We start from the raw sequence: 71,690 nt of genomic DNA, 5'->3' as shown, positions 1-71,690 counted from the left end.
AACCACGACCCATACTAGGTCTAAAACAATGATCCTTTCGGCGATCACGACCACGACCAACACTTGTCTAAACAGTGATCTTTCCGACGATCACAACCCCGACCAACACTTGGTCCTGTCCAACCCGATGGCCTTCCCGCCATCGTCAATAGTGCAGAGTTCATAACTTAGTGTGCAAGTTTTTATTAAATGTTGACCCATGGTGTGACCTACTTTCGAGCGTGTCCATAACTGTGGACTCGGCTATCGATATATTAATACACTCTGCAGAGGTAGCGCACTGTACCCACACCACGGAACCCATGGCCTCATACTCCCATTCGGGTGGACCAACGGCATTCCAACGAAACCCCTCCATTGCCATGACACTCTCTCGGCCACTCCGACCCACTCTCCAACTGGGCTATTCCTGGGTGGCCCCGTGTCTACCAAAGACACAACGACCACCGTCGTGGCCAACGTCCCACACAGGGACGGTACCAAAAATTCTCAACAACGGGCTCACAAGGTTATGTCTGCTTACCGGGCCAGGGTACCGCACGCCCATAACCTTCCCTAGTTGGAGGCACCGACCAGAGGCATGACAACAGACCGAATAAAGGCCTTCCCATACATGCAAATGTGGTTACACTGGGAAAAACTCAATTCAATGGCACCATGACCCGGTCAATGATATATTCAAGTTGTATTATTAGCAGGTTCAACTTAAATTGAAAATAACCGATGTCATAGTATGCCATGAAGTGCAACAATACCATATGCATGACATAATACCGGAAAAGACTGAGTCAACTATATCCACACTAAGCATAATCATTAACAACTCTTGACACTCCTCTGGTCAAGGTTAAACCTCACTTTAAACAGAATCTTTTCTAACAAGTTTTATCATTATTCTCATGCAAGCAAAATGACTTCAATTAATTACGTATATCCATAACCCTATTATTTCTACCATAGCAATATAAATTTTAGTCTCTTTATCAACTTAGTTGGCTCTAAACTTTCTGTAACACAAGCATATTAACTTGAACTAGCACTTAACAGAATATGAATAACACAATAATGATCTATATGCATGGATTAAATCATTCATTCAAATAGGAAAATCACAAATATTTCAATGTGACCATGAAAATGTTGATGTGGCTTGCCTTAGTGCAGATGAGGCTCACAAGCCTCCTGGTGACCCTCGAGACAAGCTTCCCTGCTCTGAAAGCAATTACAAACACAAAAAGAAAACATCAAGAACTCTTCTGAAATTCACAAGAAAATCTAGGCAGCAGGGAAAATCTCATTTTTGGTGAGCTGCTAGATTTCTTTGCAAAGAACACAATGCAAAAAGAATCAATTCATTTGGACTTACGGTTGAAAAGTTATAGCTGTTTGAAGTTCTCTGGATATAAATGAAATTTGAATTTAATTAAACAGACTAGAGAGGGGGTGACGTCGAAGGCGTAAAGCCTCGGGGCGCCACCACTCATACCACTTCGTGCGCGTACTGAGTGGCTGACTAGCAGGCCCCGCTAGTCAGGTGAGGGGGAGAGGGAGAAGGAAACAGAGGAGGTCACGGCTTCGCCAGAGCTTACGCCGGTGACGAGGGCTCCTTGGTAAAAACGAAAGGGAGGGATCAAGAGAGGGGATGGAGGCGCACCTGCCCATACCTGTAGCGTAGCTAGGGGTGGCCGAACGGCATCGGAATCGACCTCGCAAGCGGAGGCAGAGAGAGGAGGTCGCCGGAGATGAAGACGATGACGAACAGCGGCGACTCCAGGGGCTCCAACGAGGCGGAACAGCACCACAAGAGAGTGGCGGAGGCCCTAGAAGGGTTTCCCAGGCCTGGGGGGCTGGAGCTACCATGACGACCCGAGGGGAACACCGGTGAGCTCAAGCTCCGGGACGGCGTCCCGCGGCCTGCCGGCCGGGCTACGGCTTTCTACTAGGTTGTGGAGTGTGTGGGAGTGGAGGATGGTGCTCGAGGAGGCTGGGGTGGCTCCATTTATAGGCGAGCAGCGAGGAGGGGATCGGGCTCCGCCATTGACACCTGGACACGGCGCCTGGCAACGAGCGGCATCAGTGAGAGGGGGAGAAGGCGACGCAGCTCACGTGGGGACTGTGGGCGAACGGGGACGAGCACACGGGCACTGGGGTGACGATGAGCACAGTGCGCACCGCACTGTTGCGTTGGTCGGACCGTGCCCGTGCTCGCTGCGGCGAGCGCCGGCGTCGGCGAGTGCCACAGGAGATTTAAGGGGGCTGGGACGAGGATTGTGGCGCAGTTTGGCAAGGCTAGGCAGACAGGGAAGCGAGCACATGCGAAACAGAGCGCTCGGCGGCACTCAGAACGTGTCGACACACAGGCTGGCAACGTGTACACGCGTGGTCACCACGTGAACTTCTCCCTCAGGCCGGCCTACGTCCAAAGTTCATGTCTGGCTTGTTGTTCGTGGTAGTTTTGAAGATTACCACGATTTGGTTTGGACCCAGACGCAGTAGAAAGGATTTCACAAGCCAAGTAAGTTTCTGATCAGTAACTTTGAGAGTTTACTGAGGTCAAATGGCTGGGAGTTTGGAGCTGAGCTTTGGAGGGTAGCAATCATCTACTTAGGTGAAGATGCACCAGAAAAATCAACCCCAAAGGAGCAAGTAAAATGGTAGTTGCTGTAGAAACTACTATTTCTGTCCAGAACAGAAAATATTTTCTGTAGCAAAAACATTCCAAAAAGTTATGCAATATTTTTGCTCAGGAAGGTGCCCTAGGGTTTCAAGAATATTTTTGAATTTTCTCAGATTTTTGTGGGCAAGAAAAATTGGTGTTGCTTTGGAGCACATTGATCTAGCTAGGGTTTAAGAGAAGGAAATGAATATTTTTCATTAAAGAAAAATATTCCAAATATTATTATGAGGTGAACCAGAGAGGAAATGATGATTAGGGAGGGAGATGAGGCACTTGGGTGAAAGCCAAGGGTACCCCAAGTGTTTAAGTCCATATGAAAGGATTCAAAAACTCCAAATTTCAGAATCAATTCAATCGAAAATCAGGCAAATAAAGGGGGCAAAAACCAGGCTGTCACAAACCTCCCCCACTTAGAATGAATCTCGTCCTCGAGATTCGATTGCTTGGGAAAACCATTCAGGGTAATGTGTCTTGAGAAACTCTTCCCGTTCCCATGTCGATTCTGACTCTGTGTGATGCTCTCACTGAACCTTGTAAAACTTTCTTACTTTGCTACATGTGACCCTTTCCATCTGATCCAAAATTTTAACCGGCCTCTCTTCATATGTTAAGTCCTTTTCCAGCTCTACCTCAGTCAAAGCAGTCTTTTTGTCAGGCGGTGATATGCATCGCCTCAACTGTGAAACGTGAAACAAGCTGTGCACGTCCGACAATTCAGGGGGTAGTTCCAACTGATATGCAACAGTACCCACTCGTGACATGACTAGAAATGGACCAATAAATCTGGGTGATAGCTTCCCACGAGTCTGAAATCTCTCCTTTCATAGGAGTGACTCGGAGGTAAACCTGTTCTCCGGGTTCAAAATTGATCTGTCAGTGCTTTGCATCATAATAACTCTTCTCTCGAGATTTGGCCAATTGCAATCTGTCTCTGATTTCCCTAACTTGTTTCTCAGCTTCCATCACGAGATCCGTCCCGAAAATACGGCTATCTCTGGTTTGAGACCAATTTAGAGGATTGCGGCACTTACGGCCATACAAAGCCTCATATGGTGACATCTTTAGACTTGTCTGGAAGCTGTTGTTATAAGAGAACTCGGCATACGGTAGACAGTCTTCCCATTTAGATCCTTGGGACAAAGCACAGGTTCGCAACATATCTTCGAGTATTTGGTTCACCCGCTCTGTCTGGCCATCGGTCTGGGGATGATAAGCGGTACTGTATTTCAGTGCTGTCCCCAAGGCTTGATGGAGACATGACCAAAAAGCAGAGGTAAAAAGAGAACCTCGGTCAGAAGTGATGGTTCTAGGTACTCCATGCAGACTGACTATCCTGGATACATAGTGCAAGTTGATCTGCTCGATATGTGGTTCTGATCGAGATAAAGTGAGCAACCTTGGTTAAGGTGTCCACTATGACCCAGATTGCGTCATTGCCTCGCGGAGTCTTGGGCAGACCTGTGGTGAAATCCATGCAATCATCATCCCATTTCCATTGTGGGACTGGCAGGGGTTGGAGAAGTCTGGCTGGCTTCTGATGGTCTGCCTTTACCTTGTTGCATATGTCGCAACAGGCTACAAGATATGCAATGTCTTTCTTCATCCCATCCCACCAAAATACTTGTCACAGATCCTCATACACTTTCGTACCTCCAAGGTGAATAGATACGAAGATTCATGTGCTTCCGACAGGACCTTCTGCCTTATATCCGCCTGATTTGGTACACAAATTCTTCCACGGAATTGAAGAGTACCAAATTGATCCTTTGAGAAATCTGACGTCTGTCCTGCTACCACGTTCTTGGCACGCTTCTACAGAATGGTGTCATCTGGCTGTGCCTTGCGGATCTCTTCTTCAAGGGTGGGAGCGACTTCCAAAATATTAGCAAGGCCAGCTGATACGTCTCCATTGTATATATAATTTTTTATTGTTCCATGCCAATATTATTGAACTTTCATATACTTTTGGCAACTTTTTATACTATTTTTGGGACTAACATATTGATCCAGTGCCCAGTGCCAGTTCCTGTTTGTTGCATGTTTTTTGTTTCGCAGAATATCCATATCAAACGGAGTCCAAACGGGATAAAAACTAATGGAGATTTTTTTGGAATATATATGATTTTTGGGAAGAAAAATCCACATGAGACGGTGCCCGAGGTGTCCACGAGGCAGGGGGGCACGCCTACCCCCCTGGGCGCACCCCTGGCCCTCGTGGGCCACCCATAAGGCGGTTGATGCCATTCTTTCACCGCAAGAAAGCTAATATCCGGATAGAGGTCGTGTTAAAATTTCAGCCCAATCGGAGTTACGCATCTCCGGGAATATAAGAAACGGTGAAAGGGCAGAAACAGAGAGAGACAGAGAGATAGATCCAATCTCGGAGGGGCTCTCGCCCCTCCCACTCCATGGAGACCATGGACCAGAGGGGAAACCCTTCTCCCATCTAGGGATAAGGTCATGGAAGAAGAAAAAGGAGGGGGGCTCTCTCCCCCTCGCTTCCAGTGGCGCCGGAACGCCGCCGGGGGCCATCATCATCACCGCGATCTACACCAACACCTCCGCCATCTTCACCAACATCTCCATCACCTTCCCCCCTCTATCTATGATTTCTAAGATGATTGTTATGATCCCGTTGATTCTTCTGAAATATCCCTTTTTGATGATGCTTGCTATGCTTATGGCCATGATGCCAATATGAATGATGCTTATAGAGATGAACTTGCTATAGTTCCTTATGTTAAACATGAAATTGTTGCTATTGCACCCACGCATGATAGTCCTATTATCTTTTTGAATTCTCCCAACTACACTATATCGGAGAAGTTTGCTTTTATTAAGGATTATATTGATGGGTTGCATTTTACCGTTACACATGATGATTTTGGTGAATATAATATGCATGTGCTTGCTACTCCTAATTGCAATTATTATGAGAGAGGAACTATATCTCCACCTCTCTATGTTTCCAATATGATAAAATTGCAAGAAACTGCTTATGCTATGCATTGGTCTTTACTATGTGTGCATGAATTGTTCTTTTATGACATGCTGATGCCTAGGAAGAGAGTTAGACTTCATTGTTATATGATATATGTTACTTTGTGCTCATTACTAAATTACAAATCATTGTTAATTAAAATTGGCTTTGATATACCTTGGGATCCGGGTGGATCCATTACTTGAGCACTATATGCCTAGCTTAATGGCTTTAAAGAAAGCGCTGACAGGGAGACAACCCGGAAGTTTTAGAGTCATTTATTTCTGTTGAGTGCTTTTATATAGTTTAAAAACAACAAAAATAAAGAGGGGAACCCAAAACTTTTTCAAAAAGGAAAGCGAAAGTGAGAAAGACAAGCATTGTTGAAGTGGGAGCTAGCCTTGAACTTTGTTCATGCTCATGGAAACTTTGTGAATCTTGATTACAGAAACTTTTCAATAAAAATAATTATCCCCTTGTAAAATTCCATTGTATTATAAAACATAATGTGCCAAGGTTTGCCTTTAGGATGTTTACATTTGCTTGATGGTTTGTACGGTGCAGGACAGAAACTTTGTCTGTAGTGCGCGCGATTTTACATTTTTTGCTGGAACGTAAAATGGTTCTGATTCTTTTTGCACTGTATTCCTATACAAATTTTTTATTTTTCCTAATTTTTGTAGAATTTTTCAAGTATCAGAAGTATGGTGAATGTCCAGATTATTACAGACTATTCTCTTTTAGACAGATTATGTTTTTGATGCATAGTTTGCTTGTTTTGATGAAACTATCGATTCATATCAGTGGATTAAGCCATAGAAAAGCTATATTACAGTAGACACAATGCAAAAACAAAATATGAATTAGTTTTCAATAGTACTTAGAGTAGTGATTTGCTTTATTATACTAATGGATCTTACCGAGTTTTTTGTTGAAGTTTTGTGTGGATGAAGTGTTCGATGATCGAGAAGGTCTCGATGTGAGAAGAAGGAAGAGAGGCAAGAGCTCAAGCTTGGGGATGACCGAGGCACCCCAAGTAAATATTCAAGGAGACTCAGGCGTCTAATCTTGGGGATGCCCCGGAAGGCATCCCCTCTTTCTTCAACAAGTATCGGTATGTTTACGGATTCGTTTCGTTCATGCGATATGTGCAATCTTGGAGTGTCTTTTGCATTTAGTTTTCATCTTTGTTTTATGCACCATGCTGGTATGAGATAGTCCTTGGTTGATTTATAGAATGATCTTTGCACTTCACTTATATCTTTTGAGTATGGCTGTATAGAATGCTTCATGTGCTTCACTTATATCATTTGAAGTTTGGATTGCCTGTTTCTCTTTACACAGACAACCGCCATTTGTAGAATGCTCTTTTTCTTCACTTATATTTGTTAGAGCGTGGGCATATCTTTTGTAGAAAGAATTAAACTATCTTGCTTCACTTATATATATTTAGAGATATGACAGGAATTGATCATTCACATGGTTAGTCATAAAATCCTACATAAAACTTGTAGATCACTGAATATGATATGTTTGATTCCTTGCAATAGTTTTGCAATATAAAGATGGTGATATTAGAGTCATGCTAGTGGGTAGTTGTGGATTGTAGAAATACTTGTGTTGAGGTTTGTGATTCCCGTAGCATGCACGTATGGTGAACCGTTATGTAACGAAGTCGGAGCATGATTTATCTATTGATTGTCTTCCTTATGAGTGGCGGTCGGGGACGAGCGATGGTCTTTTCCTACCAATCTATCCCCCTAGGATCATGTGTGTAGTACTTTGTTTCGATGACTAATAGATTTTTGCAGTAAGTATGTGAGTTCTTTATGACTAATGTTGAGTCCATGGATTATACGCACTCTCACCCTTCCACCATTGCTAGCCTCTCTAGTATCGCGCAACTTTCACCGATACCTTAAACCCACCATATATCTTCCTCAAAACAGCCACCATACCTACCTATCATGGCATTTCCATAGCCATTCCGAGATATATTGCCATGCAACTTCCATCATCATCCTATACATGACTTCAGCATTCATTGTCATATTGCTTTGCATGATCATAAGATAGCTAGCATGATGTTTACATGGCTTGTCCGTTTTTTGATGTCATTGCTACGCTAGATCATTGCACATCCCGGGACACCATCGGAGGCATCCATATAGAGTCATACTTTGTTCTAGACATTGAGTTGTAATATTGAGTTGTAAGTAAATAAAAGTGTGATGATCATCATTATTAGAGCATTGCCCCAGTGAGGAAAGGATGATGGAGACTATGATTCCCCCACAAGTCGGGATGAGAATCCGGACTTTGAAAATAAATAAAAGAGGCCAAAGAAGCCCAAATAAAAAAAGAGGCCAAAGAAGCCCACCAAAAAAATAAAAAAAATAAGAAACAAAAAAATGAGAGAAAAAGAGAGAAGGGGTAATGTTACTATCCTTTTTCCACACTTGTGCTTCAAAGTAGCACCATGTTCTTCATATAGAGAGTCTCTTGAGTTATCACTTTCATATACTAGTGGGAATGTTCATTATATAACTTGGCTTGTATATTCCGATGATGGGCTTCCTCAAATGCCCGAGATCTTCATGAGCAAGCAAGTTGGATGCACACCCACTTAGTTTTTAGTCCGAGCTGTCATACACTTATAGCTCTTAGTGCATCCGTTGCATGGCAATCCCTACTCACTCACATTGATATCTATTGATGGGCATCTCCATAGCCCGTTGATATGCCTACTTGATGTGAGACTATCTTCTCCTTTTTGTCTTCTTCACAACCACCATTCTATTCCACCTATAGTGCTATATCCATGGCTCACGCTCATGTATTGTGTGAGGGTTGAAAATGTTGAAACACGTTAAAAAGTATGAACCAATTGTTCGGCTTGTCATCGGGGTTGTGCATGATGTGAATATTTTGTGTGGTGAAGATGGAGCATAGCCAGACTATATGATTTTGTAGGGATAACTTTCTTTGGCCTTGTTATTTCGAAAAGACATGATTGCTTTATTAGTGGGCTTGAAGTATTATTGTTTTTATGTCAAATGATAGACTATTGCTTTGAATCACTCGTGTCTTAATATTCATGCCATGATTAGATTACATGATCAAGATTATGCTAGGTGGCATTCCACATCAATTTTTTTTTATCATTTACCTACTCGAGGACGAGCAGGAATTAAGCTTGGGGATGCTGATACGTCTCCGTCGTATATATAATTTTTGATTGTTCCATGCCAATATTATTGAACTTTCATATACTTTTGGCAACTTTTTATACTATTTTTGGGACTAACATATTGATCCAGTTCCTAGTGCCAGTTCATGTTTGTTGCATGTTTTTTGTTTCGCAAAATATCCATATCATACGGAGTCCAAATGGGATAAAAACTGATGGAGATTTTTTTTGGAATATATATGATTTTTGGGAAGAAAAATCCACGCGAGACGGTGCCCGAGGTGGCCACGAGGCAGGGGGCGCGCCTGCCCCCTGGGCGCGCCCCTGACCCTCGTGGGCCACCCGTAAGGCGGTTGATGCCCTTCTTTCCCCGCAAGAAAGCTAATATCCGGATAGAGATCGTGTTAAAATTTCAGCCCAATCGGAGTTACGAATCTCCGGGAATATGAGAAATGGTGAAAGGGCAAAAACAGAGAGAGACAGAGAGACAGATCCAATCTCGGAGGGGCTCTCACCCCTACCACACCATGGAGACCATGGACCAGAGGAGAAACCCTTCTCCCATCTAGGGAGAAGGTCAAGGAAGAAGAAGAAGGAGGGGGCTCTCTCCCCCTCGCTTCCGGGTGGCGCCAGAACGCCGCCGGGGGCCATCATCATCACCGCGATCTACACCAACAGCTCCGCCATCTTCACCAACATCTCCATCACCTTCCCCCCTCTATCTACAGTGGTCCACTCTCCCACAACCCGCTGTACCCTCTACTTGAACATGGTGCTTTATGCTTCATATTATTATCCAATGATGTGTTGCCATCCTATGATGTCTGAGTAGATTTTCGTTGTCCTATCGGTGGTTGATGAATTGCTATGATTGATTTAATTTCTTGTGGTTATGTTGGTGTCCTTTGGTGCCCATCATATTATTGCGCGCGTGGATCACACCCTAGGGTTAGTTTTATGTTGATAGGACTATGTATTGGAGGGCAAGAGTGACAGAAGCTTCAACCTAGCATAGAAATTGATGCATACGGGATTGAAGGGGGACCAATATACCTTAATGCTATGGTTGGGTTTTACCTTAATGAACACTAGTAGTTGTGGATGCTTGCTAATAGTTCCAATCATAAGTGCATATAATTCCAAGTCAGGGATGACATGCTAGCAGTGGCCTCTCCCACATAATACTTGCTATCGGTCTAGTAAAGTAGTCAATTGCTTAGGGGCAATTTTGCAACTCCTACCACCACTTTTCCACACTCGCTATATTTACTTTATTGTTTCTTTATCTAAACAGCCCTACTTTTTATTTACGTACTCTTTATTATCCTGCAAACCTATCCGACAACACCTACAAAGTACTTCTAGTTTCATACTTGTTCTAGGTAAAGCGAACGTCAAGCGTGCGTAGAGTTGTATCGGTGGTCGATAGAACTTGAGGGAATATTTGTTCTACCTTTAGCTCCTCGTTGGGTTCGACACTCTTACTTATCAAAAGAGGCTACAATTGATCCCCTATACTTGTGGGTTATCACTCATTAATAAGGAGCTCAAAAGAGAGGGTTAAACCCACACATGATGTGAAGAAGAAAAAGGAAAGACGGGCTTTCGACTGAGTGCATCGGCGACCACGTTGGCCTTACCCGGGTGGTAATTTATTCCAAGATCATAATCCTTGACTCAAGCCACCTTCGTTGACGGAGATTTAAATCTGGCTGAGTAAATATATACTTGAGGCTCTTGTGATCTGTAAAAATTTGGCACCTCTTCCCGATGAGATAGTGCCTCCAAATTTTTAGAGCATGAACCACCGCGGCCAATTCTAGATCATGAGTGGGATAGTTTCCCTCATGGGGTCGTAGCTGTCGCGATGCATAAGCTACTACCTTGCCGTCTTGCATAAGTACACATCCAAGTTCTTGTCTGGAGGCATCGCAGTAGACATCAAAACTGCAGTAAATATCTGGAAGATTAACACCGGTGTGGTCATCAGCCGTATTTTTAGCTCATTGAAACTTTTCTCACAGTCCTCTGTCCATTCAAACTTCTTATCCTTTTTGAGCAGCTCTGCCGTTGGTTTAGCAATCTTGGAAAACCCTTCAATGAAACGACGGTAATACCCGGCTAATCCAAGAAAACTCTGGATCTGTGATACGGTTGTGGGTGGCAACCAATCGAGCACATCCTTTACTTTGCTTGGGTCCACTGCTATACCTTCGGCGGATAGCACATGTCCAAGGAACCCAACCTGCTTGAGCCAAAATTTGCATTTACTGAATTTGGCATATAGATGATGGTCGCGGAGTCGTTGTAACACTGCTCAGAGGTGTTCCTTGTGATCTTCTTCACTCCTTGAGTAAATAAGTATGTCATCGATGAAGACTACCACGAACTTATCGAGGAAGTCCATGAATACCTTGTTCATCATATGCATGAAGAAAGCAGGGGCGTTGGTGAGACCAGAAGACATCACTATATATTCATAAAGACTGTACCGAGTGGTAAAGGCGGTCTTAGGAATATCCTCCTTTTTAATCTTGAGTTGATGATATCCAGTTCGTAAATCAACCTTGGAGAATACTTTGGCCCCAGTGAGTTGATCAAACAAGTCATCAATCCTGGGCAGCAGATATTTATTTTTGATGGTGACATCGTTCAGCTGACGGTAATCCACACACATGCGGAGGCTGCCATCCTTTTTGTCCACGAAGATAGCAGGTGACCCCCATGGTGAGGAGCTGGAACGGATATATCCTTTCTGGAGCATTTCATCAAGCTATTTCTTTAGCTCCACTAATTCTGATGAGGGCATCCGGTAATACTTCTTGTATAACGGTGTGGTTCCGGGCACAATATCTATTGCAAACTCCAGCTCACGATCCGGTGGCATGCCTGGCAACTCTTCGGGAAATACATCTGGAAACTCACTAACCACATGAATTAATTCCAATTCAGCCACAGTTGTGAAGGCCATTTCTTTCTTGGGTATGCTTCTGCAAGCATAGAATTTGGTAGTCTTCCCATCCTGACTGGTCAAAGTGACCTCTCGGGTTGCGCAATTTATGCATACTTGGTATTGAGTTAGCCAATTCATACCCAAGATAACATCCAGTTTAGTAGACTCAATGAGTATCAAAGAAGTTGAAAAGCAGACTTCGTTGATCTTGATTTCCAGATTACGGCAGACCAGATTGCTCTTGATTAAGGATCTCGGGGTTTGTACCAGTATATTCTTGCCCAAAAGCAAACAAGGAAATTTGTTTTGGGCAACAAAACTCCGAGAGATAAAAGAGTGGGAAGCCCCAGAGTCAAATAAAATTATTGCAGGTATGTTGTTAACAGGAAACATACCAATGACGACTTCGGGGTTTTCTTGGGCTTCATCGGCGGAGAGGTGATGAACGTGCCCAGTGATGTGGTGCCGGTCCGGGTATGATTCCATAAAGTTGACTTATGGCCTGTATAGAGCATTCGTCTTGCCGTTCTTGGGACACTGTCTGGCATAATGTCCGGTTTGCCCATAACTGAAGCAAGCATTGATGCGCTGGCGCTCCTCGTGCACTGGGTTGGGCACGACATTCTTGACTTGGGTGGTGGTCTTGTTAACATTTTGTTGCCAGTTGGGCTTGTATTCCACCTGAGTCTGCTACCAGGTACGAGCCTTTTGAACGGGTTGACCATCCTTCTTTGGTTCAAACTTGCGCTTGTGATCGTTATGGACAGGCCTGTTGTCTGACACGAGTTTGTGCTCCCTTTCCGCAATGAAAGCTTTGCTCACCAGAGTTTGAAACTCTGGGAAATAAAACATGCTGAGAGTACACCGGAGTTGCGGGTTTAACCCACCAAGAAATCTGTCAATCTTTCTTTCTTCAGTGGCCACGTCATGAATGGAGTAACGTGACAAATGATTGAATTTTTGCAAATATTCCCCCACAGACTGATTTCCTTGGATGAGCGCGAGAAATTCTTGTTGCTTAGTCTTCATAATTCCAGTAGGGATATGATATTTTCGGAACTGATCCGTGAATTTTGACCAGGTGATTTCCTCATCAGCCGGCCACATGGCTTTTATATTTTCCCACCATATTGCAGCAGCGCCTTCGTGATAATGAGTTGCAAATGGAACTTTATCACCTTCTTCGGTACGAGCAATCTCAATTTTACTCTCAATGGTTCGCAGCCAATCGTCGGCTTCCAAGGGGTCAATAACCTGACTGAAACTGGGAGGCTTGGTCCTTTGAAAATCTGACAGCTTTGAGTGATGACCGTTCTGATTCCCATTCTGCCCAACCATAGCTTGCACACTCTTTAAAATTTCAATCAGATCATTATTCCGTCTTTCCTCAAACATACTTAGTATTTGCTCGGTGGAGGGCGGATTTGGCGGTGGAGGCGGTGGTGGAACGTATGGCTCGGGGGAGTGTCCTACCTGTCGTACGAAAAGACGAACAGGAGTACCCTCGCGAACGTTGCTACTACTGCCTCCCCGCGGCATCCTATTGTGATTTTTCCCAAGACAACGCAACCGAGATGAGAAGCATTCAAAATAAATTTGGGAAAGGCCAGCAAAAAAAGCCCGAGAAAAACCGAAATGATGAATAAAACACAGCGAAAGAAATAGAGTTCCAACATAATTATACATAGACTCATACATGAAAGATACATAACATGCCAGGTTCAACTACCCTTATACATGAAGCGAAACCTCATGACTCGTACGACCACACTCGTACAACATCCGGACGACTGCAAATACTTAGAAGCTCTACTGCTCTGCTGGTGCTGCGGGGTCCTCCCCAGACTCGGATCCTGAACTGACGTGGTTAACTGAGACCTCTGGGTTAAAGGTAACATGGCGACGCTGCCTCGAGGGCTCTCCCTCAGGGGCAAGTGCGGGGTGAAGCATCGGGGCTACAGGAGTAGTGAGAAGTGAAACCCACTCAGCAGGAGCACTGAGAGGATTCACGGTCGAGGTGCCCGAGCTACTCGGAGGAGCAATCAGTGAAACCGGGGAGCTAGAACTGACTAGAATATAAGGAGTAAATCCCAAAGAGGATGGAGTAGTGGCAGATCTAGTAGTGACTAAAGCAGCGGCTAAAGCAGTACGGGCATGAGTCAGCTCGTGAGCCAGCTCGTGGATCATAAGATAGCTAGGGGTGATGTAACGAGCAAGATGGCTGGCAACACCATCGGACTCCGAATCAATGATAGGGAAGCGGACACAACCATTGTTGTGCAGAGAAGGATAGTAGTAGAAACTTTGGTGGTTCTGCATCCGGACCTCGTTGTAACGAAGCTCAACAAGGACATCAAATGCAGTAAACTGGACAGCGTAGGATGCGGTAGAAGCGCAACTGCTCCGAGAGGTACGGGTGTAAGTGTTGGAGTCGGTACTGGTGCACAGAGTGACTACTGCATGATACTCATATACTGAGTCAGCTAGACGCTCCCGGTACACACGATAAATTGGATCGTCACCGAGGGGGTACAGCCGACGCCACATGTTACGAAGAAGATGTGGCGACGTGTACGGCATCAGCTGCAACTGGCACGGATACGGCACCGGAGCCATCTACACTCACAACCATTAGTAGGTTAGTATAACAATAAGACAAGTATATGCAATGCATCATCCAGCTACCAATGCTACCGGCACTCAACGTAAACTCATAGCTACCGTCTAGTCAACACGTCGTAGTCTAGCATGGCCTATAGTCAGCGCGGCTCTGATACCAAGCGTTGTGGCATCCCGGCTCAGAGCAACCGATTTACCATGCATTGCCAGCCCAGAGACCATGTCTTCTGGCAACACACAACATCTTGGTACAAAAAACAACCACTTTATTGATGCTAGTGGATCAAAGTTTACATTACAACAGGTAGCGAGGCCAAGCGGCACACACGGTGCGGCTGGAAAATATGTACATTATTTAGTGAACATAAAGGCCTCGATCATAACAACTACCCGGTAGCGGAACAACGTCGTAACAGAAGCTCCATAGTACAGGGACACCGATGTGGACACGATCTAGACTCGGACAGCACTCCTCTCCAACAAGTCTTTTCCTAAAATCTGGCATGACACGTCAGGTCAGTACATTGAATGTACTTGCAACCTCACAACAAACATAAACATAATGACAAACAATATCATGATCTTTAACCAATTATTTATAATGCAACAATATATTCAACATGTTGTGATCATATCCTTGTGAGGCAAATTCCTCTTACCAACGGTGGTCACTTCTTGGATCACCACCGTACCAACCTCAACATCTTAACCATGAATATCTCGTGATCCTTCCGGCGATCACAACCACGACCCATACTAGGTCTACAACAATGATCCTTCCGACGATCACGACCATGACCAACACTTGGTCTAAACAGTGATCTTTCCGGCGATCACAACCCCGACTAACACTTGGTCCTATCCAACCCGGTGGCCTTCCCGCCATCCTCAACAGTGTAGAGTTCATAACTTAGTGTGCAAGTTTTTATTAAATGTTGACCCATGGTGTGACCTACTTTCGAGCGTGTCCGTAACCGTGGACTCGGCTATCGATAGATTAATACACTCTGCAGAGGTAGCGCGTTGTACCCACACCACGGAACCCATGGCCTCATACTCCCATTCGGGTGGACCAACGGCATTCCGATGAAACCCCTCCGTTGCCATGACACTCTCTCGGCCACTCCAACCCACTCCCCAACTGGGCTAGTCCTGGGTGGCCCCGTGTCTACCAAAGACACAACGACCACCGTCGTGGCCAATGTCCCACACGGGGACCGTCCCTCACGGGGACCAGTACCAAAAATTCTCAACAACAGGCTCACAAGGTTATGTCTGCTTACCGGGCCAGGGTACCGCATGCCCATAACCTTCCCTAGTTGGAGGCATCGACCAGAGGCATGACAACGGACCGAATAAAGACCTTCCAATACAGGCAAATGAGGTTGCACTGGGAAAAACTCGATTCGGTGGCACCATGACCCGGTCAACGATATATTCAAGTTGTATTATTAGCAGGTTCAACTTAAATTGAAAATAACCGATGTCATAGTATGCCATGAAGTGCAACAATACCATATGCATTACATAATACCGTAAAAGACTGAGTCAACTATATCCACACTAAACATAATCATTAACAACTCTTGACACTCCTCTGGTCAAGGTTAAACCTCACTTTAAACAGAATCTTTTCTAACAAGTCTTATCATTATCCTCATGCAAGCAAAATGGCTTCAATTAATTACTTATATCCATAACCCTATTATTTCTACCATAGCAAAATAAATTTTAGTCTCTTTATCAACTTAGTTGGCTCTAAACTTTATGTAACACAAGCATATTAACTTGAACTAGCACTTAACAGAATATGAGTAACACAATAATGATCTATATGCATGGATTAAATCATTCATTCAAATAGGAAAATCACAAATAATGCAATGGCACCATGAAAATGTTGTTGTGGCTTGCCTTAGTGCAGATGAGGCTCACAAGCCTCCTGGTGACCCTCAAGACAAGCTTCCCTGCTCTGAAATCAATTACAAACACAAAAAGAAAACATCAGAACTCTTCTGAAATTCACAAGAAAATCTAGGCAGTAGGGAAAAATCTCATTTTTCGTGAGCTACTAGATTCATTGCAAAGAACACAATGCAAAAAAGAATCAATTCATTTGGACTTATGGTTGAAAAGTTATAGATGTTTGAAGCTCTCTGGATATAAATGAAATTTGAATTTAAATAAACAGACTGGAGAGGGGGTGACGTCGAAGGCGTAAAGCCTCGGGGCGCCACCAATCGTACCGCTTCGCGCGCGTACTGAGTGGCTGACTAGCGGGCCCCGCTAGTCAGGTGAGGGGGGAGGGAGAAGGAAACAGAGGAGGTCGCGGCTTCGCCGGAGCTTACGCCGGCGACAAGGGATCCTTGGTCAAAATGGAAGGGGGGTCGAGAGAGGGGATGGAGGCGCACCTGCTCGTACCCGTAGCGTAGCTAGGGGTGGCCAGACGGCGTCGGAATCGACCTCGCAAGCGGAGGCAGAGAGAGGAGGTCGTCGGAGACGAAGACGAGGGTGAACAACGGCGACTCCAGGGGCTCCAACCAGGCGGAACAGCACCATCGGAGAGTGGAGGAGGCCCTGGAAGGGTTGCCCAGACCTGGGAGGGGCTGGAGCTACCGTGACTGCCCGAGGGGATCGCCGGCAAGCTCGAGCTCGGGGACGGTGGCTCGTGGCCTTCCCGGCCGGGCTACGGCTTTCTACTAGGTTGTGGAGTGTGTGGGAGTGGAGGATGGTCCTCGAGGAGGCTGGGGGTGGCTCCATTTATAGGCGAGCAACGAGGGGGGATCGAGCTCCGCCGTTGACACCTGGACACGGCGCCCGGCGACAAGCGGCGTCAGTGAGAGGGAGAGAAGGCGACGCAGCTCACGCGGGGACTACGGGTGAACGGGGACGAGCATAGGGGCACTGGGGTGACGACGAGCACAGTGTGCACCGCACTGTTGCGTTGGCCGGACCGTGCCCGTGCTCGCTGCGGCGAGCACCGGCGTCGGCGAGTGCCAGAGGAGAGTTAAGGGGGCTGGGACGATGATTGTGGCGCGGTTTGGCAAGGCTAGGCAGTCGGGGAAGCGAGCACGCGCGAAACAGAGCGCTCGGCGGCACTCAGAGCGCGTCGACACGCAGGCTGGCAACATGTACACGCGTGGTCACTGCGTGAACTTCGCCCTCAGGCCGGCCTACGTCCAAAGTTCATGTCTGGCTTGTTGTTCGTGGTAGTTTTGAAGATTACCATGATTTGGTTTGGACCCAGACGCAGTAGAAAGGATTTCACAAGCCAAGTAAGTTTCTGATTAGTAACTTTGAGAGTTTACCGAGGTCAAACGGCTGGGAGTTGGGAGCTGAGCTTTGGAGGGTAGCAATCATCTACTAAGGTGATGATGCACAAGAAAAATCAGCCCCAAAGGAGCAAGTAAAATGGTAGTTGTTGTAGAAACTACCATTTTTGTCCAGAACAGAAAATATTTTCTGTAGCAAAAATATTCCTAAAAGTTGTGCAATATTTTTGCTCAGGAAGGTGCCCTAGGGTTTCAAGAATATTTATGAATTTTCTTAGATTTTTGTGGGCAAGAAAAATTGGGGTTGCTTTGGAGCACATTGATCTTGCTAGGGTTTAAGAGAAGGAAATGATGAACCGGAGAGGAAATGATGATTAGGGAGGGAGATGAGGCACTTGGGTGAAAGCCAAGGGTACCCAAGTGTTTAAGTCCATATGAAAGGATTCAAAAACTCCAAATTTCAGAATCAATTCAATTGAAAATCAGGCAAATAAAGGGGGAAAAAACCAGGCTGTCACAGCTTGACTGAGATAACCAGATAGCACATCACTTATACTCAGATGAGCGTAGTGAGAGACGTCAAACCTCACTTTCTGTCTCTCCATGGCTTCTTGCTTGGCGGAGTGTTTTGCCAGTACAATTGGATTCCCCGACTCAACGAATCTAGAACGAGTAATCAAAATATCATTGCCATGGGTCTCTGGCGGCTTAACTAAGCTTGTCGGTTCAACAGTTGAGGGATCACGAGTGGTTTCGTCAACAGACGGTTCAGGAAAAACCGGATGAATGTTGACAAAAGGATCCTCCAATGCTTCAGACTGTTCTGGTACAAGAGGCGGCTGCTCAGATTCAACAGTTTTTGGATCCTCAGCCGGTTTTGACACATTTGCTTTTTTAGGCTTTGCTTGAATGGTATAAGAGAATTTGTGATGAGTCAGCATGGTGACAAAGATATAAAGGAACAGAAAGAGAGGTAGTTATCTTTACCCAGGGGCAGTCTTGAAAGCCGGTAGTTGAGTCTGTGAAGAATCACCATAAGAACGAGAGACCTCCTGCAAAAGTGCAATCACAGTTAAGAGAGCAATAGAATAACTCATGGGTAAGGGCAAAGGTCAAAGATGAAAGGAACCTCATTTTGGCGTTTCTGGAGAGTCTTTGGTAAATAGGAGGGTAAATTGTCGTCTCCGCCGGTCCGGGTCTGGCAGCGGCTCTCATGTTGCTGTCGTTTCAAAAGAAAATGAGGATCTAAATAAGCCAAGGGGTGTGAAAACCTTACTTTCCGGGTTACCCGCCGAGGTTTCTGTCTTGGTAAAGGTTCTGAGTCGGAGGAAATAATAGTTACCTCGTCTTCGACTGCATGACTGGTTCCCGTGTCACCCTGATAATAGCCAGTGTCAATAAGGTTGTTAAAAAAACTGGCCAAGAGAGTCAAGAGCTACCTCCGACTTAGAGGTGTTGTCCAGCTTGAGTAAATCAGAGGAGGTTTGTTTCTTCCTAGATTTTCTAATGGTCTTCTTGGCAGCCATCATAGCAGCTTTAGCTTTTTTGGCAGCCTCATGGTCATATTTGGCTTTCCAAAAATCAGATTTGGCCGGGGAAAGGATAACATGTTTAAATTTGTGCGAATACTTAACTGCCGAGGGAAAAGAAGTTAAAAGGATTTACCTCTGGAGCCGGGTTAAGCTTGCAGAAAGGATTTAAACCCACGACGTTGCAATCTTCATATTTGCCGTTAACAAGAGTGCTTGCCATTTCAATGATGGCCTCTTCGCTCAGACGTAGAGGACTATGGTGTAGAGGGTCATATGTTCCTCCGGTGTAATTACACATCAAGCCGGGTCGGCGGCTTAGAGGGATGATCCGCCATGCGACCCAGCAACGGACTATGTCAACACCAGTTAACCCGTTTCCCAGCAAAGCTTGAACCTTTTTGATCTTCGGCATGAGTTTCTTGCGTTCGGCGGTAGTGAGTTTATCAGGGAGTTGGTAGGTGGTGTCAAGACGCTCAGCACGGTAACCCGGCATCGAATTTTCATCAGACGGTGAGGAGTCCTGGCAATAGAACCATGTTTGATTCTGGTCCTTGGGATGGCTCGGTAAGACTACTAGAGGGAAGATGGCATCTCGTCGGCGCTGAATTGAGATCCCGCCAAGTTCCAAGCTAGGACCATTGGTGCATTCATTCTGGTGGTTCAAATAAAAGAATTCACTAAAAAGCTCGACAGTGGGTTCTTCTTGCAGATAAACTTCACAGAAAACTTGAAAGTTACAGATGTTGGATATGGAATTGGGTCCGATATCATGTGGATGAAGCTTGAAGAAATGCAGGATATCTCTAAAGAATTTTGAGCTGGGCGGCGAGAAGCCCCGGTTCATATGGTCGGTGAAGACAATAATCTCGCCGTCCTTTGGTTGTGGTCTTTCTTCAGCCGAATCAGGAGCACGATTAGACATGACACTTGTTTCAGGTAAATACCAAATGGTGACAAAATCTGTCAAAGTGCTCTCGGTGACTATGGAAGGGACCCAGTTGCAAGTTGTCGTCGTCTTTGGCGGCATGGTGAAAGGGCAATCTAAAAGAAAACAATTCACCGGCTTAAATTAGTTGGTGGGATTACAAGTTAACGTTTACAGTGCACGTTTATCACGACGGCTTAAAGAAGGGCTAATGATATATGGATAAGCCAGCTAAACCGGCGGTGTAAGCCACCATGATTAGAGGCATTTAAGATCTACCAAGGCTGTAATTTGCTAAGTGTCAGGACAAACAAGTTCCGCAGATTGAGGGTATAAATTTAGATCTACCATTTTCAAAAAAGGGGAGATAAATTCATCTGCAAAATAACAGAGGAAGAATAGAGGAACCCTAGAAGCAATCTGTCGCAGTAGGGATGTGTTCTAATGTTTAAACAAGTGCGGAAACTGCGGCCGCACAAGATTTTCGTGGCTTTTGGGTCTAATCTATGGATTTAAGACAAAGAAAAAGGAGGGCAGTGATGAACATCCACGAACTCCGACGAACACCGACAAAACCCTAGTAACAGATCTATGACCAGGAAAAAGGAGCTTACCGAGATTGTCAGGGCAGCAGAATGGCGCCGCCAGTTTCTGGTCTATTTAGGGCGATGTAGCGGCTGGAGTTGAGGCTGGAGACAGGAGGTCCGCGGCGGCGAAGCTTGAGCGGGTCGGTGCGTCGCAAGGAAGAAGAAGGAAGGAGAAGGAGAAGACCGAAGGGCAGTGTGCGGTCCTATTTATAGGGAAACAGGCAAACAGGCAGATATGAAAAACGAGGAGGTCGAACAATGGTTATCCAGCTAGATGGACGCCTCAATTTTCAGAAAGGCATTAAGGCAAAGATCCATTGAAGATGACGTCGTTGTAGTTTTCCAAAAAAATTGGAGATGATGTCATGGCGGGTTATAAGGCTTTCACAACAGATGAGAAAGGATTTTTTTCTAAGTCTTGAAGATTGACATGAACAAGTTCAAATCAACCTAGGGCCTAATGTTGGGGATATGACTATTAGGCATGACCCGCCCAGGAGGGGCCGGGTCATCCCTATGACGGTTCACCATAATGAAGCCCAAGATTGTACGGCGATTCACAGATAGGCTTAGTAGAGGGCCCAGACCCGAAGGCGGCTCAAGGCCCATAAGTATAAACCGCCATATATGTGTAACTTGTGTTGTAAGATAAGAAAGGGCAGAAACCGAGCCGGACACGTTGATGAGCCGGCCGGGATTCTGTAAACCGCCAGGCATCAACCTGTGTATATAAAGGGATGACCTGGCAATGGTTTAGGGACAAGAACAATAGATCGAGAGCCAGGCTTAGCGTATTCGCTCCCTGGTCATCGAAACCCTAGCAATATCACCTCAAACTGGATTAGGCTTTTACCTTCACCGCAAGGGGCTGAACCGATATAAACCCTCATGTCCTTTATCCCGTTTTAACCCCTTTAAGCTTCCTAGTTGCGATGGCTCCACGATTAAGTCCTTCCACTAGGACATCTGCCGTGACAATTCCACGACATCGTCCATTTAGCATCTACTATGCAAACAATACCATGGTAACTTTGACCCGGGAGGAAAAGTTGTTAAAAACATACCCGGTAACTTCTGAGTGAATAACATGATAATTTACGCACCACATACCTAATAAATTATGTACGAACAGCGCGATGATCGCTCCCTGACTATAGCGCCAGAAAGCTCCTGTCTGCTAGGTCTGTGTCGGTATTTCTCCAAAGAGGAAGGGATGATGTAGCACAGCGAATGTAGGTATTTCCCCCAGTGAAGAAACCAAGGTTATCGAACCAGTAGGAGAACCAAGCAACACAACGTAAACAGCACCTGCACACAAATAACAACACCTCGCAACCCGACATGTTAAAGGGGTTGTCAATCTCTTTCGGGTAACGATGCCAGAAATTTGTAATAGATTGAAATAATAGATCATAAATAGAATAAAGTGCAGCAAAGTATTTTTGTATTTTTGGTTTAATAGATCTAAATAAAAATGCAAAGGAAAAGAAGATCACAAGCAAATATATGAGAAAGAAGACCGGGGGGCGTAGGTTTCACTAGTGGCTTCTCTTAAGAAAGATAGCAAACGATGGGTAAACAAATTACTGTTGGGCAATTGATAGAACCTCAAATAATTATGACGATATCCAGGCAATGATCATTACATAGGCATCACGTCCAAGATTAGTAGACCGACTCCTACATGCATCTACTACTATTACTCCACACATCGACCGCTATCCAGCATGCATCTAGTGTATTAAGTTCATGGAAAAATGGAGTACTGCAATAAGAACGATGACATGATGTAGACAAGATCTATCTATGTAGAGATAAACCCCATCGTTTTATCGTTAGTAACAATGATACATACGTGTCGGTTCCCTTTCTGTCACTGGGATCAAGCACCATAAGATCGAACCCACTACCGGGCACCTCTTCCCATTGCAAGATAAATAGATCGAGTTGGCCAAACAAAACCCAAATATCGGAGAAGAAATACGAGGCTATAAGAGATCATGCATATAAGAGATCAAAGAAACTCAAATAACTTTCATGGATATAAAAAGATAGATCTTATCATAAACTTAAAATTCATCGGATCCCAACAAACACACCGCAAAAGAGTTACATCATATGGATCTCCAAGATACCATTGTATTGAGAATCGAGAGAGAGAGAGAGAGAGAGAGAGAGAGAGAGAGAGAGAGAGAGAGAGAGATATGAAGCCATCTAGCTACTAACTGCGGACCCGGAGGTCTACAAAGAACTACTCACGCATCATCGGAGAGGCACCAATGGAGGTGGTGAACCCCATCCGAGATGGTGTCTAGATTGGATCTGGTGGTTCTGGACTCTACGACGGCTGGATGAATATTTCGTCGATGCTTTTAGGGTTCTGGTATTTTGGGGGTATTTATAGAGCAAAGAGGCGGTCCAGGGGGCACCCGAGGTGGGCACAACCCACTATGGCCTCCTGGCGCGCCTTGGTGGGTTGTCCCCTCCTCGGGACTGCCCCAGGTGCAACCAGAGCCTGTTGTGTTCCTTCTGACCCATAAAAATTTTCTGTAAAGTTGTGGCATTTGGACTCCGTCTGATATTGATTTTTTGCGATGTAAAAAAACATGGAAAAAACAGGAACTGGCACTTGGCACTATGTCAATAGGTTAATACCAAAAAATAATATAAAATAACTATAAAATAATTATAAAACATTTAAGATTGATAACATAACAGCATGAAACAATTAAAAATTATAGATACGTTGGAGACGTATCACGCGACAACTTTGACTCGGAAGGCAAAAAAGGTTGAAAATATACTCCGGTAAATTTTGTGTGAATAACATGATAATTTATGCACCCCATGGTAACTTTGACCCGAGGGAAAGAGTTATTGATAACATACCTATGTATTTATGTGTGAATAGCATGTTATTTTACTCACCGCACATCTGATGACTTACGTACAAACGGTATGGTATTTTTTACCCGAAAAAAAGTTGTTGAAACATGCCCCAATGACTTTTGCGTGATAGCGTGGTAATTTACGCACCGCATACATCATAACTTCCGTACCCTTGGCTTGGTAACTTGGACCCAAAAAAGTTGTTGAAACATACCCAAATAATTTTTTTGTCAAAAACATGGTAACCTACGTACCGCAAGGACGGTAACTTGCTTACCCTTGGAAAGTAACTTTGGACATGAAAAAAAGTCGTCGTCAATTACCAACATGGTGTCTAATTTTGAAGGTCCCACCGCGATGAATTTAATGGTGAAAATGGATTTTGAATTGGACTTATAGTTTGAGCTAGAAAACATTTTAAATTTTTGAAATAAGGAGAATCTAGGATGACAACAGTTTTTGGTCCTCTAATGCAAGCATGAGTGTGTATGTGAGGAGAAGGTTGGGGTACGTTTTTTGTGCCATGCAATTTCAGTATAAACATCATGGTAATTTACGTATTGCAAGTGTGATAACTTATGTAGCCCAGATGTGGTAGCTTTGGACCCAAAAAGAGGCGGTAAAACTTAACATGGGAACTAGTTTCGAAAATATCGTCGTGAATTTAATAGTGAAAACAAATTTTGAATTGAAACCAATGATTTAAGCTACAAAAACATTTTGATTTTTTGAAATGGTGGAGAATTTAGTATGACATTAGTTTTTGTCATCTAGTGCATGCTTGCATGTGCATGTGGTGAGTAGAAGATAAGGTGTTCGTATCTAGCTCTAAAAACATAACATTCTCCTATCAGTCCACTATTATTAAAGGAGGACCGACCGTCATGATGATTTCACCATCTCTCCGCATTAAAAAGATCTCGCTTCCACATGTGATTTCACTCTTCATAAAAAAGAAGGGGAAACACTTCCCCTCATATGTCTGATTGTTTCCCATCATCAGACCAATCATATACCCTCGATTCGGTTTCCATCGCATGGCCGAGAAGCTCTCCCTCCCTCCCCACTCCCATGCACACATTAACCACGGAAGGAAGCTGCCAACTGGCCCGTTAATCATGCACCCACGATTAGTGGGGAAATCAAAACAGATCCACAATTGGTTGTGGTTCGTCGTTCACATAAGCAGGAGGTGGTTGTAGCAGCTCGCATCCTCCGCAAAGGCAGCCGTCGTGACCACTCCGGCAAGCGGCAGATCCGATCTGATAAATTGCTAGATGTGCGCCGCCACCGTTGCCTGCACCACCGGTTCAACAAGGCTGCACGTCGGCGACCTTCCTCGTCTCTCGTTCCCATATCGCATGGCCACAATGCATGTCTCCCAAGAAAGGCCAACAATCCTGCTGCACTATCTATTGGTTTGTCTTATTTCTTGTAAATTTCACAGTTCAAAACACTGTACAATGCAAACAATTGATACTCTTACATGGATGCAGATTTGTCACCGTCTTACTTCCTCCACGACTCAGATGCTTCGGGCTGTCAGGGAATACAACATCAAGGACGACATGGCAAACAAGATCGAGGGGTTTGGGCAAGGGCACCCCAGCTTCTACCCGCCCACGTCATGGATCACGCCTTCAATCACGATGCCTAGGTCACATTTGAATTAGCGAAATTCGACGTATGGAAGCAGTTTGACTTTACTTGGCAGTAGAACTTCCTCTCTCTTTGTAAACTAACCAAGAATTAGTATGAACCATGTGTAATTATGATGAAATATGTTTCTCTTTAATGGAAGGAAAATAACATTTTATTGGGAGCAATTCTCTAGTCCATGGAGATAAGATCGTGATTCTTAAATACCACTGCTCGATGCCGCCCCCGCGCCGCTCCCTCCCCGGGGCGACACGGGCAGCGGCTCCCACCCCCACAGCTCCGCCCCTCCCGTCTCCTTTCTCCCCCTCGCCGTCGCCGGTGGCCTCCGGCAGGCAAAGCCTGCGTGAAGCCGGCGGCGGCGGGGCGCTTCTTTGGCTGCTACTCGCTTGCGGGAGGGGGATTCGGCGTGTGGGCGGCGGCTGGCCGGCGATTGGCTCCGGGGCGGCGTCCTGGCTCGCGGTGGAGGAGGTCTCCGACGCGAGGCTCGGGATCTGGTCGCGGAGCTGGGCGCGCCGTTGCGAGCGGCGGTCGCGGTCGTGGCACCCGTGCGGGCCTGATCTGGATCCTCGCGAGCTGCGGCCGGCGCGGACGGTGGTGCTGGGTTTGAGGGAGGCTCGGACCCCTGCTGCTCGTCGTGGAGGGGCCCTTGCTGCGTTCTCCTGCTTGGTGTCGTGGTGGTGCCGGCTGGTGTTTTGGCTGACGAGGTGGCGGATCTGGCAGCTTGTCCGGCGAGTTGGGGTGGGGTGGCAGCCCCCCCTCCCTGCTCGGGTTTCCTCTCTGGTTGTGCTATGTGCGGCGGCCGCGCGGTGGAGGTCTTCGGTTGCCAGGGCGGCGGCTACGGCCCGGGAGGTGGTGCGTGTCTGGTTGCGGTGGATCGAGGGATCCCGCGGCCGGAGTGAGGTTGCTCTCAGCAGGGGTGGTGGTTGGTAGGCGGTGATCGGTGGCGGATGGTGGACGGCGCAACTCCGGGAGAAATCCTTGCTCCGGTCTTCGTCGGAGCCGGTGACGGCGGCGCCCGCGGGTGCCGTGATCTTTCTTGGAAGCGTCATCGTGGAGGTGCTCCTGCTTCTCCCCGCGGCTTTGGCTCCGGAGGGAAACCTCAGATCCGCTGGATCGGGCGATGGAGGCGTCTTCGCGTCTTTCTCCTCCTTGGGGGCATCGTCTCGGAGTCGGCTATGACTGGGAGACCGGTGGATGGCGGCATCTTCGCCGCAGGGGTTGCGTCATCTTCGCCGCGTGGTTTGCGGCATCTTCACCGCGTAGTTTGCTGAGGCAGCCTTTTCGGGGGCGCTGATTTCTGTTTGGCAACGATGATGGCGTCGAGATGAGCTTTGGTCGCGGCTCGGGCTTCGGTAGTCGGATCTTCCCGGCGTGTCCGAGGTGCTCTTTAGGGCACGATCGGCGCAAGTCCTGCATATTTCCCTTGTGATGATCGTCGTCAGAGTCGGAGCTGTCGGTTGTTCGCGCGTGTGGCCTTCTGTTGGCATGTGCCGTCATGGTTTCTGTGCAGCTGTTTGCGGGTCGGCTTCGACGATGGTGGTCTACGGTGAAGTCGGAGTCGCCCGTTCGGAGGTAGCCGGTGATGACGATGACGCTTGCGACTGCTCGGCGGGTGTCTTTCTCTCTTTGTAGCTATGTGATCCCATGTCGGTGGCCAGGTTGGCCGATGGTACCCATTTTATGTGGGTTGGTTGTATCGGTTTTAGCCCGGTTTTCCGTCAATTAACCAGGCAATTCTCACTCCTTCTTAATCAATGAAAATGGCAAGTCTTTTGCCTTGTTTCAAAAAAAAGATCGTGATTCTTCCGAAACATGTGGAATATTTTTCTTTTCTGATAGGAGAAGGTTTGAAACAGTCGTCTTGTCAATGGAAGCAAGATCGTGATGCTTCCCAAACATGTGGATTATTTATCCTTTTAAGAGAAGAAGGTTCGAAGCAATTCTCTAGTCGATGGAAGCAAGATCGTGATGCTTTCGAAACATGTGGAATATTTTTCTTTTTTGACAAAAGAAGGTTCAAAGCAGTCATCTTTTCGATGGAAGCAAGATCGTGATGCTTCCGAAACATATGGATTATTTTTTCCTTTTTAACAGAAGAAGGTTCGAAGCAATTCTCTAGTCGATGGAAGCAAGAGTGTGATGCTTCTGAAACATGTGAAATAATTTTTTATTTTTGACAGAAGCATATTCGAAGCAATTCTCTATTACTATAGCCGATGAGAGCAAGATTGTCATGCTTCTGAAACATAATATGATGTTAGATAGGACAATTTTTTTAAATAAATCAAAGCAAACATTCACCGCATAAGCAAATTCTCCAATCAACGCAAACATAAACAAATTACAAACAAAGGTATAGAAGCACGTGCATCTGATGCAAATTTGGTGTTGGTTAAATGTTTCGCTTCCACGAGCAACCTACCTAAAATCTGTAAGTTGCATCCTACTAAATCCAAGGGTGCATATCGTCAAATAATTACATGTAATTAGAGGCCCACTTAACGGCCCACTAAAGTGCATGATTTGTGGAAGCAGTTTATATAGGCTGGATTCTGTACGTACGTACGAGAAATAACTGCCCAAGCTCGTAGGGCTCACGAGTGGTCTGAGGCTGGCCCTAGCGCTGCCCAAAAAGAAATACTCCAAAACAATCGGCATGTCTGTCCTGCGTCCTAGCTAGCCGCCGCTCGACTAGGAAATCATGCACATGCATTCAGTTAGCCTTTAAAGTTACATTGTTTTTTTTACCAAAGATTCAACTACAACATAACTTCTACAAAACTAAAAATTACAATAAATTATTTCAGATACACCTGCTCTAAAGTACTCCCTCCATCCGTAAATACTTGTCGGAGAAATGGATGTATCTAAACGTATTTTAGTTCTACATACATCTATTTTTATTCATCTCTACGACAAGTAATTCCAGACGGAGGGAGTAATAATTAGTGGAAGATGAAATTCTACCATGACTTCGACAAGGACATTTCAATTAGACTGGATCGGTGTTATTATCCTCTCGTCTCATATGACTGGAACCCTAGCACCGCCATGAGAGCTAGCCTTCCAGCACCGCCCTTCGGCGGCTCCCTCCGCTGACGTCCCCGGCCATCTTGTGGTAAGGAGGGTCGCCGGATCCACACGTGTGGATATTTTTAACCCAACATAGTTTAATTTTTTAGGCAGTTCATCGCCTTGGCTTCGGCGGCGATGATGGCGGCGCTGAATAAAGTTTCTTTAGATTTTACTCCAACGAGACAATCGGTCATATAGTTGGGGATGGATTTGAAATCCAGTCTGTTCAAACAAGGATGGTGTGGCGGCGGCATTCTCATGGTGGACATATGTCCTCGGGCCCCGCCATTGCGATGGCGTTTTGGGAGGTAGTCTAGGAGCGGATGCAGATTGTGGCCTGCATCAGTGGCATCTGGAAGATGGTGGATCGTGTGTTGGGTTTGCGGTACGTGGATGACAGATATGGTTTCCTCCTCCGGCGTCTTAGTTATGTGGGGGTGGCAGATCTGGAGTTTGATGGCGTGTCCGGGGTGTTGCCCCGGTCTGATTTGTTCACGGTAATGATTTCACCTTTGGCGAGCCACCTTGAAGGTCCACAAACCTACATATCAGGATGTAGCCGCGTCGAGCTCAGGTGTGGAGGAGACACATCATTTTTTTCCTTTGATGGTTGTGGTGGTGGTGTCAGAGACAGGTGACGGACATTGGTGTCAAGCCCAAAGGTTTTTTGTTCTTGTTTATAATTTTACTTCTTGACTGATGTTTCTATGTGCAAAGACCAGCATTCTGCTATTTGTTTAATTTTATGAGGTCAGTGTGTATATGGCTTGTATTATAATTCTTGTGATATAAATAAGACACGTACTACCATGAAATAAAAAGACTAGAGTGGTCATGACACCACTCGTACCTCTGCATAAGAGGTCTCATAGAGCCCCTAGAATTGCCCATCTAAAAAGATGGAAAATCATGAACCATGAACGAACTTGGGGATTCCCTTGAAATGCAAAATGTGAGCCACCAGATCTTTGCCATATCACCGAGGAAATATTCCAACTCCACAAAAATCCAAACCAACAAAGGCACCAAGACACATGGATCAAAACTCAGTAAATCCGAAAAATCGATCCTACGATGACACAAACTCAAGATTCCTGCCAACATATTTAACATTTAGGAGGTACAAGGGTTTATGACCTTCAGTTGCAGAAGTGTTTACAAACTAGTTAGAGTAAGCTCTAGGCGGAAATTCAATTCAGCTATTAGGAGCTTATGCTCCTGCCCATCAAAAAAGTTTTCTGGAAATGTCAACAAAATTTTTCTAAAAAATATATGTGCTCATCGTCACACCAGAACGCTGCCTATAAATTTTTACAAGGAAAATTTAAGTATTTTAATCAGTGCAAAAAAAATCAAACGACAAATGTTAGCTTCAAATGTTATATTTTTGTTTTTTCATCGAGGAAGCACCGTCATCCCGTTTCACATGAAAATTAGCAAGCACACTTGTTACACTAACAAGAACTTTAACAAAAAAAATCAGAATTTTTAAATTTTATTTGCTACTTTCGCTGTTCCTGAATATAAGTTTATTTTTAATTAAATATAAGTCTTTTTTAAGATTTCAATATGAACTTGCTCCTATGTAGTTCATATTAAAATCTTTTAAAAATATATATATTTAGAAACTGAGGGGGTTATTTATTTTGAATTGACTGTCATTACGGGGCATATGCACCCAGAGTCAAAACGTCCCTCTCAGCTGGCTCTAGGGAGCATTCTAGGATTGTACTTGGTCATTCACGACTTGTATAATTTAATTATCGCACAAACTCTTTTATTTTTCCAAATTCGTATGCTAGTGAACACAAGAAACGCCCGGAAATTCCCAAAGACGTCCGTCGCTGTCATCCCCGACATTTCGCTGCCGGCCGGCCGCTCACTTGCTCTGTTTTCCCCGCCGTGTCTCTCGTCCTCTTCTCCATCCATCACATGAACATAGTTACAATAGCATGCAGCTAGCATCACTAGCTCCGTAATCCAATCGACACAGCCGACATGCTGAGGCTACTGATCATTTGGGCAGCGATCTTGGGCTGCTGCCATGGGCAGTCCGAAGTGTCCCGGAGGAACAGCCGGCTGAGGGTGATGTCACCGCCGGAGCTCGAGGGCACATACGGCTGTGCCAGCACCGACTTCGGTTTCCCGCAGCACGGTGGCTCCATGACCGGCGTGGTCGTCTACCCAAGGCGCAACACGATGGCCTGCACGAGCTTCGATGACTTTGGCATCTCTCTCCGTTCTCGCCCAGCCGGCGCGCTTCCTGTTATCTTGCTCGTCGACAGGGGAGGTACATAACACATGAATTTGTCCTCCTTTTGATAGATACTCCTACATCTGATGATAAATTTCGTATTCTCTGCCGCTGATATCCTTAATTTCACAGTACTGCCTTTATCCGGATTTAGGCCCTGTTTGGTTCATAAGTCCTACGATTTTTTCTAGTCCCAACTAAAAAGTCTCTAGTAAGTACCTCTCTATTTGTTTCAAGAGACTAAAAAGTCTCTAGTCCCTTCCTGAAGATTATTAAATGACCATGTTGCCCCTAGTATATAAAGAAATAACAATCAAACAACATCATGAGGTGGCAGGCCAATGAATGCATAGAGGAGCATTGTTGGAAAAGTCCCAAAAAAGACTCACCTTAAGAGTCTTCTTCATTTAGTCCCAAATACCTAGTTTAGTCCCTAAAAAGTCCCTCCCGTTTGATAAAGAAGTCTCTAAAAGAGACTTTTTTTAGTCCCTACACAAAAAAGTCCCTGGAAACAAACACCCCCTTATTAGTCAGGCAATGGGTTTTTTAGGTCTTCAATCTGAGCAACGAAACATGTGTTATATACCTACAAATATCATTAGATTTTTGCGGCATATTACACATGGTTTATTAGTATAAATGCCTACAAATGTGTATCCAAATTATAAACCCAAACGATGTGATACTATTTTTCTTGATTAAGGGCATCTCCAATATTGACTAAAACCTTCCGCATATGTCCAGACCGTGGAAGCCATCCGATGTTGTCCTGTATCGGTCTGCGGTGCGGTCCGTACGTACTTTCTCCCACAAAGATAAACATGGGGGGGTTTGCGAGAGTCCGGACTACTGCCATGCCCACTTCTGACCGCCCTTGCCCTCCCAAAACCCCTACTCCCTACCCCGCGCGCTTCCCTCCCGGCGCCAGCTGCTCGCATTCATGTCACTTCACATTGAAGACGGCTCAGGACGGACACAACCTCTCACTGCCTCCACCATTGAAGCGGCGCGCCGGCCGTGGGCGCCGCCCACTGCACGCCCGACTGAACATGCCTCCTCGCCGCATTCAAACGCCTCCAATAACCCGCGTGGAAGCCAAGGAACCTAATAATTTCATCTGGTTTGTTAAAAAAGAGTTTAAAATATATGCAGCTACGGTTGGATGACAGTCTTCCGCATCCATATCCACGGATGGACGCAGGAGAAAATTTGCGCATTGCCGTTGGAGATGCCCTAAACTCAGACAAGGTGATACTATTTGTCCCCCATAGGTAAGTGACACAAGCGATGATAATTATTAATCTACTCCCTCCGTTCCTAAATATTTGTCTTTCTAGAAATTTCAACAAGTGACTACATACGGAGTAAAATGAGTGAATCTACACTTTAAACTATGTCTATATACATCCGTATGTGGTAGCTCATTTGAAATCTCTAAAAAGACAATTATTTAGGAACGGAGAGAGTAGAATTCTAAAACCTAGCACTGGCATTTTCTTGCTATATAATGATGTATGGTATCTAGAAAATTGTAGGAATATATCCATACTTATATGAAATATAATTCAGCACTCACGTGAAATCATGCATATGTAAACAGAATGCTTGTCCAATAAGGATTTGAGTAAATAGACACACTTCGAACACCTACTAATTGCTTTACATTTTCTTTAAAATGAAGCGTCTTGTGTCATCGACAGTTCAAAGGTTCTGAAAGACGATTCACCACTAGAAATCTGCACCATGTTTGATTGTTCCTAATTTAGGAGTGAAAATGTATATTAAAATATGTTTTCTTTTTTGCGCACGAAAACTAGGGGATGTTTGGTTCTAGGCCTAACAATGCCACACTTTGCCATATAATGTTGTCAAACTTGCAGTTCTTTAAAATGAGAGTCATAAGTTGGCAAGCCTAAGAAAATCTTGTCACACTTTTTAAGTGTATGTGATGTGGGACTCTGGTAGTGTGACTTGTCTAAGGTGTGGCTTGAATCAAACACTCACATAAATTGGTCAAACTTGCTTAACCTTGAGTGCGGCAACTTTAGACAAATTTAGTCTCAAAGAAAAAGATAAAGATATAACAAAGAAAAAGATGAAGGAGGGCTGATGTTATCTTGATTTTTTGTTGACTCGATGCACAATCTACATACACCTCTATTAACTAAGTGGAAAAATCTACCTAGCACACGTGTGCTACTTTAGAGAGAGCATGCGCATACATGCACAAATCTACAGCCACATGCTGACTTCATTGCAATAATTGCTAAATCTGAATTTACAAAATGATTTATCTCACAAACTGTAAATCTGATTAGTCTTCACCGGTGAGTTCGACTCGGCATGGGCTTCAAATAAGATCATGTTGTCATGTTTCAACGAATTTATTCGCCGTCACTAGTTGCTAGGTTATGTCATCATAGTTGCGATGTTATCCGTAAACCGTGGGCATAATTAGTGTGTATGGTTACCAGGTAGTAATAGTTTTGCATTAAAAAAAGGTAATAGTTTTGGACATTGCAACTATAATCCTAACTAGAATGTTTCAATGCATTGTAGCATTTCATTTGAGTAAACTTATACTTTTATTAATGTACATTTTTAGATTAAACTATGTAAACTGAAGTATTTAAAACTATATGCATACTTTTTAAAGTACTCCTACATCTATTTATAATACCACATGTACTTATGACCCGATGGAGTAATACAATATGGTTGGATTGCTTTAAATAGAATGTTACTACACAACCAAGGTGAGGAATGGGCAGAAAGCAGGAGCAGCAGCAGTTCTTCTTGTTGATCAAATAACTCAACCATTATTTACAGTCGACAAATCAGAAAGCAGCCAGGCAACAAATGATTTACAGGATGTCACCATTCCTTCAGCACTTATAACCAGAAGCCTTGGGAACAGTCTCAAGAAAGCAATTGATAATGTCGATTTGGTTAATGTAAGCTTCAACTGGGGGGAGTCCCGATTGTACCCTGATGAGCGTGCTGAGTATGAATTCTGGACAAACAGTAATGATGAATGTGGTCCAAAATGCGATAGCCAGGTTGATTTCCTAAAGAGATTTAAAGGTGTAGCCCAGACACTTGAGAAGAAGGGCTACACGCAGTTCACTCCTCATTACATTACTTGGCATTGCCCAGAGAGTTACCAAAATAGCAAAATGTGCAGGTCCCAATGTATCAACTATGGGAGATATTGTGCACCAGACCCGGAACAACATAGGTATGATGGGTGCGATGTAGTGGTTCAGAAATTACATCAACTTTGTGTGTTCAAAGTTGCAAAGAGGACTGGGAAGCCTTGGTTATGGTGGGACTATGTGACTCATTTTGCTATTAGGTGCTCAATGAAGGAAATGAACTACAGTAAAAGATGTGCTGACAGAGTAATCGAATCACTTGGTATGCTAATGTTGCACCAGCTGCTCTATGTTTGAAACTGAAGTGCAGTTATAATAATAGTGGTGAATGTGTATGTATTTTGCAGGCCTTAATCAAAAAGAGGTTGACATGTGTGTTGGTGATCCTTCCGCGGACGAGGAAAATCCTGCGCTAAAAGCTGAACAAGACACACAGGTTACTAGTTGAGCACTATCTTAGTTTTTGCCTTTACCAAGTTAGTCCTCTGAAATGCAGAAGCATCTTCTATTTTGCACAGATTGGCAAGGGTTCTCATAGTGATATTACTATGTTACCAACACTTGTAATCAACAATAGACAATACAGAGGTCAGTGTTTGTCCCTCCAATTTAAAAAAATGGAATAGCTACATGAGGTGTGGTGACTGATGAGCCTTAACTGCTTACTGAATCTTTATTTCCCAGGGAAACTTGAAAAAGGAGCAGTTCTTAGAGCTCTCTGCACCAGCTTCCAAGAAAATAATAAACCATCTGTTTGCTCAAATGAAGGTTTGATTTGTTGGTTCCCATGATTTTTTGTAGTTGTCTATATTTACCATGAATAATGGAGAAATATAAAACATTAACTAAAAGGGGTAGTATGTAAGCAGTAGTGTTATGGACCAGCAGCCCATGGGGCTAGGATGGTCATCACACACATGTCTCTTTTCTGCCAAGTTCCCAAATCGTACCCTACTAACTCCATGCATTACAGCATGAATAGTACTTCCTCCGTTCCCTAATATAAGACCTTTTAGCTATTTCAAATTATTGACTACATACATATATACTAAAATGAGTGAACATATAGTAAAATGTGCCTAGATACATATGAATCAAGAAAAATCTAAAAGGTCTTATATTGGAGAACAGAGGGAGTAGTAGAGACCAGGGTTGTGAAGAAACGCCTACAATGCATTGTGTACGATAGCAACCTACAATGGACTAGTATAATGTTGTAGACACTACACAAATATATGTACAATGGTATAGACGGCAACAAGCTTATAAACGTAGAATAGTAGGTAATATATTTCTAACCTACACCATATAACCCAAAATTCTATACGACGCCTCTTATAACTACTGATGTAAGCTTATTGTAAATTGTCTAACGATCAAGAAGAAGACATACAAACCAATCAATGCTTGGACAACAATGGCGGTTGTTGGCAAGATATGGCTGCTAACGTGACTGCGTGCAAGGTACATGTTCTACTGTTCTATTTTCTCCAGATTACGTTACTTCATGTGCTAAATATTTGTTCTGTTTAGCTTCATGTATGCTGTTTTGTGCACATGTAGGACACCTCCACTGGAACAGTTTGTGAATGTCCAGTTTTGCAAGGTGTGAAGTACATTGGTGATGGTTACAACGACTGCAAAGGTACACTAATAATTTTCTATATTTATCTTTTCATAGCTTTTGTTTGTTCTTTTGAAGTAATGTGCAGAAGATGCTCATTTCTCTGTGGCAAACATAGGTACCTAGACAATCTGCCCATCTTCCTGTCCATAGTTCCTTTTATAGAAAAGAACAGGGGAAGCACACAGTTAAGTTAATGGGGCATACCCTTTTGTATCAAAAGGTAGTACTAGAGGTATTACAGTGATGGAGTTGACACACAATAGCACTAACAGGCTTTGTAGAACAATTTTGATTGGTCACAACATAGAAAATCCTGAGGTTAAGTATTAGTGCAAAGCTTCAGCTTTTAAATATTGTGCAGCGCTATCTTTGGTCATCTTTTCCTACTCTTATTAACCATTTCTACTCTTCTTTAATGTGCAGCTCCCATGTATCAAGATTGGCAGCCGATCAAGATCCGTAATACCCATACATATTCTTCTTATTTAGTAAGTATTTTTCATCACCTTTCTTACGGTACCATGGTTCTCAAATGGATGAATGCAAAGAGCCATTTCAATTGAACTATATAAAAGGATTTATTAGATCATTTGTATCTAGTTGTTCGATCGAATGAGAAATTCTCCAGAGTGTCTTTTGAGTTCGTAATATCTCAAGTATCAGAACCTTGATAATAATTGGAAACTATATCTGTTTATACTCTATACCTAAGAACCAGCTTGGTAACAGAAAAAGAAAGCTTTAACTTGCTAGCCCAAAACTAATGCACGCAAATACTAAGGCATATAGAAGGTTACTGACATAGTATTATTTTTCTGTGGATCCAGACAGAGGTTGTCCATAAGGCCATTTACAACCTCTTTGCAGGTGCATGCACAGACATTCGATAACAACCATCGGTGTACTTTAATGTTATATGTACAACTGATTAATCATATTAATGTTCTTTTGTCAGGAATATTTGCGGCACATAAGGTGTTCTAATAGGATCTGCAAGGTATTGTGGTGATGTGTGATATTTTTCTGATTGATACAACATGTACATTTGACAGTTATGTGAAGAACATGGCATGAAGGTGGTTTCTGTCACAAGTTTGGTGCTTGCTCTTGCTATTGTGTAATGTCATAATCTATAGCCTTATATGTTTGTCTCTGGTGTTTTAAAATATTAGATTAGCCCAAACTATAATGCTACGCCCTTTTTCCTCCTTGATCATGGAGCGACATAGCTACTTGGGATGCAAAATATTTATGAGTTGCCGCTTTACCATGTTCCTAAGAAAGGCAAAACACAAGGATCTCATGCCATAACAAATTGGCAGAATTGGCCCCTAGACACCATTAAAACTTTGCTTTTGCCACAGGACACTGAAAAAACATGGATTTGCCGAAATCCATTACAGTTTGATGGTTCTTTCCCACAAGACAGCCAGCCTTTATAATATTCAGATTCGATCAAACCGACGATGATTTGTACAAATTATCCCCATGCCCATCAGGATTCATACTAAATCGGCCAAGTGCCAAACGAACTCGCAGCCTTACTCTTCACTCACAGGGATAGCACGAATTGGGACGATTTGAACGTTGATGCTGGTACAGAGATTAAGCTGGGATCTAACTACAAGTTGTGTATGACTTAACAGGATAAAGAGATACACAGCTATGAAGAGGTTACTTCTCACCAGAATTTGCTTTGTGCAATTGACATGTACTGGGAGACAAGAAAGATCCCACTGCAAGTGTGTGTATATTTAGTAGACTGTAGGCACCAGTGCTTATACATATACAAGGAAACAAGCTTGACTTGTAAAGTTGTACTCAGCGCTAAACATCATATATGCATAATTTTCAAGTAGTTAAAAATGAAGAGGAAAGGGAAATATACTTCACATGCTTTTCATATCAATGGTCTTACTAGAGCTGGGTTCAGGCATTTGAATTTAAGGCTAAAAAGACACACAGGTGGTTCTGAAGAAGAAAATTGGGGTAGAGATGATCACTGACTGGAAAACAGTGGTCACCAAGGAATTTCTTGGCCATCCCAAGCGAAGAACTTCCCGTTGTCAGTCTTCTTGGCATTGTCGATGATAGACAGGAGCTTCTGTACAGAGAACTCCCTCGTGAAGAGCTTATCTTTGGCCACGTTTCTCTGGAACGGCCGTGAGAGATCGGTGTCGACTGTTCCTGGATGCAGCAAAATGCAGGCGATGTTGTCCTTCTTGCCCAACTCGACTGATGCAGTCTTTGTCACTGCAAAGACATGACCAATGCACGTATTTCAGAAATCTAAGACAAAGAAAGGTACATACATAATTGTGGTATGATTAGTTTGCTCTGGATCAAATTGACAAAACGCTGCATGAGGGAAAACTATCCTGATGACAAATTAACAAGAATGGTATGAACTACTCAATAACAAGCTAGTGAAATCTGAATGGAGCATGCATCTTGCTGTTAACATACATTGATTCAGTGCTGTTTTAGAAGCTCTGTACGAATGCCAGCCTCCCAGAGCATTGTCTCCTATCGAGCCAACCCTAGCGCTCATATTTGCAACCAACGAGAAACCTTTCCCTGTTTCCAAGCTCGCACCAATCTTCAGGAACGGACGCATATGCTGACAAGAACAAAGCTCAGTTCAGACACTGGGGTAAGCACAGCGCGGTGATAAGCAGAATGCAGACGCAATTCGGAGCAGAAAGAAAGGCGGTAATCGCTACCTTGATGACTAGAATAGGACCGACGGCATTGACTTCATATGCCAGTAGCAGGGATGACTTCTGAACTTTGCTCAACGAGGTCTCTGCAACATGAGGTCAGAGCAACCTGGTTTCAGATAAGTCATTATAATCCCATAACCCACCTAATGCAAGCTGGAAAGCAATTGCTCCAATGTGAGGAACGGACCTGGCTGTATCACATTTGGGATCGAAAGTATGCCGGCGGCATTGATCAGTAGGTCGAGAGATCCGTGGGTCTCCCCAACTGCGGCTGCGGCGGCCTGCCATGGAAAGGTTCGATCCACTCGTGCTATCACTGTATCACCTTGGGAATCTGTGAGGAGGGGAAAAGCAGGAGAGGTTACCCCGTTACCTCTATGGTGCTCTCGTCGGTGACGTCCAGGGGCAGCACGGTGAGGCGCCCCGCGTGCTCCCGCCTCAGCTCCTGGAGCTCGGCGGCGGAGTCGGGGGCGCGGCACGTCGCGACGACGCGGCCCTGGTCGCTCCGCCGCAGCAGCTGCCTCACCTGCCGCACGCGGGCAATGCGGGTACGCGGTGAGCGAATCGGAAATACGGAGGAGCGCGAGGGCTGATGCGCAAACGGAATGGGGATAGGACAGAGGAAGAAGGAGAAGGAGCGAGCTAGGATTGGGAGGCACTCACGAACTCGAGCCCGATGCCGCGCGACGCGCCCTGCACCATGGACACGCCGGAGGCGGGAGGGGCCGCGGCCGCGGACGAGAGCGCCCTTGCCGGCGACGACAGCGACGACACCGCCATCCTCGCCGTCGCCATTGCTGCTCTCAGCGTGTTCGCGCGCATCGTCGCAGAGAAGAGAGGGCGTGGTGGTGGCTTAATGGCGCCTCCTCCGCAGCATCACATGGTTGGGTTGCAGTAATGGCGGGGTGGGTCGGGCCGGCGAAGGCTACGGGGATGTGCGCGGCTGGACGAAGGCACACGTCCACTCTTTTCCCTTTTCTTTTCCTCCATTTTTTTTATTTTCTTTTGCCTTTTCTCGGGGGCGCTACTGGCTAGGCGCCGGACTACCGGCGCGATTTCAGATCGGTCCATTCCGGAGCCGTTTGATCGTGCTTGTGGGTACGGTCAAGATCAGCTCGCTAGCTCGTGGGCAGAAAAGAGAGTGGCCATGTGAGCTGCTAGAGTCGCTCTTGCCTTCTACCCCCTCAACTCTCCCACCCCCTACCCCCTTGGTTTTATCTCAAAAAAACCTCGGTTTTAGGTTCTGTCACCGACGGTGACAGCCTTATCGAGTCATCGTAGCTCCAGCCAACACCGCTTCCAGCATCGCCATCTCTGTGAGAGTCGTTTCTTCTTTTAGTGAATGAAAATGTTGTTCATCCCTTCCCATTGGGGAACAAACGTTCGCTCGGATTACCTCCTTGAGCTGATATTCGCCCATTATCCGCGTGTAAAAACTTATCAAATTACAAAGTAGTGGCAAAATATCAAAGTCCAAAGTAAGTGGTGGCAAAAAATCAAATTCCCCAATTGGAAGCAAGTTAGAGGGCTTTGCGGGAGTCCGGACACCAGCCACCTAGGACTACGACGCCCTCGACACACTCAAATCTTCCTCCCGCTCCCCTTTTCTTCCACTTCGCCCCTACTCCCACTTCCTTTCGTCCACCAACTCCTCATCTGACGTCGTCGTACCTCTCGGATCGCCGCCCAGCCATCCTCGGACATCCGGAGACCCCACTCACGCGCCTGCCTACCTTGGACTATGTCATAGTCCACTCAGGACTCCCTCTGCAGCTAGGTACCCCCCGCACCAATGCTGATGCCGTCCATGGCGGACCACGCCCGACAGGTGTTCGGTCAAATGCCATTGATCTTTTTTTGAACTTCTTGTTGTTTCCTAGAGTAACATGATGATGGGGTACTCGATGATCGAGGGTGAGTTATTTGTGATGCATGGTTGGACGTATTTGCATACTTTATAGGGATGAACGAGGGCCTGACTTTTTTTTGGCAAAGTTTGCACGCTTCGTTTCATGAGCGGAAGTACTTCGCACCCTATGATATGCACGTCATCCATGAAAGCCATGTGAAGTCGCTAACACATCGGTGGTACACCATGTGCAATTTTGTCATGAAGTTTTGCGGCGTGGTTGGATGAGTGGAGGCAATGTGTCCATTGTGCGCATCAACCATGGAGATCGTAGGTTTTGCTTCTTGTTGCTATACATGTTATTCATTTAGTCACTAAATGTTTCTCTACATGTTATATAGCATGCATCGCTGCCATGATGTACTACAGGACCGGGGGCAGGCCATTCGCGCGCATACATTGTTGGATGAAGCTCAAGGGGCAGTATGTGTGGGACAGCATGTGTCGGTTCTAACTCTAGTATTGTTGAATTTGAATCGATGATTTTGAAAAACTATTATGGATGGATTGTGCTATTTACATGCTATTTATGGATGAATTAATGTACTAGATATATTTGGATGCTATTTGTGGATGAATTGTGCTATTTTCTATAGTTACTTTGAGTGTTGTGTGCTTGGTTTAGCTAAATTATATCCGAACTTCGCTGAATTCTACCATGTTTGATGAAAATTGGTCGGTTTGTTGTAATCCGGTTTCAAATGTATGTGAGCAGGGTTGGATGGTCACCTCTCACATCAGTGTCCGCGGACGGATTCGGTGTCCGCTTAAGGGTCAGGGTTGAAGATGCCCTAAGCTATGGGCTAGGGAGGACGGGGGAGGGGTTACATCAGAGAGAGTATTAATGCCGCATGGATACTACTCCGGCAAGATGTTGGCCAAGCCAATGTCGCATGCGGCGCCCCACAAGCGGATTGCATTTATATCATGACATACATAGATTCATCTATGATTTATAAATAAAAATATGCCTTTTATCTCAACCTTTCAAAAAATCCAAGGGAAGTCATTCTACATAGTTCGTTTCATTCAACTAAAAGTAAGTTTTCATATTTGACGACGCCATAAGACTTCAACACGAGTTATATGGGCGAACGGCATCATATACTCATATAGATGAAAACACAATCTATATGCATCCACGAACTACAAAGCAAGCTTATTATAGTATGCACACAATACATTGTCTTTGAGCTCTACGGCGGAGATTATTGTTCGATCGCCGCTGAATTTGACTTGGTGGAAGGATCCTCTGTGTCTTCTTTTTTACTGATTTTTTGTTTTGCAGGGTAGTTTCCTTTTTTACTGAAATTAACCTAAGAGGCCACATTTCTTTACAGAAAAGAATATACACATTTTTTCTCTTTACATAAATAAACTGATCACAGGTCGCCAGAGATGAAATGGAATGAAAGTATACATAATTTACTTTAGGCAGCACGACCTCTTTACAGTTTACACACGCTTTAGATCGCCACGACACAAATTAAATGCAAAAATACACATCTCAACAATACAAGTTTTACGGTGATTGGCTAGAACAAATACAAAACCATTAGCTAGAACAAATGCAAAACCATTAGCTATGAAGCAGCTCTGCCTATACGAAGTTACGAACGAACCCAAGGTATATACTCCCTCCGTTCAAAATTACTTGTTGCAAAAATGAATGTATCTAGACGTATTTTAATTCTAGATATATCCATTTCCGAGACAAGTAATTCCGAACGAAGGGAGTATCTTCCACTTGGCGCCCGAGAATCTTAGATCTCGCGCAAGAACACACAAAAAGAATCAATCAAATTCAGAGAGGACCAACACCAACACGCATATGGTTCATGCAGCATCGTTGATCATATACGGAGTACTATATATGAACCGACGAGTCGATCACCTGCAAGTTGCTATCACGTGGCGTAGAGCTGGGCCAGCTCCCTGACGGCGTCGTCCTCGCCGCCGGCGCCGGCGCGGAGGTCGACGGCGTTGTCGAGCATCCACAGCAGGTGGTCGAACAGCACGACCTCGCACCTCACGGCCACCGGCTCCTTGCTACCATCCCCGACCCCGCCGCCGCCGGCGTCGTCAATGAGCGCGGCGATCAGCGGGTGGCGGAGGTGCCTGGCGCTGATGACGTACCGCCGGCGCGAGCTGCCCACGAACACCACCGCCGACGCCCCCTCTGCAGCCGCCGCCTCGCTGTCCTCGCCGGCGGCGGCGTCCCTGGCCGACATGGAGCGGAGGTTGCTGTAGGAGCTGGAGGAGGACGCCCGCCTGCTCCCCGCCCGCGACAGGCTCTTGCACCTGCGCAGCACCACGCTCCTCAGCCTGTCCATGCACGCACGCACGCACGCACGCGCGCGCGGAAACCAGACTGGGAGGTGGATGATCTGATCCGCAGGCCGAGAGCGTGGTTAATTAGGTGCAGATGTGGTACGTAAGTACGTGTTGGGTCGTGTTGGTGGGGAGGGGTTAGAGGGGGAGGGTGGCACGTCGCGGGAGGCAAGTGAGGTAGCCCATCAGTGCTCTCACCGCACTTGCATGGGGGTTGGCCTAGTTCTTAATGGGAGTGCAGATGTAGGTAGGGCTTGACCTGACTGGGGCCGTCATCCATTGATGCGCTGCTGGGTGGATTAAGTTGTTGGTTAATTAGTACATCTTGTGTTTAGTGGTGATTAATTTGTTGGTTTTGATCTGACGGCTTAAACACACCCGTTAGATCTATTAGTCTAACAGAAGAAGAAGAAAAAAAGATGAAGGGATAACGATAAGTGAAGAGGTCCACGTACCAACGTACGTGAGCCTCGATCAGAACTAACGCGCCCTGATCGGGGGCGCCCAAAAACCAACTCAGGTTTTGGGTCCCCTGTCGCCAGCGCCATATTAAAAGGGATACGGGAGAGAGTTGGGCACCTGCGAGATCACAATTCACGTAAGGTTTACTCTCGTCCCGATATTCTCTCACCCCATCCGATCAGGGGGAGTGCTGCAGCGACGGGAAGACCTAAGCCAGCCGCTGCCGCTGCCCCTGGGCAGTGCCGGTGGCGCCCTGAAGGAATCAGGACGTCGAGGAGAACCTCTACTTCGACTACATCACCCCTGCATCAAGCCTGCACCAAGCAGGCAATCATGTCCACTGCCGTGACATGTAATGATCCCCTAAACCCTTCTCTGTTCATGCTTTTAGGTGATCTAGATGCAATCAGTTCCTGCTAATGGCATCCCGGAGATGCATAATTATTCCAACAATGGTATCAGTCGCCAATCTTGATTGCAATAGATCCCTTTATTGTTGATCAGTAGATCACTATCATGTTTAGATCAATGTCAGGTCTAGGGTTCATGATCTAGATTGAAAGTTTTAGCCCTTGGTTAGCCCAAATATGCATGCTACTGCCTTGTTGCCCTCTGTAGATCATCATGTTTTAAACTAATTTGCTACGGATCAGTACTGCCACCTATGTTCATCAATTTTAATTAATCTAAGTTAAGATCTTATGCTCACCTTCATGTTAAGTTGATTAAAATTGATCATGCTTAAGTACTGTTTCCATATGCATTAGCAAAATATTGTGCAGAGGGATACACCCAAGTCAACAGTAGCAACCCCTCATGTTTAAGAACCCTAGAATTTATCCCCAATTCGCAAGAACCCTAATTCTGCAATTAGGACTACTTTTCCCCCAAATCAAGTACTAATGCACACGAATTGGAGGAGAATGAGGAGAATCCTCACCAAATGCGTCGCGTAGCCGCCTTTTCCTTTCGGATCCCGCACAGCGCCCACCGCTGCGCGAGGGCGGAGACGCCGCGACGCCGTCGTGCCCTGGCCGACGCGCGGAATGCACCTGCGCCTTGCCGCCGCACTTACGAACGCGCGCGTGTACGGGCCGTCGCCCTGCACGTCGCCGTCGACCCCAACAGCCGCGGTGGCCGGCGCACCCCTCACCCACCGAACGAAGCGCCATCTGCGCGGACGCCGGGGCCACGCTCGACGGAGCAGCGCGCGGGATTCATCCTGCTGCACGCTCCTCCGGCGAGCGCAGCCGCCGCGCCGCCATGGCCGGCGCGCCTCGAGCCGCCGTCGAACGCCATCGCCGCTCCCTGTCGAGCGTGAAATGTGGGGGGTCAAGGGGGAAATGTGCTAGGGTTCTGGCCGGGCGGCTGTTTTGTTCCAGCCGCGATCGACGCGGACCGTCGATTCCCATCGGATGGCTGGCAGCAACGCTCGGCTCCGCGCGGGCCTGCGAGCACTTAATGGGCCATTTTCGGCCACAGGCTTCAGCCCAGGTTGCCCAGCGCGTTTTTTTTTCTCTTTATGGATTTCGCTGCTGGGTTTTTGGGCCACTGTATAACCGTGGGTATTTTGGGCCATCGCGTTTTTCTGTGTTTTCCAGTGCACTATAAGTTAATATCTTTTATGTTTTGCACTGTTTAAAACAGAAAATGCCTAAAAATATAATGAACACATTATTATTCTGGGTAAAATTGAACCAACGAGATATTTTGTTCAGAATTTATTATGTGTTTGCATGATGAATTTTTAGACATAAAAAATAATGATATTTTCTTTTATGTTGATGTTTAAATTCAGAATGAAATGACTCTAATTTTAATTCGGACCAACGTTGTTTTATTATTATGAGTCATCCCCTATGATATTTTAATTCCATGTTTTTTCTCCCCAACGGTGTTTTGACATGGAGTTGAAATTAAATACTTGGCATGTTTGTTTATTTACCAACGTAAATTTATAATCATGCAAGTTTACTTATGAATTTTTATGATGATTTCAGCTTCCACTCCATTTCGGTCCGACACGATCGAACCACTTACGGGGAGTAACTTCCCTCGTTGGAAGTCCCAAGTCGAATTATGTTTGGGTTGTAATGAATTTGACTATGCCTTGAGGGAAGAAAAACCTGTGGCACCTGTGGCGGGTGTCACAGGGTATGCAGAACTCAAGAAGGAGTATGATGTTAAGATGGAAAAGTGGAATAAGTCCAACCATATTGCGCTTCTCATCATGAAAGCGACAATATCGCCGGACATTTTTTAAGCACTCCCTAAGAAAGATACTGCTAAAGATTTCCTCACTGAAATGGAGGAGCAATTTAAAGGCTCCGACAAAGTGTATGCTCATGAGCTTTTTGCTAAACTTCTTCAGAAATACACTATTGACGGAAATGTTAGGCAGCACATATTGAGGGTGGTAAATGCTTTCACCAAGCTTAAGGCTTTGGAGTGTTCTTTAAGTGAAGCCCTTCTTGTCATAATTATTCTTGAGTCTCTTCCTGAAGAGTTTGAACAATTTAAGGTCAACTATAACTCTCTAAAGGAAAAATGGCCACTCTCTGAGATGACCGCAAGGATCGTCCAGGAGGAAGAAAGGATCATGAGGCAGAAAAAAGACCATGTCTTTCATGTTGGCTCTAACAAGAGAAAGCATGACGGACAAGGTTTCCCTAAGCCTCAGAAAAGGCAAGTCAAGAAAGAAGGCACTAAGCCATTCAACCCTAAGGCATTCAAGGGTAAAGAAGCCGGTGGTTCTTCTTCTGCTCCTAGCAGCTCCACTGCTGGAGAAAATGCTTGTAACTTCTGCAAAGAAGAGGGACACTATCAAAGGGACTGCCCAGGCTTTCTAAAATGGATGAACAAAAGAGGTATTGATGAAATTACTTTTGTAGATGAATCACTTTATGTTGATTTTTCAATAAAGTCATGGTGGATTGATTCAGGGGCAACCACTCACGTTGCTAACTCTATGCAGGGATTCGATGCGATCCAAACCATAAGAGGAGGAACAAGAAAGCTTAAGGTTGCGAACGGAGTTGAGGCCGATGTTGAAGTTGTGGGATCTCTCACGTTGGAGCTACACACTGGCCACACTCTTAGATTGAATAATGTTATTTATGTGCCTACCTTAAGTAGGAATTTGATTTCAGTTTCTCGTTTAGATGATGATATGTATGAGTGCCATTTTGGCAAGAAACAATTTGCTTTGATCAAATGTAATAAGAATGTAGGCATCGGTGTTAGACGAGGCCAACTATACATGTTATCTCTTCATAATGATTCAGTTATGCATGTGAGTGATGAAATTAATGTTGAGAAGAAATGGAAAGGAGTAAGTAATTCTTCGAAATTGTGGCATTGTCGTTTGGGCCACATTTCGAGGGGGAGAATGGAACACTTAGTTAAAAATGAAATACTCCTCCCATTAGACTTCTCAGATGCAGACAAATGTGTCGACTGCATTAAAGGAAAATTTGCAAAAACAATTAAGAAAGGAGCAGTTAGAGCCACAAGGGTTTTAGAATTAATTCACACCGACATATGTGGACCCCTTAATATTAAGTCTGTAGATGGTTTTGATTCGTTCATTACATTCACAGATGACTTTTCCCGCTATGGGTATATTTATCCCATACGTGACCGATCGGAAGCTTTGGAGAAATTCAAAGTCTATAAAGCGGAGGTTGAAAATCAACTGAACAAAAAAATCAAAGTTGTACGGTCTGATCGCGGGGGAGAGTATTATGGTAGGCATGCTCCTTATGGGCAGATTCCTGGACCTTTTGCCAAGTTCTTATCTGAAAATGGAATCATTGCTCAATACTCAATGCCTGGTGAACCACAACAAAATGGTGTGGCCGAGCGTCGCAACCGCACCCTTATGGATATGGTGCGAAGCATGCTTAGTCACTCGAGTTTACCAGTAAGCCTTTGGATAGAGGCATTAAAGACAGCTGCACACATACTAAATCTTGCTCCAACTAAGTCAGCACCTAACACACCTTACGAGATGTGGGCAGGAAAGAAACCGAGCTTGAATTACTTACGGGTGTGGGGTTGCCCTGCTGAAGCTAAAGTTTTCAATCCACAACTTAAGAAATTGGATCCAAAAACAGTTAGCTGTTTCTTCGTAGGATACCCTCATAGGGGAAAGGGATATCGTTTTTATTGTCCAAATCACACCACCAAGTTTGTGGAGACTAGACAAGCGGTATTTTTTGAGGATAATGAGATCACAAATTTAAGGGAGATCGATCTTGAGGAGAAGCGGGTTTGTGTACCATCCCCGACTATCCAAGAGATTGTTTTTCCAATACGAAGAAATGTGACATCTGATGATCCTGAATCTCACGGTTCAGTCTCTCAGTCGAATGGTGATCCAGAAACTAATAATGAGAATCCAAACACAAATGAGGATCTCCGAGAAAATAATGAAAATGATGATGTTCCACCACCACCTCCGCCCATGGGTAGACCACGGCGTGAGAGGAAGAAAGCCATATCAGATGATTATATCACCTTTTTGATGGAGGACATGAATGATATGGGAAAGGTGGAGGATCCAACCTCATATAAGGAAGCCATTAAAAGCGAAAATTTGTCCAAATGGTTGATTGCCATGGAAGACGAGTTGAAATCTATGGGCTCAAACGATGTATGGGACTTAGTAGAAGTTCCCGATGGAGCTAAGGAAGTAGGCTGCAAGTGGGTCTACAAAACCAAGTATGATTCCAAAGGGAATGTCGAACGGTTCAAGGCAAGGCTAGTGGCAAAAGGGTATACACAGAGAGAAGGCATTGATTATAAACAAACTTTCTCTCCTGTGTCAACCAAGGATTCTTTCAGAATCATAATGGCATTAGTAGCTCATTACGACCTGGAACTACACCAAATGGATGTTAAAACGGCATTTCTAAATGATGACTTAAAAGAAGATGTCTACATGGCTCAGCCAGAAGGCTTTGTTGTGGAAGGAAAGGAACATTTAGCATGTCGTCTAAAGAAATCAATTTATGGCTTGAAGCAAGCTTCAAGAGAGTGGTACCTCAAGTTTGATAAAATTATCAAAACTTTTGGTTTCACCGAAAATGTTGTGGACAACTGCATATACGTTAAGTTTAAAGGCAGTAGGTTCACATTTTTAGTCCTATACGTTGATGACATATTGTTGGCATGTAGCGATAAGGATATGCTGCACGAGACCAAGAATTTTCTGTCATCCAGTTTTGATATGAAAGATCTTGGTGAAGCCTCGTATGTCCTCGGCATCGAGATTCATCGAGATAGGTCCAGAGGAACGTTAGGACTATCTCAAAAGGCATACTTTGAGAGAGTACTGAAAAAATTCAATATGCATAAGTGCTCACCCTCACCTGCTCCTATAGTTAAGGGTGATAAGTTTGGGACATTTCAATGTCCGAGGAACCAATGTGAAACTGATCAGATGAAGTCGGTTCCTTATGCTTCAGCTGTTGGAAGCATCATGTATGCTCAAGTGTGTACACGTCCAGACTTATGTTTTGTAACCGGGGTGCTTGGCAGATACCAATCAAATCCAGGACCGGACCACTGGAAGGCCGCAAAGAAAGTCTTGCGTTATATGCAAGGAACTAAGGACTTCATGCTTACATATAAAAGAACTGATAACCTAGAAATTATTGGTTATTCAGACTCTGATTTTGCCGGGTGTGTGGATAGTATGAGATCCACGTCAGGTTATATATTCACACTCGCGGGAGGAGCTATATCGTGGAAAAGCTCCAAACAAACGTTAACTGCTGGATCTACGATGCAAGCAGAATTTGTAGCATGTTATGAGGCCACCGGGCAGGCTGTATGGCTAAAGAATTTTATACCCGGACTTAAAGTGGTTGACAGCATATCTAAACCAATTTTATTATACTGCGATAATGAACCCGCAGTTTTCTATACGAGTAACAACAGGTCAAGTGATGCTGCCAGACACATTGACATAAAGTATCGTGTTGTGAAAGATAGAATCCAGGATCAAACAGTTGATGTTAAACACATAAGAACGAAGCATATGCTTGCGGATCCGCTAACAAAAGGCTTACCACCTAGTATTTTTCGTGAGCATGTTGCCGGCATGGGACTACTGGAAGCCTTATGATTCTGGAATAAGAGGACCATTAAAATGAACCACTCCCCAATTAGCAAAATGTTTTTCCATTTCGAAATAGGCGGGTGTGCTATAAGTGTTGAGGTTCCATGGCGTTTCGAGTTGTAGTGACACCTCACTTTGGTACATCATTCCTATGTAGAATGGGCGAATGAAGTTAAGCCTAATGATCAAGGGGGAGAATGTTGGTTTTGATCTGACGGCTTAAACAGACCCGTTAGATCTATTAGTCTAACAGAAGAAGAAGAAAAAAGATGAAGGGATAACGATAAGTGAAGGGGTCCACGTACCAACGTACGTGAGCCTCGATCAGAACTAATGCGCCCTAATCGGGGGCGCCCAACCCCCAAAAACCAACTCAGGTTTTGGGTCCCCTGTCGCTAGCGCCATATTAAAAGGGATACGGGAGAGAGTTGGGCACCTGCGAGATCACAATTCACGTAAGGTTTACTCTCCTCCCGATATTCTCTCACCCCATCCGATCAGGGGGAGTGCTGCAGCGACGGGAAGACCTAAGCCAGCCGCCGCCGCTGCCCCTGGGCAGTGCCGGTGGCGCCCTGAAGGAATCAGGACGTCGAGGAGAACCTCTACTTCGACTACATCACCCCTGCATCAAGCCTGCACCAAGCAGGCAATCATGTCCACTGCCGTGACATGTAATGATCCCCTAAACCCTTCTCTGTTCATGCTTTTAGGTGATCTAGATGCAATCAGTTCCTGCTAATGGCATCCCGGAGATGCATAATTATTCCAACATAATTAAGGCTAAGCGTGGTTGCTAAGATAACCAAAGAGAGCGCAGACGATGATCATGTAATAGCAGTGCGCTCTGTTCCAAGCAACAGGATTTTAGGTACACAAGCCACTTGCTCAAGGACATAACCATGCCTAACAGTATACATCGACATGAAAATAATGGGCATATATAGACAGAAGAACAATTTATAGCTATAATAGAAGGCAAAAGTGAGCATTCTTTTACAGGGTATCCTTGATGGTACAAGTTGCTCGTTCCTCGATGAACTTCTTTACGTTGTCGCAAATCTTACGACAGGAACGCGGAAATGCAGATTTCTGCGCCAAAAAAAACCAGGCAGCATACCATGACATGTTCCAACGAATGCAACGAACCTCGTCCCTGCACAGGATCCATCCATGAATTTACAGCAGATAGCCTGGCTCTCTGTGTCAACCAAACCTGCTCAGGACTATGGATTCGTCAGGAAACAAATGAGGTAACAATGTACAGGATGACCTGGAGCTCCAACATACACAATGACTTGACTTCAAACAGCTGCACGAGAGCAAAATCCACGGTCTTATAGATACTCTAAGATTTGCCCTTTAAAACAGCCACTTGAGCAGGCTGCCATCTGTCCATATGCAAAGGACCCAGATTCTGTGGGTGATTTTCTGCTTTCATTTATGGGAGACGGGTAGCAGAAAACACACACCTGTTATCTGTGTTGTGCTTGGGAATCTTCGGAGGAGATACTGGAATGAGGCGAGGGGCTCTCAGGCAACTCTAGCTGAGGCGGCAATGGGCCCAAAAGACTGCCTTCAGGCTGATCGTCACTTTCAGCACACTCTGTACAGATGTCAGTGGATGAATCATTAATATTATGAGTTTATGACATTGTTTGAACCCAATACCTTAAGAGAGCAAGGACTCTGAAAAAATTACCAAATAATGATTTGATGGTTGGTCGTTTTGGTTTGTTGTTCTTCTTCTTTAATTCAGCTGCAAAGCCAAACAAGAAAATCACGAATAATGCATTGTGCAAAAAAATATGCCCAAGCCACTTTTTGCGAAGAACACAACGAGAAACAAGTGAGCAGGAAAGGAAATATATCCAACCTATTCCTGGAAGTTCAGGATCATTCACTATTTCGAAGTTCTTGTAAGTATAACCGACAAAATTCATGTCCTTGGAGGAAAGCATCTGCACAAACGAACATTGGCTCAGGACCTAGATCATGTAGTGAAAGGAAAGGAATGCTAGAGAATAAAATATCAGGGATCAAAATTCAATTCTAAGTGCAGTAACATTTCGCTGAAAACCATGCACTAAAAATGCTCTGGAGGTCTTTTGACAACGCAGAACACCAAAAGGATATTGTATTCAATTGATCTTTGTAGTAAGTACCTTTCTCCAAGGACCTGCCTTTGATGAAGTTTGCATGGTAGGCGCAGCCTGGAAGAACACCAGATGCAAAACCGTCAGTACACATTGAATAGAACAGATGACAAGAACCAAGATAATATTTGCACCAGCCAATGTACCATTTCCGGCCATCTCACAGTATATTTTTCATAATATAAGCTAAACAGGAAGCATAGCATGTTTCCCTGCAAATACATAGAACTGATTCTTTTGACCTATTCCTGAAAAGACCCCAGTATGATTAACACCTACAGGTTCAGTCAGATGCCACAAGCTCAGTTCCCTTGTATCAAATAATGCAGTAATACAGGCCCATAGTTCTGCTAATGAGATGGCTCATGTGTTCATGAAAACCAATTGTAATTACTATAATTCTGTTGTTTGTTGGAGTGATGTTGATTTATAGGTCCGGCAGTTCACTCCAGAAAAAAAATTAAAAAAAAAAGGATATCAAAGAATATTCATGCATCTACACCATTAAAAGTTTTCATGTAAAAAACTATCTTTTTGCATTTTGAGATTGCGCACTAGTCTGCATACCATACCGTTTCCAAGCAAATTGAAGTCAACTACCGAGACAATCCAAATGCGCACCATAAATTATAAAGTAAATCCTCTATCTGCCCTGCTCTATGCTGCCCCCACCGGATGGCACGTCCTACTTTGGGCTAAAGCCGGACAGCATCGGCTCTCTTCTACCATTGTCGCCTCCTCCCTTCCTCCCAAAATTCAGCTGTTGTTCAGCCCAACACATCCTTGATCAAGACCAGCTAATGGCGACTCTCACCTACTGTCACATCTTCCCTCCTGACTGCCACCACTCTGTCTTGACAAGCCTCCTTCACAACCAACAGCAGGCCAGCATCAGCATAACCTGTTGGTCTGTTCAGTAGCAAGTTGCAATTTACAACTAGAAGCTCCAACTTATGGTATTTATTGCCCAGATAAGTAGATCTCAGTTTCTCATGCTAATAGCCTTTTTTATGATATTCTTATTTATGGGAAACATGGCTTATAGGTATCTCGGTACCTTGTCGTATATCAGGTTAACTACTTGAGAACTAGAGACTAGCCTAAGTAGCTTGAAACTCACCTCCTCAAAATTCTCGAAGTTTTGTGTGTCCAACTCATCAATAACTTCAGGTATGAAAGCTGCTTCCATTTGATATAGCTTTTCCCATTCAACACTTCTAAACCATGGATGAGCCTGTAGGAAGGATCATGAATGATTATAAATTCAAAACTAAAGTGAAAACAATTAATTTGAACAATTTTTACCTTTATCTCATGTGCTCCTTTCATCCCAAGTCTCTGATCCACATTACATAATAGCTTATTAATTAGATCTTTAGCTTCTGGAGAAAGTCTGGCCTCTTCAGGAAATTTAAGATGGCTTCTCCAATTTACTATCTGCATGATTGGGCCCACTCAATGGTAACAAGAATTCACATAGAAAAGCACAATTCTTATGAAAGCGTATGGCACCATAATTGATGTAAAAACAGCATTCAAATTTACCTTCCTACATGTTGACATTGGGTCTTCAGAATAAAATGGTGGGTAACCCACAAGCATCTCATACATAATGGCCCCAAGTGACCACCTATAAAATGTAAATGTGAGAAACAAAACATCATAATTTAGTCATGCATTGCATAAGAAGGACAAAACTAACCAGTCACATTCCATTCCATATCCTTTCTTCAATAGGACTTCCGGGGCAATGTAATCAGGTGTACCAACAGTTGAATAAGCCTGAAATTCCAGTAAACAGCATATATAAATGAATGTAGAGCCAAGGCAGTGATATCATGTACTCCCTCCGTAAAGAAATATAAGAGCATTTAGAATACTATTTTAGTGATCTAAAAGCTCTTATGTTTCTTTACAGAGGGAGTAAAATATTACAGAGCCAGAGCAATGGTAGTACACACAGCTAAGACACAGCTGCTATTGGGTGTCAAACAAATGGCGGCTATGTTATCTGCTTAGAAACTTTATTTAAACATCCTATCATTTAAATGGATTTCATATGCTAATACAACATATTGGAGAAATTCATTTCCATGTTAGGCTGTATAAATTTTCACCATGTAATGCCGCAGGTTAAATGACAAATGCATTAAAATCTTAGAATGGTTTTTCATCACTCATGCAGTATGTTTCACGTTGAGAACGCCTGGATGTTCTTGACTTCTTATAGCCACATTGAATGGGATGCTTCTGTCCATGCTTGCCTCTTTATGACTTACAACTATTCCGCTAGAAATGTACGTGTGCAAATTGTTGGACCTAGAACTCCCTACTAGGGAATGCATAAGAATTAAGCAGCACATCGCTAGATGACAGGAACCAATCTATTAGTCTACTAGACAGTAGTCTTAGTCAATGTTTGAGTTGCAGTAACCACCACAATGTTATAAGTGGAATGTTTCTCCTTTTATAAGCAAGTATATAACTTACCAACATCCGGCGATTCTTCTGCCAATGCAATAGTTGTTCCTGCTGTGTTCGCCTGGGAACAGCAGTGCTACTTAATAGCTTATCACCATCTGCTGATGTATTGGTGATATTCCCCGCTGCATTGTCAAGTTCAGTGAGATTTGGAAAGCTGCTACTATCTAGAGGCTTGCATAGGCCGAAATCTGAAAGCTTCAGATGGCCAGTTCGATCTAACAATAAATTGTCAGGCTTGATATCCCTGAAAAGATGTAACAAAGAGTTAGCTGCATGTTGCAATTACTATACACTTAATGGTGTTAATCTATTACCTATGAATATAGTTATGCTTGTGAATGGATTCAATTGCTAGTATTGTCTCTGCAACATAAAATGAAGACTCGTCCTCTGTAAGTGTATCCTTTCGCATGAGCAGAGTCATCATGTCACCACCAGGAAGGTACTCCATAACGAGGTATAGAAACTCATCATCTTGGAATGAGCAGTAGAGCTTAACTATATAAGCACTATCAACTTCTGCAAGGAGGTTCCTTTCAGCTCTCACATGCTCAACCTAGAAAGAACACATTAGAAAATAGAACATTTTGCCACACACCCTGATTTAATACTCAAGTAAGCAAACGAAGTACCTGGCCTCTTCGTAACATTTCAGACTTCTTGAGCTTTTTCATTGCATATACATTGGATGTAGCTTTTTCTCTACAAAGTCTCACCTGCAGAATATATCAGTATAAAGCAGAGGTAAGCAGTAGCAAAATACGATGAATAAAGATCCCTCGAGAAAAGAAAAAGAGCCTTTATCACCTCCCCAAAAGCACCTCTCCCAATAATGGTCAGCAATTCAAAATCATCAACGCCCATTTTGTGCCTCCTTAGGCGCATGTATTCTGTCTCCTTTTTTTCTAAATCCTTCAGGATATTGTTTTGCTCCTCTTCAGATACATCAGCATCAGCAAGCTTCTTCTCCAGCATCCAACGCCTACAACATAACTATATATTAAGATGCAGTGATGAATGGCACCAAACAAGAAGTCCAGAACAGACATTCAATGACATGCAAACCATGCTTAGACACAACCAACATAAAGCGGTTTCACCAGCAGGTCACAAGGGAATAAATGCAGACAAGCACAAACTATGGCTATAAGGACCCCGTGAACAGCCTCTGTACTCTTTACGCTAGAGATATTTTCTTGCATGCCATCTTCCTTTAGCAACTTCGAGCATAGTTCTCAAAATTTACAGCATCATAATGCATTGCTTTTATCAAGTACAATAGCTCGTATAGGCATTGTGGGAATGAACAATTTAAGGCATATATACAGCAACAATTTATATTGAATGCTCCCTGTTCAATTAATACATGCAATTATTATAGAACATGTGTGTAAACTTTGTTGTAGAACATACCAACAACAATTAGGTCAATCAGCATATCGGATTTTGGTCCAAAACAGAAGGTGATAAACCATTTACCAGCTTCCATCCTATTTTGGTCTAAATGACACACCTACCTTACCTACTTCAACCCTATTTTTACTGCACAGCACTACAGATATGCACACCAACTTCTGCGTTGCTATGCAGTGCAGCTTTATCTTGTCTTATCCCAAAATTATAATAATTTTCCCTCCACAATCCTGGCAATATTATGCTGACATCAAAAACTCACATATATCAAGTTTGGTAACACTAACACTAACTAAATGCACAGCCATAGAATTGCAGGAATCCACCTCCCCGTCCAAAATTAGGAGGCAGCTGTCACATGTCATTCAACACATCCAAAATTAGACATCTGCATCCTAAGCACCAGGTGCATACTAGTACGGCGATGACAGGACCACACACAAAAGTCAACAGTAACTACTACTCTGCAAGTTGTGAGGTCAGCATGTCACACCCAGTTGTGGATCAGAGGGGTTGAACTAGGAATTAGGGCTCCAAGATGGATCGCAAGAGGAAAACTGTATGCCTGGAGGAATATTCATCTCTACATGATATATGTTGTATGTGTTTGTTGAGAGAGATCTCACATTCAGGAATGATTCATTAAAGCCACGTGCTTGGTATCTTATAGACAGCTATGAAAACGGAATAAAGCTACAACACGACAATAGGAAAATACACAGCGCATTAGGTAAAAGGGAGGGAGCGAGCCGTTGAATCCTTCTCGCCATCATCCATCATAGCCGTCCATTGGCTGAACTTCATCTTGTTAACTGAAGAAACAGAGACTACAGGTGCCATAGACCTGACACGGCAGCACAATTCCACTATGACGCAGCCAGCTTGGAAGAGACTAGGGCACAGATCACGACAAACAAATCGAGGGCGCAACTACTCAACCAAATCGAGGGCGGTTACGAATTAATACCTCCGCACCAGAACACCCACAGTTCAAGCCCAACTCACACAAACTGCCAATTCAACACCAGAATCCTGGCCCTCTTCAGCAGGCGATCCACCAGACCACGTGATCCGCAGGCACAGGTATATATACAGCAATATTTATTCTGAATGTTTCCTGGTCCAATTAAGTTTAGTAAATGGACATCGATTTACGGCGCTTATCACTTATGGTAACCTCATTATTATAGAGCACTTATGTAAACTCTGTTGTAGAGCGCACAAGCAACAATTAGGTCAATCGGCACATTAAAGTTTGGTCCAAAAAAGGAAGTGCTTCACCATTACCAGTTTCCACCCTATTTTGCTCCAAGTGACGCACCACTTTACTCCACAGAACTACAGCCATGCATATCAACTTCTGCAATGCCATGCAGTGCGGCGTTATCTTTAGTTATCCCAAATTTTCAATCATTTTCCCACCAGAATCCTGGCAAAGTAATGCTACCATCAAGGGAGCATATATAAACTAAATGCACAGGCATAGAATTGCAAGAGCACAACTATCGTCCAAAATTAGGCGGAGGCGGTCACATGCCATGCAGCACATCCAAAATTAGACATCTGCATCATAAGCGCCAGGCGCATAACACTAGTACGGCAACACCAGTACAGCATTCAATAGTCAACAGCAACGGCTAGTCTGCGAGTTGCGAAGTCGGTTGCACAATGCTACCATGACAGCAGCCAGCTTAGAAGAGCCTTGGACACAGATCACGACAAACAAACGGAGCGCGCAACGAATCGACTAAACAGGGCGCCAGTTTGTGGCTACTGATCTGATACCTCTGCACCAGGACACCCACCAGATCCCAACCCAACTCATTGTGAAGTCAGCATAATTCCACCACGATGCAGCCAGCTTAAAAGAGAGACACTGATGACCCGTGCCCAAACAGGACGCCAGCTCGAGGCTACTGCCTACTGATCTGATACCTCCCCACCAGGACACCCAGGGATCAAGCCCAGCTCACACACATTGCCAATTCCACGCCGAAATCCTAGCCCGCTTGAGCAGGCGATCCACCAGACCAGACCGCGTGATCCGCGGGAGCAGGGAGAGCACCGAGCGAAGGCAGCGAGCGACTGACCTCTCCTTGCGCTCCTGGAGCGACCTCATCTGCGCCTTGTAGTGGTTCTCGATGCACTGCTTGGCGGCCTCCACCTTCTGCTTGGTGGCGCTGGACAGCACCGGCTCGTCCTCGTCGTCCCCGGCCATCCCGGCGCCGAGTGGCGACGCGCCCGGCCTGGCCTTGTCCTTCTGCAGCTTCTGCAGCCAGCTCCGGGCGGAGTCCATCGGCGGCGCGGGGGGCAGCAAGCGGCGGGCCGGATCGGGGGGATCAGGGTGGCGCCACTAGGCCCGCCATTGTGGGCGCCGATTCGCGTCCGTGGCCGCGCGGGATCTCCGGATCTGGTAGGGTGGTGGTGGGGGTGGTGGGGGGCTAGGGTTGGGTTTGGACCTGCGCGCGCGGCGGGGGCGGGCGCGGGCAGGAGCACGAGCTCCGCGCCGATTCGAATCGGATAGGAAATTTGTCAAGTGGGCGCGCGGTGGAGTTGTTCTATTCCGCTTCGATTCGGTGGGGCTGGGGCGCGGCGGGGAGGGGAGAGGCGGCGCGGGCACCACCGGCATTCGGCGCACCCCCGCCGCCGATTCGTTGCGGTTTGTTTTACTGTTTCGTTCGAAGTCGAAGCAGGGCCTGGAGCAAGGAGGGTGGGGGAGGTGGCGGAGTTGAAGTGGGAGAGCGCGCGTTTGTTTGCTTTTCCTACCAAGACCCTGGCATTATGACATAATATCGGGGTTATTTTAACAATGTGATAATTTCTTACTGTAATTTATACTACTCCCACAACACTTGTGTTCTCGTTCTCCCGTTGCAACTATGTGTCGATGTTATGTAGAAACCTATATTCATGCCTCGACTTCCATGGGCTCTCCTAACCTTTTTTATACGAGATATGGTAACAACTACACCATATATACTTGACTAAAACAATTTTCATGTATTTACCTCTAGTGACGCTTCATGTTGGGTGTAGTGTTTATATTTGGCGATGACCATGAATTTGACCCTAAAAGCACCCTAAGAGAAAATACGATAAGAGAAGTATAGCCGGTTACGTGGCATTGTTGTGGATGTCACATTTGTTTTCTTTACCTATAAATCTGACAGGTTGACTTTATTTAAAAGGTGCAGTAGTAGTATGTGTTATTTGCATATTTGCTCCCTAAAACCATAATCAACGTGCTTATATTTTCATTGTGTCCTAGAAAATGAGAACCCGCACCTATTAATTTGCTTTAACCATTTAAAAAAAATCATAGCTGCCCCGCACCAAGTGTATCATCATGTAGTAGGTTTTCTGGTGTTTTCTACTTCACACATTATACTACCTATTTTCCTTGCCATCCTTCTGCTCTTCGAGCCTTCTTTTTGGTGATAGTGATCAACAATGAGAGTTGACATTATAGTTAGAGCAAAGGAGGCAGGCATACAATTTGTGAAATCATGTAGATTTTGAATTGGCGTAATGTTTTTTTTCTAAAATGGACAATTTAGCAGGAGCCCTCGACATGTAATGCCCGGATCATCATCCCACAAACAATGTAAGAACATTCATGATTTCTTCTCCTTCAATGTAGTTGCTTGCATTCACTAGATCACGTGTTTAGTTTATTATTACCCTTTTACGTCTGGCATGAATGTCTTTTTTATATCATTTTAATGGCCAAGTCTTTTAAAAGTGGCCCAATGAAGCTTATGGCCCCCTTTTATCGTTGCAACTAGGCGTTGGTCTTATGTAGGAGTGTAATATTTACACCTCACCCTCCATATGTTCTTGTTATAACTATGCATTTTGTCGGGGAACGTAGTAATTTCAAAAAATTACCTACGCACACGCAAGATCATGGTGATGCATAGCAACGAGAGGTGAGAGTGTTGTCTACGTACCCTCGTAGACCGGCAACGGAAGTATTGACACAACATAGAGGAAGTAGTTGTACGTCTTCCCGATCCGACCGATCCAAGTACCGAACGTACGGCACCTCCGAGTTCTGCACACGTTCAACTCGGTGACGTCCCTCGAGTTCCGATCCAGCAAAACGTTGAGGGAGAGTTTTGTCAGCACGACGGCGTGATGACGGTGATGATGTTCTACCGACGCAGGGCTTCGCCTAAGCACTGCTACGATATGACCGAGGTGGAATATGGTGGAAGGGGGCACCACACACGGCTAAGGAACGATCACGAGGATCAACTTGTGTGTCATGGGGTGCCCCTTGCCTCAGTATATAAAGGAGGGGGAGGTGCGGCCGGCCCTATGGGTGCGCCTGGAGGAGTCCTACTCCAACCGGGAGTAGGACTCCCCCCTCTTGCCTTGTTGGAAAAGGAAGGAGGAAGGGAGAAAGAGGAAAGGGGGGCGCCGCCCCCCCCCCCTTCCTTGTCCTATTCGGACTAGGGGGGAGGGGGCGCGCGGCCTGCCCTGGCCGGCCCTCCTCTTCTCCCTTATGGCCCATGTAGGCCCAATAACCCCCGGGGGGTTTCGGTAACCCCCCGGTACTCCGGTAAAATCCTGATTTCACCCGGAACGTTTCCGATATTCAAATATAGGCTTCCAATATATCAATCTTTATGTCTCGACCATTTCGAGACTCCTCGTCATGTCCGTGATCACATCCGGGACTCCGAATAACCTTCGGTACATCAAAACACAAAAACCCTAATTACGATCGTCACCGAACTTTAAGCGTGCGGACCCTACGGGTTCGAGAACTATGTAGACATGACCGAGACACGTCTCCGGTCAATAACCAATAGCGGAACCTGGATGCTCATATTGGCTCCTACATATTCTATGAAGATCTTTATCGGTCAGACCGCATAACAACATACGTTGTTCCCTTTGTCATCGGTATGTTACTTGCCCGAGATTCGATCGTCGGTATCTTAATACCTAGTTCAATCTTGTTACCGGCAAGTCTCTTTACTCGTTTCGTAATACATCATCCTGCAACTAACTTATTAGTTGCAGTGCTTGCAAGGCTTGAGTGATGTGCATTACCGAGATGGCCCAGAGATACCTCTCCGACAATCGGAGTGACAAATCCTAATCTCGAAATACGCCAACCCAACAAGTACCTTCGGAGACACCTGTAGAGCATCTTTATAATCACCCAGTTACATTGTGACGTTTGGTAGCACACAAAGTGTTCCTCCGGTAAACTGGAGTTGCATAATCTCATAGTCATAGGAACATGTATAAGTTATGAAGAAAGCAATTAGGGATGGCAATGGGTACCCATTACCCACGTACCCTGCGGGTAAAAACCCTATTAGGGTAAGGGTATGGGACAAAAAATTATCCATGGGTATATGAATAGGGAAATGTTAAACCCATCGGGTAGAGTGGGTACGAGTATGGGATCATGTAACCCATATCCACATACCCATGTACCCATATAAAATCTATATGAACTCAAAATTATCTCTACACTTTATCATGAATTTGTGAACTCAAAATATATGACTGTGTGATAATGTTTTGATGTGTTGTTGTTTATGAGAAAGTGATGTTGTTTTTTAAATATGATGTTGTTTATGATGTGTTGTTGTTTAAAAGTGTGTTGTTGTTGTTGTTATAATCTATTGTTGTTTATAAATTATAATTATATGTTGTTTTTATGACTATGAGTAGTTCAAACTAATGCTTTGCAAACATGGGTAATTCTACCCATGGGTACCCATGTACCCTATCAGTAACGGGTATGGGAAAAAATTATACCCATGATGGGTATGGGTAAGTGTGATGGGTAAGCTCAGAGAGGATGGGTAAGGGTATGGGGTGGCTCCACCCGTACCCAAACCCTGCGGGTGCCATCCCTAAAAGCAATAGCAACAAACTAAACGATCAAGTGCTAAGCTAACGGAATGGTTAACTCAATCACATCATTCTCCTAATGATGTGATCCCGTTAATCAAATGACAACTCATATCTATGGTTAGGAAACATAACCATCTTTGATTAACGAGCTAGTCAAGTAGAGGCATACTAGTGACTCTCTGTTTTTTGTCTATGTATTCACACATGTATTATGTTTCCGGTTAATACAATTCTAGCATGAATAATAAACATTTATCATGATATAAGGAAATAAATAATAACTTTATTATTGCCTCTAGGGCATATTTCCTTCAGTCTCCCACTTGCACTAGAGTCAATAATCTAAATTACACAGTAATGATTCTAACACCCATGGAGCCTTGGTGCTGATCATGTTTTGCTCGTGGAAGAGGCTTAGTCAGCGGGTCTGCAACATTCAGATCCGTATGTATCTTGCAAATTTCTATGTTTCCCACTTGGACTAAATCCTGAATGGAATTGAAGCGTCTCTTGATGTGTTTGGTTTTTTTGTGAAATCTGGATTCCTTCGCCAAGGCAATTGCACCAGTATTGTCACAAAAGATTTTCATTGGACCCGATGCACTAGGTATGACACCTAGATCGGATATGAACTCCTTCATCCAGACTCCTTCATTTGCTGCCTTCGAAGCAGCTATGTACTCCGCTTCATATGTAGATCCCGCCACGATGCTTTGTTTAGAACTACACCAACTGACAGCTCCACCATTCAGTAAAAACACGTATCCGGTTTGCGATTTAGAATCGTCCGGATCAGTGTCAAAGCTTGCATCAACGTAACCATTTACGATGAGCTCTTTGTCACCTCCATATACGAGAAACATATTCTTAATCCTTTTCAGGTATTTCAGGATGTTCTTGACCGCTATCCAGTGATCCACTCCTGGATTACTTTGGTACCTCCCTGCTAGACTTATAGCAAGGCACACATCAGGTCTGGTACACAATATTGTATACATGATAGAGCCTATGGTTTAAGCATAGGGAACATCTTTCATTTTCTCTCTATCTTCTGCGGTGGTCGGACATTGAGTCTTACTCAACTTCACACCTTGTAACACAGACAAGAACCCTTTCTTTGCTTGATCTATTTTGAACTTCTTCAAAACCTTGTCAAGGTATGTGCTTTGTGAAAGTCCAGTTAAGTGTCTTGATCTATCTCTATAGATCTTAATGCCTAATATGTAAGCAGCTTCACCGAGGTCTTTCATTGAAAAACTCTTATTCAAGTATCCCTTTATGCTATCCAGAAATTCTATATCATTTCCAATCAATAATATGTCATCCACATATAATATCAGAAATGCTACAGAGCTCACACTCACTTTCTTGTAAATACAGGCTTCTCCAAAAGTCTGTACAAAACCAAATGCTTTGATCACACTATCAAAGCGTTTATTCCAACTCCGAGAGGCTTGCACCAGTCCATAAATGGATCGCTGGAGCTTGCACACTTTGTTAGCTCCCTTTGGATCGACAAAACCTTCTGGTTGCATCATATACAACTCTTCTTCCAGAAATCCATTCAGGAATGCAGTTTTGACATCCATTTGCCAAATTTCATAATCATAAAATGCGGCAATTGCTAACATGATTCGGACAGACTTAAGCATCGCACGGGTGAGAAGGTCTCATCGTAGTCAATCCCTTGAACTTGTCGAAAACCTTTTGCAACAAGTCGAGCTTTGTAGACAGTAACATTACCGTCAGCGTCAGTCTTCTTCTTGAAGATCCATTTATTCTCAATTGCTTGTCGATCAACGGGCAAGTCAACCAAAGTCCACACTTTGTTCTCATACATGGATCCCATCTCAGATTTCATGGCTTCTAGCCATTTTGCGGAATCTGGGCTCACCATCGCTTCTTCATAGTTCATAGGTTCATCATGATCTAGTAGCATGACTTCCAGAACAGGATTATCGTACCACTCTGGTGCGGATCTTACTCTGGTTGATCTACGAGGTTCGGTAGTAACTTGATCTGAAGTTTCATGATCATTATCATTAGCTTCATCACTAATTGGTGTAGGTGTCACAGAAACCGGTTTCTGTGATGTACTACTTTCCAATAAGGGAGCAGGTACAGTTACCTCATCAAGTTCTACTTTTCTCCCACTCACTTCTTTCGAGAGAAACTCCTTCTCTAGAAAAACTCTGAATTTAGCAACAAAAGTTTTTCCTTCGGATCTGTGATAGAAGGTGTACCCAACAGTCTCCTTTGGTTATCCTATGAAGACACATTTCTCCGATTTGGGTTTGAGCTTATCAGGTTGAAGCTTTTTCACATAAGCATCGCAGCCCCAAACTTTTAGAAACGACAACTTTGGTTTCTTGCCAAACCACAGTTCATAAGGCGTCGTCTCAACGGATTTCGATGGTGTCCTATTTAACGTGAATGCAGCCGTCTCTAAAGCATAACCCCAAAACGATAACGGTAAATTAGTAAGAGACATCATAGATCGCACCATATCTAATAAAGTACGATTACGACGTTCGGACACACCATTACGCTGTTGTGTTCCGGGTGGCGTGAGTTGCGAAACTATTCCGCATTGTTTCAAATATAGACCAAACTCGTAACTCAAATATTCTCCTCCACGATCAGATCGTAGAAACTTTATTTTCTTGTTACGATGATTTTCAACTTCACTCTGAAATTCTTTGAACTTTTCAAATATTTCAGACTTATGTTTCATTAAGTAGATATACCCATATCTGCTTAAATCATCTGTGAAGGTGAGAAAATAACGATATCCGCCACGAGCCTCAACATTCATTGGACCACATACATCTGTATATATGATTTCCAATAAATTCGTTGCTCTCTCCATAGTACCGAAGAACGGCGTTTTAGTCATCTTACCCATGAGGCACGGTTCGCAAGTACCAAGTGATTCATAATCAAGTAGTTCCAAAAGTCCATCAGTATGGAGTTTCTTCATGCGCTTTATACCGATATGACCTAAACGTCAGTGCCACAAATAAGTTGCACTATCATTATCAACTCTGCATCTTTTGATTTCAACATTATGAATATGTGTATCACTACTATCGAGATTTATCAAAAATAGACCACTCTTCAAGGGTGCATGACCATAAAAGATATTACTCATATAAACAGAACAACCATTATTCTCTGATTTAAATGAATAACCGTCTCGCATCAAACAAGATCCAAATATAATGTTCATGCTGAACGCTGGCACCAAATAACAATTATTTAGGTCTAATACTAATCCCGAAGGTAGATGTAGAGGTAGCGTGCCGACCGCGATCACATCGACTTTGGAACCATTTCCCACGCGCATCGTCACCTCGTCCTTAGCCAATCTTCGCTTAATCCGTAGCCCCTGTTTCGAGTTGCAAATGTTAGCAACAGAACCAGTATCAAATACCCAGGTGCTACTGCGAGCATTAGTAAGGTACACATCAATAACATGTATATCACATATACCTTTGTTCACTTTGCCATCCTTCTTATCCGCCAAATACTTGGGGCAGTTCCGCTTCCAGTGACCAGTCTGCTTGCAGTAGAAGCACAAAGTCTCAGGCTTAGGTCCAGACTTGGGTTTCTTCTCCTGAGCAGCAACTTGTTTGCTGTTCTTCTTGAAGTTCCCTTTCTTCTTCCTTTTGCCCTTTTTCTTGAAACTGGTGGTCTTATTGACCATCAACACTTGATGCTCCTTCTTAATTTCTACCTCCGCGGCTTTTAGCATCGCGAAGAGCTCAGGAATAGTTTTATTCATCCCTTGCATACTATAGTTCATCACGAAGCTTTTGTAGCTTGGTGGCAGTGATTGAAGAACTCTGTCAATGACACTATCAACAGGAAGATTAACCCCCAGTTGAGTCAAGTGATTATGATACCCAGACATTTTGAGTATATGTTCACTGACAGAACTATTCTCCTCCATCTTGCAGCTATAAAACTTATTGGAGACTTCATATCTCTCAATCCGGGCATTTGCTTGAAATATTAACTTCAACTCCTGGAACATCTCATATGCTCCATGACGTTCAAAATGTCGTTGAAGACCCGGTTCTAAGCCGTAAAGCATGGCACACTGAACTATCGAGTAGTCATCAGCTTTGCTCTGCCAGATGTTCATAACATCTGGTGTCGCTCCTGCAGCAGGCTTGGCACTTAGTGGTGCTTCTAGGACGTAATTCTTCTGTGCAGCAATGAGGATAATCCTCAAGTTACGGACCCAGTCCGTGTAATTGCTACCATTATCTTTCAACTTGCTTTCTCAAGGAACGCATTAAAATTCAACGGAACAACAGCACGAGCCATCTATCTACAATCAAACATAGACAAGCAAGATACTATCAGGTACTAAGTTCATGATAAATTTAAGTTCAATTAATCATATTACTTAATAACTCCCACTTAGAAATATATCCCTCTAATCCTCTAAGTGATCACGTGATCCAAATCAACTAAATCATGTCCGATCATCACGTGAGATGGAGTAGTATCAATGGTGAACATCAATGTATTGATCATATCTACTATATGATTCACGCTCGACCTTTCGGTCTCCGTGTTCCGAGGCCATATCTGTTATATGCTAGGCTCGTCCAGTTAAACCTGAGTATTCCGCGTGTGCAACTGTTTTGCACCCGTTGTATTTGAACGTAGAGCCTATCACACCCGATCATCACGTGGTGTCTCAGCACGAAGAACTTTCGCAATGGTGCATACTCAGGGAGAACACTTATACTTTGATAATTTAGCGGGGGGTCATCTTATAATGCTACCGTAAATCAAAGCAAGATAAGATGCATAAAAGATAAACATCACATGCAATCAATATAAGTGATATGATATGGCCATCATCATCTTGTGCTTGTGATCTTCATCTCCGAAGCACCTTCATGATCACCATCGTCACCGGCGCGACACCTTGATCACCATCGTAGCATCGTTGTCGTCTCGCCAATCTTATGCTTCCACGACTATCGCTACCGCTTAGTGATAAAGTAAAGCATTACAGCGCAATTGCATTGCATACAATAAAGCGACAACCATATGGCTCCTGCCAGTTGTCGATAACTCGGTTGCAAAACATGATCATCTCATACAATAAAATTTAGCATCATGTCTTGACCATATCACATCACAACATGCCCTGCAAAAACAAGTTAGACGTCCTCTACTTTGTTGTTGCAAGTTTTACGTGGCTACTACGGGCTTAGCAAGAACCGTTTTTACCTACGCATCAAAACCACAACGATAGTTTGTCAAGTTGGTGCTGTTTTAACCTTCGCAAGGACCGGGCATAGCCACACTTGGTTCAACTAAAGTTGGAGAAACTGACACCCGCCAGCCACCTGTGTGCAAAGCACGTCGGTAGAACCAGTCTCGCGTAAGCGTACGCGTAATGTCGGTCCGGGCCGCTTCATCCAACAATACCGCCGAACCAAAGTATGACATGATGGTAAACAGTATGACTTATATCACCCACAACTCACTTGTGTTCTACTCGTGCACAACATCAACGCATAAAACCTAGGCTCTGATGCCACTGTTGGGGAACGTAGTAATTTCAAAAAAAAAAATCCTACGCACACGCAAGATCATGGTGATGCATAGCAACAAGAGGGGAGAGTGTTGTCTACGTACCCTCGTAGACCGGCAACAGAAGTGTTGACACAACATAGAGGAAGTAGTCGTACATCTTCCCGATGTTGGGGAACGTAGCAGAAATTCAAAATTTTCCTACGAATCACCAAGATCTATCTATGGAGAGACCAGCAACGAGTAGAAAGGAGAGTGCATCTACATACCCTTGTAGATTGCTAAGCGGAAGCATTCAAGTGAACGGGGTTGATGGAGTCGTACTCGTCGTGATTCAGATCACCGATGATCAAGTGCCGAACGGACGGCACCTCCGTGTTCAACACACGTACAGCCCGGTGACGTCTCCCACGCCTTGATCCAGCAAGGAGAGAGGGAGAGGTTGAGGAAGACTCCATCCAGCAGCAGCACAATGGCGTGGTGGTGATGGAGGAGCGTGGCAATCCTGCAGGGCTTCGCCAAGCACCTACGGGAGAGGAGGAGGTGTCACGGGAGGGAGGGAGGCGCCAAGGGCTCAGGTATGGATGCCCTCCCTCCCCTCCACTATATATAGGGGCAGGGGAGAGGGGGAAGGCGCAGCCTTGCCCCCTACTCCAAGAAAGGGGTGCGGCCAAGAGGGGGGGAGGAGTCCATCCTCCCCAAGGCACCTCGGAGGTGCCTTCCCCCTCGAGGACTCTTCCCTCTAGGGTTCCCTAGGCGCATGGGCCTCTTGGGGCTGGTGCCCTTGGCCCATGTAGGCCAAGGCGCACCCCCTACAGCCCATGTGGCCCCCCGGGGCAGGTGGCCCCACCCGGTGGGCCCCCGGGACCCTTCCGGTGGTCCCGGTACAATACCGATGACCCCGAAACTTGTCCCGATGGCCGAAACAGGACTTCCTATATATAAATCTTTACCTCCGGACCATTCCGGAACTCCTCGTGACGTTCGGGATCTCATCCGGGACTCCGAACAACATTCGGTTACCACATACAAGCTTCCTTTATAACCCTAGCGTCATCGAACCTTAAGTGTGTAGACCCTACGGGTTCGGGAGACATGCAGACATGACCGAGACGTTCTCCGGTCAATAACCAACAGCGGGATCTGGATACCCATGTTGGCTCCCACATGTTCCACGATGATCTCATCGGATGAACCACGATGTCAAGGACTCAATCGATCCCGTATACAATTCCCTTTGTCTAGCGGTATTTTACTTGCCCGAGATTCGATCGTCGGTATCCAATACCTTGTTCAATCTCGTTACCGGCAAGTCACTTTACTCGTTCCGTAACACATCATCCCGTGATCAACTCCTTGGTCACATTGCGCATATGATGATGTCCTACCGAGTGGGCCCAGAGATACCTCTCTGTTTACACGGAGTGACAAATCCCAGTCTCGATCCGCATAAAACAATAGATACTTTCGGAGATACCTGTAGTGCACCTTTATAGTCACCCAGTTACGTTGTGACGTTTGATACACCCAAAGCACTCCTACGGTATCCAGGAGTTACACGATCTCATGGTCAAAGGAAGAGATACTTGACATTGGCAAAGCTCTAGCAAATGAACTACACGATCTTTTGTGCTAGTCTTAGGATTGGGTCTTGTCCATCACATCATTCTCCTAATGATGTGATCCCGTTATCAACGACATCCAATGTCCATAGCCAGGAAACCATGACTATCTGTTGATCACAACGAGCTAGTCAACTAGAGGCTTACTAGGGACATATTGTGGTCTATGTATTCACACGTGTATTATGATTTCTGGATAATACAGTTATAGCATGAATAAAAGACAGTTATCATGAACAAGGAAATATAATAATAATACTTTTATTATTGCCTCTAGGGCATATTTCCAACAGTCTCCCACTTGCACTAGAGTCAATAATCTAGTTCACATCGCCATGTGATTAACACTCACAGGTCACATCGCCATGTGACTAATACCCAAGAGTTTACTAGAGTCAGTAGTCTAGTTCACATCACTATGTGATTAACACTCAATGAGTTTTATGTTTGATCATGTTGCTTGTGAGAGAGGTTTTAGTCAATGGGTCTGAACCTTTCAGATCCGTGTGTGCTTTACAAATCTCTATGTCATCTCCTAGATGCAGCTACCACGCTCTATTTGGAGCTATTCCAAACAACTGTTCTACTTGGAGCTATTCTAAATTATTGCTCCATTATATGTATCCGGTCTCTCTACTCAGAGCTATCCGGATAGGTGTCAAGCTTGCATCGTCGTAATCTTTACGACGAACTCTTTTACCACCTCCATAATCGAGAAAATTCCTTAGTCCACTAGTTACTAAGGATAACTTTGACCGCTGTCCTGTGAGCCATTCTTGGATCACTCTTGTACCCCTTGACTGACTCATGGCAAGGCATACTTCAGGTGCGGTACACAGCATACTGAAGAGCCTACGTCTTAAGCATAGGGGACGACCTTCGTCCTTTTCTCTCTTTTCTGCCGTGGTCGAGCTTTTAGTCTTAACTTCGTACCTTACAACTCAGGCAAGAACTCCTTCTTTGACTGGTCCATCTTGAACACCTTCAAGATCATGTCAAGGTATGTGCTCATTTGAAAGTATTATTAAGTATTTTGATCTATCCTTATAGATCTTGATGCTCAATGTTCAAGTAGCTTAATCCAGGCTTTCCATTGAAAAACACTTTCAAAATAACCCTATATGCTTTCCAGAAATTCTACGTCATTTCTGATCAACAATATGTCAACAACATGTACTCATCAGAAATTCTATAGTGCTCCCACTCACTTCTTTGGAAATACAAGTTTCTCATAAACTTTGTACAAACCCAAAATCTTTGATCATCATCAAAGCATACATTCCAACTCCGAGATGCTCGCTCCAGTCCCTAGAAGGATCGCTGGAGCTAGCATACCTTTTAGCATCCTTAGGATCGACAAAAACTTTCTGATTGTATTACCTACAATCTTTCCTCACGAAAACTGGTAAGGAAACTCGTTTTGATATCCTTCTGCCAGATTTCATAAATACAGCTAATGCTAACATGAATCTGACGGACTTTAAGCATCGCTACGGATGAGAAAATCTCATCGTAGTCAACTCCTTGAACTTGTGAAAAACTTTTCGCCACAAGTCGAGCTTCATGGACGGTGACAATACCATCCACGTCCGTATTCTTCTTAAAGGATCCATTTATCTCAATGGATTGCCGATCATCGGGCAAGTCCATCAAAGTCCATGCTTTGTTCTGATATATGGATACTATCTTGGATTTCATGGCTTCTAACCATTTGTCGGAATTCGGGCCCACCATCGCTTCTCCATAGCTCGTAGGTTCATTGTTGTCTAGCAACATGACCTTCAAGACAGGATCACCTTACCACTCCGAAGTAGTACGTGTCCTTGTCGTCCTACGAGGTTTGGTAGTGACTTGATCCGAAGTTTCATGATCAATATCATAAGCTTCCACTTCAATTGGTGTAGGTGCCACAGGAACAACTTCATGTGCCCTGCCAGACACTAGTTGAAGAGACGGTTCAATAACCTCATCAAGTCTCCACCATCCTCCCACTCAACTCTTTCGAGAGAAACCTTTCCTCGAGAAAGGACCCGATTCAAGAAACAATCCATATTGGTTTCGGATCTGAATTAGGAGGTATACCCAACTGTTTTGGGTGTCCTATGAAGATGCATTTTATCCGCTTTGGGTTCGAGCTTAATCCTGAAACTTTTTCACATAAGCGTCGCAGCCCCAAACCTTTAAGAAACGACAACTTAGGTTTCTCTAAACCATAATTCATACGGTGTCATCTCAACGGAATTACGTGGTGCCCTATTTAAAGTGAATGTGGTTGTCTCTAATGCCTAACCCATGAACAATAGTGGTAATTCGATAAGAGACATCATGGTACGCACCATATCCAATAGGGTGCAACTATGATGTTCGGACACACCATCACATTATGGTGTTCTAGGCGGTATTAATTGCGAAACAATTTCCACAATGTCTTAATTGTGTGCCAAAACTCGTAACTCAGATATTCATCTCTATGATCATATCATAGACATTTTATCCTCTTGTCACAATGATCTTCTACTTCACTCTGAAATTACTTGAACCATTCAATAATTCAGACTTGTGTTTCATCAGGTAAATATTCTCAACATCTACTCGAATCATCTGTGAAGTAAGAACATAACGATATTCACTGCATGCCTCAGCACTCATTGGACTGGACACATCAAAATGTGTTACTTCCAACAAGTTGCTATCTTGTTCCATCTTACTGAAAACGAGGCTTTTCAGTCATCTTGCCCATGCGGTATGATTTGCATATCTCAAGTGATTCAAAATCAAGTGAGTCCAAACGGTCCATTTGCATGGAGTTTCTTCATGCATATACACCAATAGACATGGTTCGCATGTCTCAAACTTTTCAAAACGAGTGAGTCCAAAGATCCATCAACATGGAGCTTCTTCATGCGTTTTATACCATTATGACTTACATGGCAGTGCCACAAGTAAGTGGTACTATCATTACTATCTTATATCTTTTGGCATGAAAATGTGTATCACTACGATCGAGATTTAATAAACCATTCCTTTAGGTGCAAGAGCACTTATTCAGGTTTAATACTAATCTTGATGGTAGAGGGAGCGTGCGATGTTAGATCACATCAAACTTGGAAACACTTCCAACACATATCGTCAGCTCACCTTTAGCTAGTCTCCGTTTCATTCCGTAGCTTTTATTTCGAGTTACTAACACTTAGCAACCGAACCGGTATCTAATACCCTGGTGCTACTAGGAGTACCAGTAAAGTACACATTAACATAATGTATATCCAATATACTTCTATCGACCTTGCCAGCCTTCTCATCCACCAAGTATCTAGGGTAATCTTGCTCCAGTGGTTGTTCCCCTTATTATAGAAGCACTTAGTCTCGGGTTTGGGTTCAATCTCGGGTTTCTTCATTGGTGCAGCAGCTGATTTGCCATTTCATGAAGTATCCCTTTGTTCCCTTGCCCTTCTTGAAACTAGTGGTTTCATCAACCATCAACAATTGATGCTCCTTCTTGATTTCTACTTTCGCGGTGTCAAACAACGCGAATATTTCAAGGATCATCATATCTATCCCTGATATGTTATAGTTCATCACGAAGCTCTAGCAGCTTGGTGGTAATGACTTCGGAGAAACTATCACTATTTCATC

The 71,690-nt window shown here is 44.4% G+C and overlaps 4 protein-coding genes and 1 long non-coding RNA gene across 7 annotated transcripts; 2 read left to right on the top strand and 3 right to left on the bottom strand.

Moving 5' to 3' along the window:
* Positions 1–24,694: 24,694 nt before the first annotated feature.
* LOC123106540 (uncharacterized) lies at positions 24,695–25,450 on the top strand. The gene is made up of 2 exons (XR_006451381.1): positions 24,695–25,042; positions 25,121–25,450. It is a non-coding gene; the product is annotated as an uncharacterized lncRNA (long non-coding RNA).
* A 4,792-nt stretch (positions 25,451–30,242) lies between these two features.
* LOC123102244 (vacuolar-sorting receptor 1) lies at positions 30,243–36,695 on the top strand. The gene is made up of 10 exons (XM_044523538.1): positions 30,243–30,648; positions 33,349–34,029; positions 34,115–34,203; positions 34,286–34,355; positions 34,452–34,535; positions 35,152–35,231; positions 35,331–35,412; positions 35,818–35,882; positions 36,222–36,261; positions 36,350–36,695. Exons 1-10 carry the CDS (start codon positions 30,357–30,359, stop codon positions 36,376–36,378), a joined length of 1,512 nt encoding a protein of 503 aa, XP_044379473.1. The 5' UTR covers positions 30,243–30,356; the 3' UTR covers positions 36,379–36,695.
* Positions 36,696–37,181: 486 nt separating this feature from the next.
* Positions 37,182–39,072, bottom strand: LOC123102245 (C-factor). Its single transcript, XM_044523539.1, has 6 exons — positions 38,781–39,072; positions 38,491–38,643; positions 38,305–38,398; positions 38,118–38,200; positions 37,861–38,014; positions 37,182–37,647 (listed from the first exon to the last, which is right to left on the bottom strand). Exons 1-6 carry the CDS (start codon positions 38,937–38,939, stop codon positions 37,415–37,417), a joined length of 876 nt encoding a protein of 291 aa, XP_044379474.1. The 5' UTR covers positions 38,940–39,072; the 3' UTR covers positions 37,182–37,414.
* A 2,353-nt stretch (positions 39,073–41,425) lies between these two features.
* LOC123102243 (auxin-responsive protein SAUR76) lies at positions 41,426–42,507 on the bottom strand. The gene has a single exon (XM_044523537.1). The coding sequence runs from the start codon at positions 42,357–42,359 to the stop codon at positions 41,934–41,936; it is 426 nt and encodes a 141-aa protein (XP_044379472.1). The 5' UTR covers positions 42,360–42,507; the 3' UTR covers positions 41,426–41,933.
* Positions 42,508–49,865: 7,358 nt separating this feature from the next.
* On the bottom strand, positions 49,866–57,702 carry LOC123102242 (serine/threonine-protein kinase tricornered). Of its 3 annotated transcripts, none has more exons than XM_044523535.1 (14): positions 57,084–57,702; positions 54,388–54,562; positions 54,213–54,296; positions 53,895–54,136; positions 53,587–53,824; positions 52,799–52,878; positions 52,642–52,726; positions 52,402–52,533; positions 52,217–52,330; positions 51,106–51,153; positions 50,817–50,901; positions 50,643–50,699; positions 50,413–50,546; positions 49,866–50,331 (listed from the first exon to the last, which is right to left on the bottom strand). In XM_044523535.1, exons 1-13 carry the CDS (start codon positions 57,287–57,289, stop codon positions 50,416–50,418), a joined length of 1,677 nt encoding a protein of 558 aa, XP_044379470.1. In that variant the 5' UTR covers positions 57,290–57,702; the 3' UTR covers positions 49,866–50,331; positions 50,413–50,415. The 3 variants fall into 3 exon arrangements, with proteins under 3 accessions (XP_044379470.1, XP_044379471.1, XP_044379469.1); XM_044523536.1 differs by having other exon boundaries at positions 49,866–50,252; XM_044523534.1 differs by having other exon boundaries at positions 49,866–50,546; positions 57,084–57,701.
* Positions 57,703–71,690: the final 13,988 nt, after the last annotated feature.

Source organism: Triticum aestivum, chromosome 5A, assembly GCF_018294505.1.
Source record: "Triticum aestivum cultivar Chinese Spring chromosome 5A, IWGSC CS RefSeq v2.1, whole genome shotgun sequence".
In the NCBI taxonomy this organism is placed as follows: domain Eukaryota; kingdom Viridiplantae; phylum Streptophyta; class Magnoliopsida; order Poales; family Poaceae; genus Triticum; species Triticum aestivum.
Note: the sequence above shows the minus strand (reverse complement) of the source record. Positions and strands in the feature narration are given on the sequence as shown.

Excerpts from the sequence above, each read along its gene's own strand:
- LOC123102244 (XM_044523538.1), top strand. The coding sequence starts at position 30,357 with ATGCTGAGGCTACTGATCATTTGGGCAGCGATCTTGGGCTGCTGCCAT. Across the intron at positions 34,030-34,114 it reads CAGAGTAATCGAATCACTTG|GCCTTAATCAAAAAGAGGTT; the intron begins GTATGCTAATGT and ends TGTATTTTGCAG. Across the intron at positions 35,413-35,817 it reads TGGTTACAACGACTGCAAAG|CTCCCATGTATCAAGATTGG; the intron begins GTACACTAATAA and ends TTTAATGTGCAG.
- LOC123102245 (XM_044523539.1), bottom strand. The coding sequence starts at position 38,939 with ATGCGCGCGAACACGCTGAGAGCAGCAATGGCGACGGCGAGGATGGCG. Across the intron at positions 38,399-38,490 it reads CCGACGAGAGCACCATAGAG|GCCGCCGCAGCCGCAGTTGG; the intron begins GTAACGGGGTAA and ends TTTCCATGGCAG. Across the intron at positions 38,015-38,117 it reads GTCCTATTCTAGTCATCAAG|CATATGCGTCCGTTCCTGAA; the intron begins GTAGCGATTACC and ends TGTTCTTGTCAG.
- LOC123102243 (XM_044523537.1), bottom strand. The coding sequence starts at position 42,359 with ATGGACAGGCTGAGGAGCGTGGTGCTGCGCAGGTGCAAGAGCCTGTCG.
- LOC123102242 (XM_044523535.1), bottom strand. The coding sequence starts at position 57,289 with ATGGACTCCGCCCGGAGCTGGCTGCAGAAGCTGCAGAAGGACAAGGCC. Across the intron at positions 54,563-57,083 it reads CTCCAGGAGCGCAAGGAGAG|GCGTTGGATGCTGGAGAAGA; the intron begins GTCAGTCGCTCG and ends GTTATGTTGTAG. Across the intron at positions 54,297-54,387 it reads GGAGAGGTGCTTTTGGGGAG|GTGAGACTTTGTAGAGAAAA; the intron begins GTGATAAAGGCT and ends TATATTCTGCAG.